The sequence below is a fragment of the Mustela nivalis genome (assembly GCF_964662115.1).
Source record: "Mustela nivalis genome assembly, chromosome: 6".
Taxonomy (NCBI): domain Eukaryota; kingdom Metazoa; phylum Chordata; class Mammalia; order Carnivora; family Mustelidae; genus Mustela; species Mustela nivalis.
The window spans coordinates 134978700-135050788 of NC_139025.1; the positions used below are offsets into that span (position 1 = coordinate 134978700).

The window sequence follows — 72089 nt, forward strand, 5'->3', positions numbered from 1 at the left end:
AAGCAAGGAAAAAAGAGAGAAGACCCAAGTCAACAAAATTATAAAAGAAAAAGGAGACATCACAACTGATACCACAAATACAAAAAGGATCATAAGAGACTACTGTGAACAACTATTCATCTACAAACTGGACAATCTAGAATAAATAGAAAAATTTTAAAAAATATATAATCTACCAAGACTGAATCAGGAAGAAACAGAAAATCAGAATGGATCCATACTAGTAAAAAGATTGAATCAGTAATCAAAAATCTGCCCAAAAAGAAAAACCCAGGACCAGATGGTTTCACAGTGGCTTTTACCAAACATTTAAAGAAGAATTAATGCCAATACTTTTCCCAAACTTAAAAAAAAAGGAAACATTTCCAAAATTATTTTATGAGTCCTGACCAAAGGTAGAAAAGTATCAGGCACTACCTGATACCAAAGCTAGGAAAGAATACTATAAGCCAATTCTCAAATTCTCAATAAAATACCAGCAAACCAAATTCAGCAGCACATTACAGAGATCATTCACCATGACCAAGTGGGATTTATTTCAGGGTCAGAAGGTGGTTTAACATATGCAATCAATGTGATGCACCTTATTAACAAAATGAAGGACAAAAATCATATGATCCTCTCAATAGATAGAGAAAAAACATTTGACAAAATTCAAAATCTATTCATGATAAAAACTCTTACCAAATTAGGTGTAGAAGGAATGTGCTCAACATTACAATGGCTATATATGACAAGGCCACAGCTAAGATTATGCTTGATGATGAAAGGGTGAAATCTTTTTCTCTAAGATCAGTAACAAAAACAAGCTCACTCTCACTGCTCTTATTCAACATAGTCCTGGAAGCCCTAGCCAGAGTGATCAGGCAAGAAAAAATAAATAAATAAAAAGCAGGAAATTGGAAAAAAAATGTAAGTAAAATTGTCTCTATTTGTAGATGACTTGATTTTATGTATACAAAATCCTAAAGACTCCATTAAAAAAACCAAAAACCAAAAAACAAAAACTAGCAATGAATTTGGTAAAGTTCCAGGATACAAAATTAACATACAACAATCAGCAGCATGTCTATACACTAACAATGAATGACCTGAAAAGAAATAAAATGATTCCATTTGCAGTAACATCAGAAACAAATATTTAAGAATAAATTTAACCAAGGAGGTGAAAGAATACTGGACACTACAAAAAGACACTGATGAAAAAAGATAAAAATAAATGGAAAGGTATCCTGTGTTCATGGGCTGGAAAACTGAATATTGTTTACCTTTCCATATTACTTAAAACCGTCTATAGATTCAATGCTATCCCTATCAAGATTTCAATGGCAAATTTTACAGAAGTACAAAAAAATCCTAAAATTTATATGGAAGCACAAAAGACTGAATAGCCAAAGGAATCCTGAGAAAGAAGTACAAAGCAGGGGCATAACACGTCCCGATTTCAAGCTATATTATAAAGCTATAGTTATCAAAACCATGTGGTAATGGCATTAAAACAGATACAGACCAGCAGAACAGAAGTGAGAACCCAGAAATACATCGATCGGTGCCTATACAGTCATACTGAGAAGGGAGCCAAGAAAACTCAATGGAGAAGAGTCTCCTCAATAAATGGTGCCGAGAAAATGGGTTTTCAGGTGTACAAAAATGAAAGACCTCTATCTTTTTCCACTCCCCAAAATTAACTCAAAATGGATTAACAACTTGAATGTAAGCTCCTTCATGGTAAACTTCTTGACACTTGTCTTGGCAATGATTTTCTGGATAGAACACCAAAAGCATAAGCAACAGAAGCAAAAATAAACAAGCGAGACTAAATCAAACTAAAAACCTTCTTCATAGCAAAAGAAACAATCAACAAAATGAAGACAACCTGCGGAATGGGAAAAAATATTTGCAAACCATATATCCAATAAAGAGTTAACAGCCCAAATACATCAGGAACTCACACAACTGAGCAGTGAAAAGAAAGAAATGTAACAATTTTTTAAAATGGAAAAGCACCTGAATAGATATTTTCCCAAAGAAGTTATACAAAGGGCCAACAGGTACATGGGAAGGTGCTCCACATCACGGATCATTAGGGAAATGCAAATCAAAACCACAGTGAGATATCCCCTCATGTCTGTTAGAATAGCTATCATCAAAAAGACAAGAGATCACAAATGCTGGTAGGGATGTAGAGGAAAAAGAACCTTTACCATTCTTCTTCAACCCCAGGAAGACTTCATTATTAACAGAGGCAGTTTAAAGAACTACCTTCCCGAGGAAGGACTGTGGCATGGCCTTGACTGGGCAGTCCTGCTCAGGGTGACCCTGGACTTCGGCTTGGTCTCTGCAGCCTTGTCACTCCAGGGTAAAACGGGAGCATCATTTTCCTGATGATGTAGATTCCCCAGGTGTCCACAGTATTGGGCACTACAGTTCAATGAAAAGACTGAACATTTTCTATCAAATCTAATTACTTCTTTAAAGATTTTATTTGACAGAGATCACAAGTAGGCAGAGAGGCAGGCAGAGAGAGAGGAGGAAGCAGGCTCCCTGCTGAGTAGAGAGCCCGATGCGGGGCTCGATCCCAGGACCCTGGGATCATGACCTGAGCCAAAGGCAGAGGCTTTAACCCACTGAGCCACCCAGGCACCCCTCTAATTACTTCTTTAAAACATTAACTCCCAAGACACTATAAATGTAGTAAAATGTGTAAAAAACAAGCTTCATGGTATCTCTTGTGTATACGAAACAAAACCACTTTAAAGCACATTGTACAGACCAATCAGTGAGACCTGCTGGTTTACCACTTCTGTTCTTCACCTGTTCGACCTTGAGCAGCACAAGCCCTGGGGGTACACCCCTGGACAGGGGCACCTCCATGTTCTCCAACATTGTCACACATCTTTTAATTCTGAATTACCACCCCCGTTGAAAAAAAAAAGAATCCTCAATTTTTCTTCACAGAAGAAATTATTTTATTCCATTTTTTTTAAATTAAGAGATACATATATTTATTCTTTGCCCGGCAAAAGCCATTTCCCCGTAGGTCTCTGCCTGGTGAAGTTAATGATATATTAGAGAAACCTGCGGCCTCCAGGGGCACAGTGAGCGCACGCTTCTGGCTGGAAAATCATTCACATGATCAAAGCAGTTCCTGTAGCAAAGATCCACAAGTTCATTTTATCCTGAAGACCATTTTGGTTTTGAAGAAAGGATTTCCTTCTGAAGATACTTTAAGTTTACCAACCAACTGAACCTAGGGCAAATCGTTCCCCACACAGCTGAGAGGAGAAAAATGAGAAGCCCATTTCAAGCACTCTTGCCACCACACTCCCTTCCTCTTACTTGAAGAAATCTTCCCAGTTCATCTCTAGGCCTGATGTGTCCAGGGACATAAACCACCTCCAAGCTCAGCATTTGTGCAGTCTTCCTCCCTGAAGGCAGGCTCCTCCGAACCATGTAAGCCCATTTCCACCCTTCCATGGGACCAAGATGGGCTCCAGCCAAACAGGCCTTCACCCTCACCTCGTGTACCCCTGCTCCACCTGCAAGGCCTGAGGCTGACCCAGGCCTCCCTTGAGCCTCTAGCATGTTGCAGCAGACACCTGCTGTGTAGACGGGAAAACCTCCGGCTGATGGGAGCTTGTGGTTTGGTCTTTTAACATTATGAGCTACACTATATAAAGTGTATTTAGACAAAGAAAAACACTGAGCCTGATTCTGGGGCAACGGCTCTAGACTTCCCAAGATTAGAGTCAGGGAGGCAGCAGGAAGCACGCCCATTCTCCCTGTATCTCCCTTCCAAGTACCTCCAGGGGCTGCTGCTCTCAGAAATGCCAGACTGGCGACTGGCATTGACTGTCTGGCCTTAGATGTGCCACGTGTTGAAACCCTGGCGATAGGCACTCCTCTTTCTCTCTGCACCTACTCAGCTCCAGGCACTGGGCAGCACGAATTCTTCCCAAAAATGCTAACTTGGGAAATCTGATTAGCCACTGCAGTGGGGATGCTCTTCAGAAGAAACTGAGCAAAAGCTCCAAATGATCTAGCCAGGAAGTGCTGGCCATACCATGCAGCAGCTTAAAGCAAGCCTGTGTACCCCTAAGTAGTTCTAGAAGTACAAGGTACACACCTGCCATTTATTCAGTATTAGAGCAATTCAGATTCAGGCCTTTTTTGATCCTAGAAGTGACGTTGCCTCAAAAAGGCCAACTGGTGGGACAAATATGAAATAGAGCTAATTATAATTCGGTCATACTCCAAAACAGGGTGATATTCACCACTGCTGGACAGCACCTTTGTCAGGGAAACAAAGAGCACCACGTGTCACGGCAGAAGACACTGCAAACAGCAAAGTGACCAAAGCTGACGTCAGAGGCTCCCACAGTGAAGGTCCAATGCTGCTCCTCAACTTCCAAACACTTCCAACTTGGGGGCCCATGCAGTGCCAGTCCACTATATACCTTCAAGAAATAGCATGTGTCACATGCAAATGTCCCTTACTGTACCTCTGGATGTAGGGGGATAGCAGGGGGGCGCATGTTTTGGCTCCCACAGCCTTGGATTAGGTCAGCCTATTCCCCAGGGTCAAATGTTCCTGGAGAATACACAGCGGCTTCTGAGACATGTCCGTAGGTCATAGAAAAGGAAAGGCAGCACCCTAGGATATGACCGATGTCAGGTGATCCACATTAAGAGGCCAAATGCTCACACTGCCTGATTCTTTATAAACAAGAGCTAGTTCCCTGCCTGGGTGGTTTGACCGAACTGGCTGTCTGCAGAGGGGACAGTTGGCACTGGAACTGCTAATCTGGGGGCTTGCCCTGGAACTGCACTCACGCTCATCGAGCCATTGGGGACAGCAGTTATGTTCAAGCTACTGGGGATCTCGCCAGTAGCTTGTATTTTAAAATAGACCAATTATAACACTGGTAAAACAATCCCAATTAGAAGCATGATAAAAACGGCATTCCACCACTGAATTCCACAGTCGGCACCCTTCGTGGGGGTCTTTGGAGAAGTCGGGAGCAGCGGCTGATTGGAGGTCTCTGCCGAGTAACTTTCATTTAAAAAGATTTCTGACTGCACCACGCGCTCAATATTCTCGTCAATGCCCTTAAAGAAATCTGTCAGTGGGCTGGAGAGGGCACCGGTGCCTACAGCTGCTCTATCTGGGTCTGGCTGCTCCTCAAAGGTCACTCTGGTCTCTGAGGATGGGCTCAGGAGGGATCTGAGTTCTCTGTGGGTCTCTGTAAGGATCCCATGATTTTTCACTGGAATCTTAATAGATTTCAAAGCATATAAGTCTTGTTCTCTGATCAAGTTGTTGACTTTCTTGATATCTGCGACCTAGGAAAGCCACGAAGACAAACAGCACAAAACATGTAAACTCCTTAGAATGAATATCCAAAAAGTAGCTCTTTCTGGAAGAGGATCCAAGCCCACCCCGCTTACAAATCTGATGAATATTGGAAAACCGCACCTAGGCACAAAATTAGTTTAGGCTGAATAAAACTGTTTTTTGACTTTAACTCAGCCTGAATGTATAGCTTAATCATCACGTTTCCATACAGATGTACAAGTTTGAAAAACATAAGATCAGTTTTGGAAGAGTCTCTTGCTAATTCAAAGTGTGACCGCAACAAAATATTTTTAGGTGAAACCCAACCTCGGCCAGCTCTTTTTTTCTACTTCTTCTAACTTTTGAGGCAACAGTGCCCCCATCTGGCTGACTTCCCTCCCACATCAGAACCCAATTCAGTAGCTGATTATATTAGGGATCCCCAAACACAAAGCCTCAGCCAGCTCCACACTCAGAACGTATTTTAACTGTTATAATACTTAAAGAGGTATGTCCTCAGGATTCTACCATGTTTTATTGCCCAGAAGTGCTGTATGGCATATAAATTTATTTTCTAAATAAAATGACCTAGGTTTAATATACTTTGGAAGGTTTCACACACTTGTGATAATTAGAAACATATAGAAAATCATGAATCAAGCTGGAAAGTATGGACTGAAATCTGTTGCAATTTTAGGACTGGAAGAGAAAGGAACAGCACTATGAGTTTTACAAAGTTCGGGACAAACTCCTTCCACAGTCGAATCTTAAGGGAGGGGTGGTGCAGACAGTTAAGTCAAAGAGAAACCCTCCCTCAAGCTAATGTTTAAACTTAACTTGAAAGCATTAGAGGTGGACCTTAAGATTTGACTCATAAGCCCACTAACTAGAGTATAAATACAGCCACAGACCTGTAGATAACACCTAATTCAAACCAATCAACTCTATTATTTCACTTATTGAGCAACTGTTTTTATTATCTAATTGAATTGAGGTAGCAGATATTTTTAACAGATCACACCTGAAAACTAAACCAGCTTGAGACCTGTTTGTCTTTACCCTTAGTGAATTAACACCAAATTTATATTTACTTTAAATTGGAAAATTGATTGCTTTTTGGAAGCATTATATGTAACATCTTCACAGATGTATTAGACATCAGTATTCCAGGAATCCCACTGCATCCACTCAGTGTGGGGTTGGATTCATTATCAGCCCATGTTCCATAAACCACACTGTATGCCTACAGAAAAATCTCAGTACAACTGAGAGACCACAGTAAGTCCCTAGAGACAAGCCTCTTTATTTCTTCTGGGAAATACAGCATCCTATACAATGTGTTTAACCATTTGAACCTTGTTCGATAAATGACAAGAAACTAAGGAGTAAAAGGTTTCTAAAATATATTGGTTAGATAGCCTTAGGGGAGGCCACAGAAAGTTATAACAGTGTCATTAGCGAAATGAAATAAATCATTTCAATCTAGGAGAAAATGCAGCAATTCTATAAATACTTTCCTACTTACTTTGCCATGTTAATCACTCTGAATGCTAAAAACATAATTAAAGAGAGAAACAGGGTTATACAGATACACAGCATACAAAGCCTAGATCATGCAGTTCTAAGAGAGGACATAAAACTTGACCAAATAAGCTATAAGCAACAAGAAAGGGTCAGAAAAAGTGAAGCAGCTAAAAAAGCAAGCCTACCAAACAAATCTTGGATAAATTCTGCTGGCATCTTTGGCCCTAGTAGGTCTTAAACAAAATGTGCTTGGGGAAAAACAAACAAACAAACAAACAAAAAAGGTGGGGGGAGGTGGAGGGGGACATCTGGGTGGCTCAGTTACCTGAGCATCTGACTTTTTTTATTTTTAAGATTTTATTTATTTGAGAGAAAGACAGAAAGCACAAGCCAGGGGGAAGGGTAGAGGGAGAGGAAGAAGCAGATCCCCACTGGGGCTCGATCCCAGGACCCTGGAACCATGGCCTGAGCCAAAGGCAGCTGCTTAACCAACTGAGCCATGCAGGCGCCACTGCAAGATTCTTAATCCATCTGGGACCTCGAGGTATCAACTGAGCTTATGACCTATGTAGGGTAGCTGGGAATGGAAGATTGAACAGTGGCAGAGAAGAAGGCCAGAGGCACAGAGAAAGGAGGGTCCTGAGCAGGAGGAGTATTTCAAGATTCCCGTCTAGGGGCTCCTGGGTGGCTTAGTTGGTAGAATGGCTCTTGGTTTCAGCTCAGGTCATGCCAGGCTTTTAGGATCAGGTCACACTTAACGGGGAATCTGCTTGAGCTTCTCTCCCTCTGCCCCTCCCCCCACTCATTCTCTCTTTCTAAAATAAATAAATAAGTCTTAAAAAAAAAACAAACAAACTCCATGCTTCCCCCTTCAGCTCCTCCTCCTGACGCACCCCCAGAAATGCAATGGTGTTACCAGGAAACAAAAGCACAGCACTGCCACCATGGAAAGCTTTGATTTCTTCCCCTTTTAAGGCTGCTTCCCTCTCCTTGGGACTTGTGCTAAGAACTTTTCGTATCATTTAAGAGAGAAGGGGTATGAGGGAGCTGAAGGGGCAGCCACATGGCAAACATGAAAGGCTGCTCCAAGACATCTTTATAAGCTCCATTTCCATCGGGGTCCTTCTCAGAGCCACCTCCCTGCAGAGCTAACTGAGGCTTGAAGAGCCAGCCTGCTTATGCCCTGCCCTTCAACACGGGGCTTTATTTTATCCTGCGATTGCTAGGGAGAGCTACAGACGGCAACCAGCGGACAGAAAGGGAATGGCTCAGCAGTTCTTCCTAAATTCCAAGGATTAAACGGCACAGATTGCCTTTGCGATTCAACAGCACATTCTAGAAGGAAAAGTGTTTTTGTACCGATGCCTTTCTTTTGGGGTATTTGTAGAACAGCTCTCAGTTTTTGAGACTTTAATTTGGAAATGATAATAGTTATTTACTGAGTGCTTTAATGTGCAAGGTAGGGACCTTTCAAGGACTTTATATATAAGATCATTAAACTCTGACAAAACCGTGTAAGATACATAGGATGAAGAAATTGAGACTCCGATAATTTGCTAAAAATCAAAGAACTAGTGAGTAACGGCGAAGCAGAATATAAGAAAGAAAGGGTATTAGAGATTCAAGGGGCTGGTGTATCTTCCACATTCCAAGTCATGCCTTGTCCATCAGACCTCACCTCTGATGCATGTGAAATAAATATTGCCATATTTTTCCAAGTTTAGGATGGTATCGATGGTAAGATGCTCCTTTGTGTAGCTCAAAGGGGAAAAACGTCTGTGGCTTAAACTGATGATTAATTCCAGGTAGACTCGTGTGAGAACAAATGTGTCCTTCCTATCCCCCCAGAATCAAATCAGAAGTTTGGGAGTTAGCCAATGAGGAGGAAGCTGGTGTCTTGTTTTCCTATTAGTCTATGATGTTTGGGTGCCCTGATTATATACCTCTGGAGAATATCCTAGATATAACCTCAAGATAGAGATTATTCAAGGGCGCCTGGGTGGTTCAGTGCCTGAGGAATCCAGTTCTTGCTTTGGGTTCAGGTCATGATCTCAGGGTCGGGGATGGAGCCCTGCATCTGAGCTTGTCCCTCGCACTCCTCCTCCCCCATGTGCGCGCAGGCGGGCTCTCTCTCTCTCTATCAAATAAATAAATAAATAAATAAATAAAATCTTTTAAAAAAGAAAACTAGGATTCTACCTAGAGAATATTTCTCAGGTAGGTCTTCCTATCTCAAATGTAGCTGGTGATTAAGCCCAGTCATATCACTCTCTTCCTCGAATCTCTCTCTTTTTTTTTTAAACAGAGAAAGCAACAAGCAGGAGGAACAAAGGAACAACAGGCAGAGAAACAGGAAGACACAGCCTTCCCACTGAGCAAGGAGTCTATGTGGGGCTCCATCCCAGGACCCTAGGATCATGACTTGAGCCTAAGATAGAAGCTTAACTGACTTAACCACCCAGGAGCCCCGCCCTCCTGGAATCTCGAAACACTTTCCCTGGTTCTAGACAACTTCTGTGGCCTCCTCCCATACCACCTACCCCAGGCTCCAGGTAACTGAGAACACCTGTGAACACATCCTGTGTCCATTCCTAGCTCCAGGCCTCTCCTCCATATGTTCTTCCCCTAAGTCTCTGCCCATAAAAAAATCCTCATTCTTCAAAAGTAAGTTTGAGTTCCTTAATGAAGTCTTTGCTCACTTAAAACTCATTGACCTCCACCAGAGCTTTTTTTTTTTTTCAAGATTTTATTTATTTAACAGAGTGAGAGAGAGAGAGAAAACACAGACAGAGGGAGAAGCAGGCTTCCTGGTGAACAGGGATTTGGATGTGCGGCTCAATCCCAGGACCCCAGGATCGTAACATGAGCTAAAAGCAGACGCTTAACCAACTAAGCCATCCAGGGGCCCCCACTCACAGCTCTTAATAGCTCTCTGTAAATCATTGGTATGCCAGCCACCTCATTAGTTATCAAAGTGACAATCTGCCTTTCTCTGTCTGATTTATATCCATATCCCTAACACTCCACACAAGGCTCAGGTTATAGTGGAAACTCAATTGATATTTACGGAATGAACAAAAAATTAAATGTCCCTTTTCTAACATATACCAGAACCGACAGGGAAATTGTTTTTAACAATTGTGAAATTGTTTTTAACTTTTGCACTTTTAAAGCTCCTGATGTCCAGACCCCCCACCCAAAGCAGTGAAATTTCAGAACTTCTCAACTGAAGCTTGGGTTCAGTACAGGCATTGGTGTTTTGCAAAGCTTCCCAGGTGATCTCAAGGTACAACCAAGGTTGAGAATCTGACAATTGCCTCGATGGCAATAGTTCTCAGTGTGGTCCTAGCTCCAGCATTAGAATATCGCTGTCATCTTATTTGAAATAAAAATTCTTAGGACCCACCCCAAACTGTAGAATCAGGAACGGCAGGGCTGTGGGGATGGGGGAAGTGGACAAAAATCTGTGTTTTAACAAGACCTTCCATGATACAAAGTCAAGTTTGAGAAGCACTGCCTTAGAAGTTTACTTTAAATAAGTCTATACAGACTCTGTAAATAAGGCCCTCCCATCTTCTTCTGATTCCTGTCTGGCCCCTATTTCGTCATAAGGTTGTGCATACCCACAAGCACAAGCCCCTTTTTTGGAAGATTTTTTTTTCCCCCAACCTAGTTTGGTCTTACAGTCAACATCAACTTATAGTAAAATAGCTTAAGAAGATACTTTATGTGGGTTTTTTTTTTTCAATCTTTAAAACAACCAAGGAAGTATTCTCCTGGCTATTTTTTGAATCATGGAAAAGAAATGGACAAAACCCAACATACATGGAATTTGTCCCCCATGTTATGTCTGATGTGAAGTGTGCCATCGTCTTACAATAAATCGAAGACATCCATCCCACAAAGGAAGAGAGAAAGGCTGCAGAAAAAAACGATGAATGCCGGGGGGCACAGCAGAGATCTGACCCCAGATCTGTCCTACCATTGGGGCATTCTCAGGATTTTCAAGACCCCCATTTTGTTATTTTTGCCCATAATCCCATAGTTTTTGTAAAGAAAATCTGCTGCTCTCAGGAATTCCTGGCTATCTCTTGAAGGGAAGTGTTCATTTTGAGAGCATTAAGTACTCAATGCTGTTTCCTACTCATTCGCAGTGGTATACTCTCAGAGCTTTCTTTTTCTTTAAGACCTGGGGAAAAGGGATGGTTTCAACACCTCTAAGAGTGGAGGGGCTGTTTTCTTCTAAAATGTCTGCTTCTCTGAAACTCATATGCTTTGCTCCAAATCTATGGTCTGAATTCTTGGGTTTGTTATTAACATGGCTCCTTTTTGAATCATGATTCTTATAAAAGTTGTACAGGCTCTAAGCTAGGCTCTGTGAGGGATCAGCAGTGAGAAAGATAGACAGACCCCACTTGATCCCGAGATTCAAAAGCCTGGTGGGAGGTGTTGTCTGAGCAAACCCTCCATCATCTGTCCACTATCCACCTGCAGGACTTCTCTCTCCTTTCTTTCTTTCTTTTTTTTTTTTAAGATTTTATTTCTTTATTTGGCGGAGAGAGACAGCTAGAGAAGATCACAAGCAGGGGGAGTGGGGGAGGGAGACATAGGCTTTTCACTGAGCAGGGAGCCCAGAGCGGGGCTAGATCACAGGATCCTGGGATCATGATGGGCTCCTGACTCGAGCCAAAGGCAGATGCTTAAGTACTGAGCCACCCACACGCCCCTACAACCATGACTTCTAAGAGGACCTGAAGGTCCTGCTATGCGAGACATACTTGATGTCCCCACAGGATACCCAAGGCAGACCTTGTTTCAAAAAATAAGGCTCTGGGACGCCTGGTTGGCTGAGGTGGTTGAACGACTGCCTTCGGCTCGGGTCATGATCCTGGAGTCCCGGGATCGAGTCCCGCATAGGGCTCCCAGCTCCATGGGGTGTCTGCTTCTCTCTCTGACCTTCTCCTCATTCATGCTCTCTCTCACTGTCTCTCTCTCAAGTAAATAAATAAAATCTTTAAAAAAATAATAATAAGGCTCGTACTAAAAATAAAAATAAAAATAAGGCTCTAACAAAAACAAAACAAAAGTCTGACAGTCAAGAGCAGCCAAATAGGAGACTCTAATCTACCCCTCCCCAGCTCTCCATTTCCCACACCTGCATTTCAAAACCAAAACCAAACAACGCATATGATGCAAAAGGCTCTGCCTCACATGAAAACAGACAGCCTTGGCACCACTGAAAACACCCTATTTCCCAAACCAGCTCATTAAAATCTCTCCAGGCTATCCAAGCTCCGCCCCAAGACCCATGACTGACATCTGTTTCTTTGGTTTTCATTCTCCAGCAATCTTGTTCTGATATTTTGTAAGCCACAGACTCAGGACAAAGTCAGAGGACACTAATGCATATGTACACTTGGTGGAAAGAGATTGAAAAGAAGGAAGTTGAAACACTGACATGATACAATACGGAAGGAAGCTCTGGGTCATGGCTCTAGTGCTCTATGCGGTAGGTCTCTGCTGTGGGTCATGCTGAGGGCTTCCCTAGACCACAGCCTGCTCTGCTTTGCCTTCAGCCAGCCCTTCGGAGGCTGGAGGCCCTGCATCACTGGGGTTCCCCTCATGTCCCACAGGAAGATTTCAGCTCTGGGTCCTCTTGTGGCCTTCCAGAACTGCCTTTCACTAATTTTCTGTTTCTTTTTAAAGCATAAATTTAGTTTGGGGCATCTGGGTGGCTCAGTTGTTAAGAGTCTGCTTTCAGCTCAGGTCATGATCCCAGAGTCCTGGGATGGAGCCCCACATCAGGTTCCCTGCTCAGCAGGAAGCCTGCTTCTCTCTCTCCCACTCCCCCTGCTTGTGTTCCCTCTCTTGCTGTGTCTCTCTCCGTCAAATAAATAAATTTTTTTAAATGTTTTTAAAAAAAAAACCCATACTTTGGTTTTTTATTGGGCAAGAACATATATGACTTGATAGTAAATCAATCCTACCCTATAATTATAAAATGATGCTCTTTACCACATTGTAAGATTTCAATTCTCAGCCAGCCTATTTCTGATGTCTTCATGGGAACTCATGTGATATAATAATAAAATGGCTGTATCCCCACCAGGTTATTCAAATCCCCACTTAAATCCTACACAAGGGGTGCCTGGGTGGCTCGGTGGGTTACAGCCTCTGGCTTTGGCTCAGATCATGATCAGAGGGTCCTGGGATCGAGCCCTGCATTGGGCTGTCTACTTGGTGGGAAGCCTGCTTCCCCCTTTCTCTCTCTGCCTACTTGTGAACTCTGTCTATCAAATAAATAAATATAAAAAATCTTTAAAAAAATCCTACACAAGTGGCCCCAACTTTTCTATCAAAATAAAGACTTTAAGACACAAGATGGTTTAAGAAAAAATGGAAACTCCATAACCTTAAACCAAACAATCTGAGGGGTGGTGGTGGGGAGTGGGGAGAACCAGGTGGTAGGTGGTAGGTGTTAGAGAGGGCACGGATTGAATGGAGCACTGGGTGTGGTGCAAAAAATAACGAATACTGTTAAGCTGGAAAGAAATAAAAAATTTTTTTTAAAAATCTGGCTTTTTCTGTACAACTAATAAGCAGTGTTTTCCTCTGATTAAATCGTCTTTCATTCAAAGAAATATTTCATACCTGACGTTCTTACACCCTATCCAACTGCTATGGGATAAACTGTGTTCCTCCAAAATTTATGTTGATGTCCAAATGCCAGGTTAACTAAGAAGGTGAATGTATTTGAAGATAGGGCCTTTTACAGAGGGATTAAGCTACACTGAGGCAATTAGGGTGAGCCTAATCCAATCTGACCGATGTCCCAATAAGAAAAGGAAATTCAGACACACAAAGAGACACCAGGGACATACACTCACAGAGAAGGGAGGTGGCCATTTGTAAGCCAAAGAGCAAAACCCTAGAAGAAGCTGAACCTCCCTGTACCTTCATCTTGGAGTCCAGCCTCCAGAACTGTGAGAAAATAAATCTCTGCTGCTTAGTCCCCCAGCCTGTGGAACTGTGTCGTGGCCGTCCTAGTACTCATACAACAACCCGTTCAAAGAGACCAACTGAATTATTAGTAAAGAAAATAACGTGTGAATTACCATCTGCTTTCCTTGGCATTTTAAATATTTTTCACATGTCATGAGTGTATGAATTTTGAAATTCCCAGCGGGAAAACATACTTGAAAAGCCAGATCAGTTGTACTGTGTCTGCTGTGTTGGGGCAGGCAGTAGGGACTGTCTTCCAAGTCCCCCGACTTACTATATTAAAAGGCCAGATGTTAGCTGTTTGCATGAGGGTGTCCCTCATTAAAGGATCTGTGTTGTTTTTCTTTCAGCAAAGGCTTTATTTGTTTAAAAGACACGAAGCTTGACTTCCAAATTCAAGGGACCATTTACTGATGAGATTCGTAATTGTCCCAGGTCCACTGCCTCCACCTCAGACTCTAAGACAGGGAGTGCTGTACACGTGACTTATGAATGAAGGAATCCCAAAAGTAAATTTCTGAGCAAATCAGAAAATCAGGACAAGAACAAGAAGGAAGCCATATTAGGTAAACTTCAGGTAAAGTTTACAGATAATTGACTCAGATTTATCCCACGATGGGGATCTCTGGATCACTGGAATGTAGTTTGCAGCTCAGCCCTGTCCTGACCAAAGGCAACAGGCATGGAGATTTCAAACTCCCAAATCCATCAGTCACTGGCTTAGAAGAGAGGAAATTCCCAGACTCTGCCAGAGCAATCCTTCGATGGTCATGGGGGAAGCTTCAGGAGCTGGTTATTGGGAGCAAAATCTCAAAGTCCTGGGACCCTAATAATAAAAGAGACCGAAGGAGATCTGGTGGGAGTACCAGCATTATCCATCACAGTAAACACTGAATTACTCTGTTTCGTCAACTCACCTGTAAGATTCTGGGTCATATTCTGGAAGGTCACCATAGACTTCTGGAGTCTGTATTAACAGCTTTAAGAACTTCAGCGTTACCCAGATTTTTATTGGGCCAGGATATTCCTCTCATTTCTACCATGCCCCTCCCCCTGCCCAATTCCAGACATTCCTTCCTCAGGGAAACCAGCTGGAATGAGCTACCTCCGCTATAGGGTCTCTGTATGCTCTCTCCCTCTGGGTCCTGCCACCTTCTTCACCCAGCTCATCCTCCTTCTGAAGGTGTCTCTCTCTCTCTCTCGTCACATCCTTCCTTCCTACTTTCTGATGTTCTACATTTTTCCAGACTCTTGGCTGCATTTCTTTCACCACTGGACTGACACCCTTACTACAATCTGGTTGACAAACAAGAACAGTGTCTTGTCTGGGGCCCCTTTTCCCCAGTGTCTCGGAAGAATGCGTGCTTTCCCCTGCCACCTCAGGCTGGGTTGAATTAAGACTTACATGCATGTCCCTGTCACAGTCTCCAGTGAGAACATTCGGGTTTTGCAGTCTGAAGAGTCCCTTGATTTCTCCGCCTTTACACTGACTAATTGAGAATTAAGCCTAATAGGGTACAGCAGAAGTAGGCAGAAGAAAAACATGAGTCCTAGGCTGATACCATTTACCTGTGCCTTGTAGGGCCAGCTCAGACCTCATCTTTACACACTGCTTGCACGTGGTGAAGCTTTGCTAAATGGAATAGATCCACAGGTCCTAATGAGTGACTCAGGGCCTCGGCTCCCCTGGCTTTCCATAACCAAGAGTTCAGTACTTATCAAGGCCCCATATCAATCCAAAAGCTCTTTCTGTCAAAGAGAATAAATTCCTGCTAAGCAGGAACTTGATGAAAACCTCAGTGGTCTGAGACTTTCCTCCTGGGGTTTGTCGTTGTCTCCTACAATATCTTGATCTACCTCCAAAACTTTAAGGGCCATTGATGGGATCTGCTTGGACCGTAACCTGGACCATCTAGGGAAAATTGTTCTGGATCCTTTTCCAATGGGGACATTGTTTTAATTTTCTAGGGCTCTTGTAAGAAATTACCACAAACTCGGCGACTTCAAACAGCAGGAATTTACTCTGTTTTGGAGGCCAAAAATTAAACATCAAAGAGTTGGCAGGGTTGGTTTCTGCTGGAATCTCTGACGAGAATCTGCCCCCTGAGTCTCTCCTAGATCCTGGTGCCTGTGGCAATTTTTGGCGTTCCTTGCCTTGCAGACGAATTACTCCAAACTCTGTCCCTGTCTTCGCATTGACTTCCCCCTGTGTCTCCTTGCATCTTTCCCTTTTCTTATAAGGGTATTTATTCACTGGACTTAGGGTACATGTTTTTATAAGGATGAGTTAAATCTGGGGTGATTTTCATCTCAAGATCCTTGACTTAATTATATCTGTAAAGACTCTTTTTTCAAATAAGATAACAGTTACAGGTCCTGGGGTTTAGGACATGGACATATATTTCAACCCACTAGAGGAGTATTTCTGAATACTCAGTTATTAGCTTCAAATATCCATCCAAAGACAGCATATGTTCTTTTTTTTTTTAAGATTTTATTTATTTATTTGACAGACAGAAATCCCAAGTAGGCAGAGAGGCAAGCAGAGAGAGAGGAGGAAGCAGACTTCCCACTGAGCAGAGAGCCCGATGCAGGGCTCGATCCCAGGACCTGGGGATCTGACCTGAGTTGAAGGCAGAGGCTTTAACCCACTGAGCCACCCAGGCACCCCAGCACATATTCTTAACAATACACAGTATGAGGTAGAGTAAACAAAGGAAAGTCCTCTTTTATTTTGGGGAAAACAAATACCCGAGCATCTCTCAGACTATGAGGTAATAGGGTTTTCACAGAACTCATGTCTCCTTCCATGAACAGACATAAGCTTGACTAAGGCCAAAGACCTTTCTTGTCTTCATTCTAGCAGCTCATGTCACCAGGATGTTTGGCCTGTGTAATATGTTACAAGTGACTAAGACAGTTGTGCCTCTGTAGACTAAGTTGTGACATGGAGCCAAACAGCTGGAGTAATTCTGTGGTGAGATGGTTGTGGCCATCCCAGTGGATCAACAGGAGAACTTTCATCGCCTTGCTCCTTCAAAGAGATCACATCCAAATAATAAATGTGATTGGAGTTACCACCTGCTAAACCTCAATAATGCACTTTCTTTTCTTTTTCTTTTTCTCAAGATTATTATTTATTTATTTATTTGACACAGAAAGAGGGATCACAAGTAGGCAGAGAGGCAGAGAGAGAGAGAGGGAGAAGCTGGCTCCCTGTGGAACAGAAAGCCTGATGTGGGGCTCGATCCCAGGACACTGAGACCATGACCTGAGCCAAAGGCAGAAGCTTAACCCACTGAGCCACCCAGGTGCCCCAATAATCCACTTTCATTCTCCAAGACCAATCCAAGATCAATTGAACTGGCCACATCTGTGAGTTAAGTAAAAATAAAAAAGATACCGCCCCTGTCATACCAAGTGCCCGCCCTAACGCCCATCTCCCAATGTGATAAGCAGCTGATAGATGATTGAACACGACATCTGAAACTAATGGTGTGCTATATGTTGGCTAACAGAATTTAAATTAAACAATTAAAAAAAAAAAACCCCACCATCCTCATATTTTCCCGGAAATTTTTTTGGTTGGGGGTAACATTAACTTTAAATATTTCTCCATAGAAATTATAATACCTCCGCATTATTAGTTTGATCGCTAGAGGGAGGTCCATACGTTTCAACTTGGCTCCTCTTACCTTAATAGCTCTTGTATCAAATCTGAAAGGCATGTTCGTACAAGATAGACGGTATATGCAACAACTACATGCTCCCCAACCAGAAAATTGATTAGAAAAAAAAAAAAAAGACTCGTGATCTGCTGGAACTATGAGAAGCATTTGTGAATCAAAACTCCATTTGTTCCTTGACCCTTGTAAGACTATTGTGACTAGTGCAAAGCAATGGTACACTGAGATCCCAATAATTAATGGTACCTATAGCCAGTGTCCAGTGACCCTTGGAAGATGTGAGTAGCTCATTCTCCTTAGAGAAAAATAACCCTGCTACATAGTTGATGGGAAGTTAAATCAAAGATTCAATATGTGTATTTCTGATCTTTGTTTTTTTGTTTTGTTTTTGTTTTTGTTTTTTTGTTTTTTTGTTTTTCCAAAACACCAAAGGTACCCATTCGAGAATCAGGCAGTGACATATGACATTATGGTCCAAATTAGGCCACTATTCTCTCCAAACCAGAAGTAATTTTTCAATTAAAAGAGCCATGGGAAGGGGATTTCCACTTTGGAGAAGATGGACTCTTCCCAATATTTTTCAATATGGACTCATCTCAATATTTCTTTCTGTTCCTCTTACCAAATACAATTAAAAATCCTGGGCAGGGGCACCTGAGTGGCTCAGTGGGTTAAAGCCTCTGCCTTTGGCTCAGGTCATGAACCCAGGGTCCTGGGATCGAGCTCCAAATCAGGCTCTCTGCTCAGCATGAAACCTGCTTCCTCCTCTCTCTGCCTGCCTCTCTGCCTGCTTGTGATCTCTGTCTGTCAAATAAATAAATAAAATCTTTAAAAAAAATCATGGGTGTCTTCTCTATTTAAAGGAGAAACAGAAAAGTCGACAAATACAATTGTAGACCTCAACACCCCTGTCAACACTGAATGATACTACTAAACAGAAAATCAGCTAGTATAGGGAATACAAGGTACCCTCAACCAATAGGATTTAACTGACATTTATAGAACTGCCCCCCCCCCAACACGAATGGCAGAATACTCATATTTGAGACACATATCAAGACAGACCACATCCTGGGCCATAAAATAAACCTCAACAAGTTTAGAACTGCAATGATACAGAGCGTGTTGTCTGACCACAACAGAATTAAACCTGAAATCACTAATGGAAAGATAACAGGAAAATCTTCAAATACTTAGAAACTAAAAACACACTTAAAAATAATAAATGAATCAAAGAGGATGTCTCAAGGGGAAAAAACAAACAAACATTAACCTGCATGAAATTATGGAAACCCATCTTTCCTTCTTTAAAGCTGTCTGGGGTATGAGAGGGAGCTGTCTCATCCTATCTTTCTGGAAGATTCCATGCCCAATAATCTTCAAATGGTAGAGACACCATGGTTCCAATACTGACCCTCAGTAGGCACTTTCTTCCACATGACCACATGCGATAATTACATCAATTATTTAAATCAGAATCCTAATTCTTAAAAGAAAAGAAATCTAATTCTCTTCAGCCACACCTCAGTCAGATAGACAATCTCAGACTGTCGTTGCTGTTCTATTCGCTTAGTTTATACTGCCTTCAAGACACTACTGGATCCCACACTGTAGACCACTGGGTAGAAGAATGCTTGGTGGCACACAGTGGAGCCCAGCTCTGCCTAAGGAGACTTGGTAACTTCCAGAACTGATGAGAACCTGGGCAACCAGGCTTTGAAACTCAGCTAGGATGAGGAGAGACCAGACGACAGGATGTATAGGCATTTCTTACACAGAACTGTCCTTCTAGGATATCTTCACCAGCAACGCTGTCACTAGAGCTCAACATCATCAGTGCAGGACTCTCGATGCTGCCATAGCACCGCGCCCCACCCCCGGCCCCAGAATAATGTTCCAACTCTCTCGATAGGACATGGCCACTACTTAAGGAATAAAAGTTCCAGAGAAGAACATCCATCTGGCTCGCATGCCACCAAGTCAGGATTCACAACTGGATTTACTTGACTTCACCCTAAAATTAAGCTATCTGGTCTCCATACAACACGCTCTGGGTAAGTTAGGGTGCCTGTGTAACTCAGTCAGTGGTCTTCGGCTCAGGTCATGATTCCAGTGTCCTGGGATGGAGCCTCACATTGGGCTTCCTGCTTGGTGGAAACCCTGCTTCTCCCTCTCCCTCTGCCTGCCAGTCCACCTACTTGGGCTCTCCCTCTGTCAAATAAATAAATAAAATCTTTAGAAAAAAATAAAAGATTTGGGTAAATTAGAAAATTGTTGTGGAGGTAGGGATGATGGGTGGGTGGAGGAGATGAAATTGATGGGCTAAAGAAATTGATGGATTAAAAATAATCTATTATTAAATTCTTTATTTGCCTCTACCTATTGATTGACAGAGGGGAAGGAACACCCAGGCCAAACTGATATATTTTATGGTGAAACTGACTATATTACCTTACTGAAAAGACCAGGAGTAGATCTGACTTTAACTGATACTTAGTCAAGAGTTCAACAGTCCAGACTTTGGCTTTTGTCTACTTCTATACCCGCGACTACGCCTCAAACTCAGTCTTCTACTCCACATGGTGACAAGAAGGCTGCTGCTGCTCTTCCCTCCTGGTCCTCTCAGCTTCAAGCCATGTAACAAGGGGAAGAAGGATCTCTTTCATATGAGTTCAGCAAACCCACACTGTTTCTCACTATGTCAGCCCAGGACACATTCCCTAAACCCTAGCTTATCACTACAATGAATATGATGTTCTGCATTGATTGGCCAGGCTGGTCTAAGGCCTAACTTTTGGAGGGGTCTAAAGCAAGATTTTACATAGAGGCCCATATAAAATACATAAAATTATTTTGAAAGTATAAATCAAATTATATTTTAAATAAAATACATTCTATGCTCTTAAAAATATACCTTCATAATAACCTGGGAGGAAGGTCTGCATTTAGAATTCTCAGACTCTGTAGATGGCCTGCTCTGGACTATAGCATCCTTGAAAAGGGAAGCCCGGGGGCACCTGGGTGGCTCAGTGGGTTAAGCCTCTGCCTTCAGCTCAGGTCATGATCCCAGGGTCCTTGGATCAAGCCCCACATCGGGCTCTTTGCTTGGCAGGGAGCCTGCTTCCCCTTCTCTCTGCCTGCCTCTCTGCCTACCTGTGATCTCTCTCTGTCAAATAAATAAATAAAATCTTTAAAAAAAAATGGAAGAGGGTAGCTCAAAGCCCGATGAGTTCTCTTTCCCTTCTTGACTCTGGCCTACAGCCTAAGGGGCCACATATGCACACATATGGTCCACACTGCCACAAACAGCTAGCTATTACCCACCCAGGGGAGGACATACCCCCAGCCTAGTCTGCCCTCAGGACGGGGAAGAGGCCACCATGGGACTTGGAAGCAGGTAGAGATGTTTAGGCCAGTCATTTTCGGATCCTGGGTACTTAGATCCAGAACATGGACCAGAATGGGAGGTGTGGGGTCCTGTGGGGTGTATCGACTGGGCCCAGGGTATGTTCCCCACTGTGCAGATGACTATGAAGCAGGATCCAAGACAGGAACCCACTTGCAGGGGTTGTTGAGCAGAGAGTCAGCTACGCCTCCTTCCCTTTGGCCAGGAGTGGCATCAGTACCAGGGGAAACACAGGGCCATCGAATGCAGATCTCGGAGGGGTCCTCCAGAAAGAAATTAGAGACAGTCCTTGGACTTTGCATGCATGGATATTTGGTGGCTAGGAAATGGTGAACGCCAACAGCATCCATGACATTAAGTATATTTTAACATCGAAGAGGTGTTTCTGGTTCCCACTTTGTTGCTCTTCTGTGTCCACCGTGGGTCAGTTTGGTTTCCTCCCAATTTAAATTTCACTGCTTTCCCCCCATTTTATCTTTTCCTGCCATTTCCTGCTGCCGCAGTGATTCCTGGCTGTGACCTGGACAGAGATTCCACTGGAATCTAATGGAACATTACCCCATGGAACATACACCCCATTGCCTCTCATGTGGACCATCGTAACTGCCTCCTTACGGGTCTGCTTCCCTAAATCCAGTTTTGTTCCCTCACCCTTACCCCTGACATGTACCTCTCACTGCTGCTGCATTCTATCAACAGACATTATCTGTCCTGTAGTCAGAGCCAGAATCTTTTAAAAATAGTTTTTAAAACCTAAATATTGCACCTGCTGCAAAGACCCCCAGCCCTCAGAAAAGCACTGCCGCTCAGTGTGGTTGGCAAAGGCTATGTGGTCTGGGCCAGGTTAGCCTCCCCTACAAACCCTCTCTCCACTTTGCCCCTTGGGACTTTCCTCCCCTGTCATGGGGGATTTCTTTCACTTCTTCCGCTCTACTCCTCACCCCATCTAGCTCTCTCCCTCCTTGTCTGGACTCTCTTATCTCCATAGTTTCACAAAGAATTGTCCCTCTTTTGACTCCATTTATATCTCTCTCTTTACTTTCACTTTAATTAAATAGACACTTGACATCCCTTAGCGTTTTTTTTTTAATTTCTTTTCAGCATAACAGTATTGTTTTTGCACCACACCCAGTGCTTCATTCAATCCCTGCCCTCTCTAATACCCACCACCTGGTTGTCCCAACCCCCCAACCCCCACCCCTTCAAAACCCTCAGATTGTTTGGTTTACGGCTATGGAGTTTCCATTTTTTCCTAAACCATCTTGTGTCTTAAAGTCTTTATTTTGAAAAGAGAAAAATTGGGGCCACTTGTGTAAGATATTTTTTTTAAGATTTTTTTATATTTATTTATTTGATAGAGAGTTCAAAAGTAGGTAGAGAGAGAAAGGGGGAAGCAGGCTTCCCACCGAGTAGACAGCCCAATGCAGGGCTCGATCCCAGGACCCTCTGATCATGATCTGAGCCAAAGCCAGAGGCTGTAACCCACCGAGCCACCCAGGCACCCCTTGTGTAGGATTTAAGTGGGGATTTGAATAACCTGGTGGGGATACAGCCATTTTATTATTATATCACATGAGTTCCCATGAAGACATCAGAAATAGGCTGGCTGAGAATTGAAATCTTACAATGTGGTAAAGAGCATCATTTTATAATTATAGGGTAGGATTGATTTACTATCAAGTCATATATGTTCTTGCCCAATAAAAACCAAAGTATGGGTTTTTTTAAAAACATTTTTTAAAAGATTTTATTTATTTGACAGAGAGAGACACAGCAAGAGAGGGAACACAAGCAGGGGGAGTGGGAGAAGCAGGCTTCCTGCTGAGCAGGGAACCTGATGTGGGGCTCCATCCCAGGACTCTGGGATCATGACCTGAGCTGAAAGCAGACTCTTAACAACTGAGCCACCCAGATGCCCCAAACTAAAGTTATGCTTTAAAAAGAAACAGAAAATTAGTGAAAGGCAGTTCTGGAAGGCCACAAGAGGACCCAGAGCTGAAATCTTCCTGTGGGACATGAGGGGAACCCCAGTGATGCAGGGCCTCCAGCCTCCGAAGGGCTGGCTGAAGGCAAAGCAGAGCAGGCTGTGGTCTAGGGAAGCCCTCAGCATGACCCACAGCAGAGACCTACCTCAGAGAGCACTAGAGCCATGACCCAGAGCTTCCTTCCGTATTGTATCATGTCAGTGTTTCAACTTCCTTCTTTTCAATCTCTTTCCACCAAGTGTACATATGCATTAGTGTCCTCTGACTTTGTCCTGAGTCTGTGGCTTACAAAATATCAGAACAAGCTTGCTGGAGAATGAAAACCAAAGGAACAGATGTCAGTCAGGGGTCTTGGGGTGGAGCTTGGATAGCCTGGAGAGATTTTAATGGACTGGTTTGTGAAATAGGGTGTTTTCAGTGGTGCCAAGGCTGCCTGTTTTCATGTGAAGCAGAGCCTTTTGCATCATATGCCTTGTTTGGTTTTGGTTTTGAAATGCAGGTGTGGGAAATGGAGAGCTGGGGAGGGGTGGATTAGGGTCTCCTATGTGGCTGCTCTTGACTGTCAGACTTGTGTATGTTTTTGTAAGAGCCTTATTTTTATTTTTTGTAAGAGCCTTATTTTGGAAACAAGGTCTGCCCTGAGTATCCTGTTGGGACATCAAGTATGTCTCACATAGCACGATCGTCAGGTCCTCTTAGAAGTCATGGTGGTGGGGGCACATGGATGGCTCAGTCCTTAAGCATCTGCCTTTGGCTCTGGTCAGGAGCCCATCATGATCCCAGGATATTGTGATCCAGCCCAGCTCTGGGCTCCCTGCTCAGCGGGAAGCCTACGTCTCCCTCCCCCACTCCCCCTGCTTGAGATCCTTCTCTTGCTGTCTCTCTCCGCCAAATAAAGAAATAAAATTTAAAAAAAAAAAGAAAGAAAGAAAGAAAGAAGAGAGAAGTCCTGCAGGTGGATAGTGGACAGATGTTGGAGGGTTTGCTAAGACAACAACTGCCACCAGGCTTTTGAATCTCGGGAGAACAGGTGGGGGCTTCACAGCTTTGCGGGGACCATAGCTGAAGCCAGATCACATCTGACTGCATATCCAGAGGCAGCCGGGCCAGTGGCGGGGCCTCACCTGGGCTCATGCCGTGTTTTGAGCTTTCCTGTCTTTTTCACACCCCGTTCAGCCATGTTGCTGAGTCTGGTTACCTGGTCTTCTTCTGAATTTTGGGAGTTTGCCCAAAGCCTTGCAGATAACATTCCTTTTTACTTGAGTTAGCAAAGTTCTTTCGCTGTGGCTTGTAGCAATAAATTCCAGCAAATCACCTTTCTTTCGGCACTCATCTTTCACCTTTCCCTCCTTGGTTTCCAAACCGAATTCTCTCACCTCCGCCTAGAAATCTTCCCCTTCCTGCCTTTCCGGGAATCTTCTCACGTTGGATGTCCTCCTTCCCATAACTTTCTGCAGCAAAGATCCTGCTAGCCAGCACCTCCCCGCCCCAGCCCTTTCCTCTGACTTAGTCCCAGGATGCTCTCTGTCTTGCCCTCCACCCCTTGGGCTTCATTTCTCTGTCTTGGCTACTTCCTCCTCCTTGTTTACACCCCTGTCTGGGCCTCTTCCTTTTCTCATAAGCGTTCTTATTCATTATACAGTGGAACACATAAGGCACCTGTTCCAAGAGGGAGGATTTTGGCCAACTGCAGCTGTGCCCCAAAGATCGGCCTGAGGCTCACGGCTCTTCTCTCGATTAAAACACTCTGCGAAAGTACCAGGTCTCACCATGATGCCTCTTCACCCCTGGACCCAATCTCCCTCCTGTGTGTTTCGACACGCACACCATCCTTTCTACAAACATTGCGTGCATCACCATTCTCCCGATCCCTCCACAGCGAAGCCTGAGAAGCACCTCTGATCCTTTGCTACGTCTGACCCCCACCAAGTCCCGTGTGCAACCTGTCTTACCTCTGGCCCTTCCTTTCCATTCCCCTATCGCTCCCTGCATTCAGTCCATCTTCCCCTGACAACAGGGTCATTTCTGAGATAATTACCTTTCTTCTAATGACTTTTGTTCTCACCTTTCGCACACACATCCAGTAAAGATTAGTCATCAAAAATATAATGAACCTTATATGAATATTTAAGAATCAGGTACTCCTTTGGCTTGGGTGGGGTAAACCTTGCCCTTTTCTACGTTATCATGTTCTCAGCATGAATTACTTTAGAGAGATGCTGATCTCTGAGCATCCAATGTGAGCTGATCGTCCCTCTGATCTAACTGATGAGGTGTAACGGAGGGAATTTTCGGAAGATAAGAAGGTCAGCATTTTGTACCGTAAAGGACTTTGTCTTAGAGTGGAGGACTAAGATATTCTCTTTATAATTACAATACAGTTAGATTTTAGAACTGAACAGAACCTTTAAAAATTATTTAATCAACTTGGTAATAAATTAATTACATTAACTTATTAACTGACATGTAGAGAGGTGAAGTCATTGGTCTGAGACTTAGCTCTAGCCTAATTCCCCACAACTCAAATCCTTAAGCTCATATTCATATCTTTTTTTTTCCCCAATTGAGGTAAAAAACGCATGATATGGAATGTACCATTTTCATTCTTTTTAAGTTTGCTGTTTTGTATTACTAACTAAATTCACATAATTGTGCAAGAGATTGCTAGGAATTTTAATCTTGCAAATCTGAAACTCTATGCTCAGGGAAGAACAACCCCGTTCCTTCCACCCCTCAGCCCTGGGAGCCATGGTTCCACTTTCTGTTTGTAGGAATTTGACTGCTTTATTTTTTATTTTATTTTTATTATTATTTGAAGATTTTATTCATTTATTTGACAGACAGAGATCACAAGTAGGCAGAGAGGAGGAAGCAGGCTCCCCGCCAAGCAGAAAGCCTAGTGCGGGGCTCGATCCCAGGACCCTGGGATCATGACCTGAGCCGAAAGGCAGAGGCTTCAACCTACTGAGCCACCCAGGTGCCCCTATTTTATATTATTTTTTCAACCACTTTAGAGATCTTATATAAGGGGACTCAGAAAATATGGTGTGTGTGTGTCTGTGTGTGTATGTGACTGGCTTATTTTGCGTTAGGCAATATCCTTAAGTTTCATGCATATTGTAACGTGTGACAGAATTTCCTTCTTTTTAAAGAATAATATTACATTTTCTTTACTCATTCACACCACATTCTCTCAGCCCATCCATCCATCCATGGGCTCCTGGGAATAGTGCCCTATGAACCTAGAAATGCAGAAACCCCGTTCAGATCCTGATTTCAGTTTTCTTCAATACAGAAGTGGGATTACTGAATCATAGAGTATTTTTTAATTTTTGGAGGAAACTTCGCACCATGTTCCACAGCAGCTGCACTGTTTCACATTCCCACCCATCTGCGCTCCAATTTGTTCACATCCCTCCACAGCCCTGCCCGCTACCAGAGACGTCTTCCTGACAGGAAGGGTAGGCTGATGCGGCAACCTTGGTAGTCGTCATCTTTGAAGAAATTGCCACAGTTTTCTATCAACCACCACCCTGATCAACTTGCATCAATACTGAAACGAGACCCTCCTCCCAGCTAAAAGATTACAGCTTGCTAAATGCACAGATGACAGTTAGCAGTGTTCAGCAAGAAAATATTTTTTAATTTGGGTGCCTGGGGGACTCTGTTGGCAAAGCAATGGCCTTCAGCTCAGGTCATGAACCTAGAGTCCTGGGATCGAGTCCCGCATGGGGCTCCCCGATCCACGAGCAGTCCTCCTCTCCCTCTGTTCTTCTCCCCTCTCATGCTCTCTCTCACTCTTACTCTCTCTCTCAAATAAATAAATAAAATCTTAACAAAACATATTTTTTAAACAAGGCTTAATTTTTATTTGTTTAGAGATAATGATATTGCCCACTCACAAGACTGCAGTGTCGTGGGATAAACACCTTTTATATGCACTGGGAAACATGAAAAAAAAAATGATTTCCAGAAAAAATATTAATTAATGAATTATGGGCTGTATGGTGACATTTGCATTATTGTGGTGGCCTGGAACTAAATCTGCCTGCCCTGGGCCCTGATGGCAGCACTTTCCCCCTCCTCCCTCCAGGAAGGCCCAAGAGTGGGAACAGCTCCCCCTGTTGTTAGCATCTGGGAGTCTCCCTCTGCTTTTTGCCTTGCTTTCTGCTTCCACAGCTCCAAGGAACAGAGCATCTATCTGATACATTGGGCAATTCTCCTTTTGTGTATATACGAGCTAGGTATATTTTGCATATTATACAAATTGTGTGAACATCATTTCTTTCTCTCTTTAAAATTGTTTTAAAAATTGGCAGCTTTCTTTACTGTTCTATTACTCTCTGTTACCGCCAAACTGACTAAAAGTGCCTTGTAAACTGCATGGGGGAGGTCTGTTTGCTTGCCATCTCTGAAAAACTTTCATTTTCGCTACATAAATTGAGAAATGTCGAAACATTTAGCAAACAATATCTTAAACAAAAGGAAAACAAATTTTAAAAAGTTAACAAAAGGAGAAAAATTGTACTTTAAGCTCTGCTAAGATAATTAATGAATTTAAGGTTAGTCTAATCAAAATTTTATGAAGTTGGAATAGGGAATTGTTGGTTAGAGTTTTCTTTTCCCCAGTTTTTCAAATCAAAATTTATTCAAATACATATTAATTTACTTGTGCAGATGTCTAATACAAGCTTATGTCTATGAAAACAGCACACAAAAATGTTCATGCCATAGAAAAATGTTCTTAAAAAAAGAAAAATGTTGATTATTTTAAATGTTTGTATCCATGCTAAATTTTGATAATTATTAAAGTAACTAGAGATCTTTAACTTAAATCTTTAACTTAATATTTTCTAGTTTTAGAGGGTCTGGTGAAAATAATACATCTGTAAAAATTACAGGAAATGACACTTTAATGGAAAAATACTATCTGAAAACTATAACGCTAAATCTACTTGAATAAAAGCAATTGTACTATCAATTAAATAACTATCTAACTAACTATCTATCTAAATAATACCTAAACCTAAAAAGAGATAAGTCCAAATAACTTAAAGACAGAAAACACATGCAGATGTTATGCTGTGGTTGTGGGAATTCAGGACCGGCCTGCGGTGAGCTCAGTCAAATCCGCAGGGGTCCCTGGTGGTGTGGCCCAGCTGCCTGGGCCCTCAAATCCTGGCTCTTCTCCTTCCTGGGGGTGCCGATGATCCAGGGGTTCTCTGACACTTCTGGGCCTCTGTGGGCAGCTGGTGGAGGAGCAGGAGTAAAAGGGCCACTTGGGAAAAGCTGGAAGTTGGACTCTGCTTTGGCCAACATTTGCCTGTTGTAATCACTTTCTTTCTTTAGCTCCTTGAGGCTTCTCTCGGTCAGCACAGCTGCCATCCAGCTTTCCTGAGCTCTCTTTGCATGGAAGAGGATCCCCTTTGATAGTGTATGGCATTTTCCTCCAATTGTCTCCTGGTGTCTTCAGCGATGTCCTTGTAGAAGTCTCGAGTCTGAGACATGGCCTTGATGTTTCTACGTGTGCAGGAAAGATTCCACTTAATGTCTGCACACTGCTCTTCTGCCTCAGACCATTTTCTCTCAACGGGGCTGATGCATTCTTGATATAATTGAGGCAGAGTTTGAAGCTTCTGTTTCAGCTGCTGAATCTCCTCTTCAAGCTGTGAATTTTCACGCTGCAAAGAGGCCTCCTTGGCTTGAAGATCTGTTATTTGTGCCATAAGCTCCTCATTCATTTGCTTTCCTTCCTGCAATTGTCTGGCTAGTTCCTGCTTTTTCGTGTCAGCACTTTGAAGGGACACGTTAGAATCAGCATCATCAGTGACACGCTTCAGATAACCCTCTGACCCGTGGATGGGGCCACCGTCATTTTCTGTTTCCCTCTTTTCCTCGATCTCACAGTTGATATGACCCAATGATCTCCAAGGTGAGTGGGCCCGGGGAAGGTCTTCAGCAGGTTTTCACCCACGGGTACTAACTGGCTGACTTTCTTGTTCAGGGCCTGTTGGAATCCTGCATTTGACTGTTCTAGCCTTTCTTTCTCCTGCTCCATTTTTTTGAGTCTCTGCTTCCATCTCAGTTTCCTGGGCGAGCCGTTCTGCACTCTGTAGATCAGGAGGGTTTCCATTCAAATCACCTAGGGTTTTCTTCCAAAGCTCTTCTCCATTCTTCTCTGAGGCTTTGAAGATGGGTCTGTCACCAGTCTCTTGAGACGATTTAGGAGGCTGGCCCTTCAGTAACTTTTTCAGAAAGTCAACAATATTCTGAAGAGACAGCCTACAGTGGTTTGTATTTATTGCTGATAAGCACGAGGATTTTAAGGTGCGAAGACTGGCCTCCGCCTCAGGCAGACCTCGGGCATCATCAGCTTGTGTCAGCGGTTCCATATTCTCACTGCCTTTTCCACAGACTTCAGCGTGGGTGAAACACCTTTTGCCTGACACCTTCACCCTTCTCAAAATGTGTTGTTTCTTCACTGGCAAAACCAGTTTCACAGTTTATACCAGGATCTCCCAGGGAAATCCACAGACCTGAAGCGTGCCTCTAGCTTTCAGAAATCACCAGCGGAGGACCACACAGGTGGTCTAGGACCAACTGGAAAGTGGATCTATGGCATGCAGGAGGCCATCCATGGCTGTGGAGAGCTCCCCAGCTCTGCCTCCAAAGGCCAGTGTTCTCTGGGTCTCAACTGAAGGCTCAGAACCTTGGGGGGCACTCTACCTCTAAGGTAAACAGTTGCCTGACAACCAGAGCACAGCAGTTGCATTGGGGGATGGGGAGGCCAGCCAGCTTCTAGAACACAGTTGCCCTCTAACTTTGCCCTGAAATAAAAAGTGATCTCACTTTTGGCTTCATGCTATGGATGCATTCACATCTTTTCTTATGCATAATTAAAGTAGAATCAAAGGAACATTTTTATGAGCAGTTGCTATATGCCAGGCATAAAGCTATGACCATCGTCTCATCTCATTTAAAACAACTTTATGTGATTATTACTATTATCATTATTGTTATTAATTTAATAACAGTAAAAGACAGTAAGATTCAGGGGATTAAATACTTTGCTGCAAAGGCCTTGATATTTAAGAGGTGTAGATTTGAGCTCCACTCTGTTGCAGGAGATGGGAAAGGCGGCCTAATCATGTAGAGATAAGAGTACAGACGCAGGTGTGCCAGGCTTACCACAGCGGTCCTGGATGACCAGGTTCCGGCCTTCCTTCAGGTGGATGGTGAGGAGGTAGGCAAAAGGACTGGGCAGGTTACTCAAGCCATCACTGGCTTCCCCAAACATCTACAAAGACAGAGAAGTAGGTTAAGTCTGCTATTTGGCGATCGAGGGAGAGAATTTCAGAGCTGAAGCAAAACTCACTACAGAGGCAAATCTTCAAGCTGCATCTCCCACCCCCCAAGCTTGATGGCCTGGCTACAATGATTTATTAGCACATCCTTCATGTTTCTCCCCAGTGGGATTTTTTACCAGAATTCCTGATCATATCTTTGCAATCTTAACTCTGTCCCAACATAATCACCCACGTGGTAAGCCAGTATCTGACATACCCTTAAGCTCAGTGATTTCTGGTAGGATTCTTTCTTCTGGAACTCAAAGGGCAGCCCAGAGGGAGGGAGTAGCACATGCGGATTCCACGTGTGTCCCACAGACATGGGTCCAGACTCAGATGCAAAGCGGCTTCCTTATTTTCTCCCCTTCCCACCAAACCTTTCCACCCTGGCACACCTCCTCTACATTTCTGTTCACAACCACTCCACCATCAACCCGGAGCCCACACATCCGTCGGGTACATACCCCTCCCATGTTCACATGTGACACACTTTGAGTGCTCTCCCTTTTACTAATTGTCCTCCATTCCCTGCCTCCACTGTGGTGTCTCCTCCACTTACCCTCAATCTTGCTTCCCCTCAACATGGCTCACTTCCATGTCCAGGAATTCATCAACTCCTACCGGCCACAAGGTCGACTCCATTTCTGAATATTTATTCAATGAATCCAAATAAAGTGTTGAACTAGAACTTTGCACTCTAGCTCAAATTTTTGTCTTTCCAAAGAGAAAGGACAGATAAAGTAATTTATCATTCACTTATTGGACATTCAATTAATCGATTTTGTCGCTGGGTCTCCCTTGACAGCCTTCTTTTGAAAGTTTCCCCCATCCAGGTTTCAAAGCACTTCCGAATGGCTTTGTCTCCTTTACCATCCCACTCAACTGCCTAGCTGCTATTTTTAGAAAAATCGGTCCCAGTCTGACAGATCAATAGACCCTGAATTAATCTTTCCCAGCCATAATGTGCAAGGCCTGCCTTTGTAGGTGGATCTGCTTCGGCGTGCTTTAAAAACAGGCAAAAAATACAGATCCACACATTTGCTAAGAAATCATGTTTACTCCAGTGTTTGTTTTTAAGGAACATCACTTACAGATTGTTATTCAAATTGTTGGGATGTCAGAGAAGCATTCAGATCGCCACTTTCACAGAGCTTCTGTAAAAAAAGAAAAAAAAATCTCGCTTTCAAAAGGCAAAATGGTATCAGCCTACAGGGATAGATAGCCTTTATCAGGTCATTCGCTTTGAGTCTGCCATCTGCATGTTCAATTTCAAGTGCGCAGGCTGCCTTCCCACAGACGTGGCCAGGGTTGGCGATAACAGTTGGATTCAGTAGAGGCCCTCTGGCTACAGCCTCTGCCAACTTAGTCCATCGGAGGATGGACAAGGCTGACTCTGTTCTACCACCAGGCTGCTCTGCCATCTTTCATTAAACCAGGCTCTAGTGGGCAGGCAGCATGAAGTGGGAGCACCTGAGCCCTACCACCAGGTCCTTCCCACCACGGGCCTCCCTGGTCCTCTGCAACCAAAGAGACATGGGCATATCACATGGCAGAGACCTGGGCTCATCGCTCAGGAGAAAACATTTCAAAATGTGATCTGGAAGACCTTCCTCCCACCTTATCTTCCAGAGTCTGTACAATCCCCAAGCAAAAAAGTAAAAAATGGAATTATGAACGAAAGCTCAGAATGGGAGGGGTGTGGGTTTCCTAACTGAAGATACCTATGAAATGATCCCACAGGGTAGTTAGTGTGGGATACAGTAAACATATCCACTGTGCAAGTTTTAGATGCAGATTCAGGGTCCAGGAGAGCTCTCAGACCCCTTGAGGTGTTCTGGGCTGGAGATAAGGACAGCTGTCTGCACAGAAAGGCAGTGTAAGGGACATGAGTTAACGGTCTTCCCGCATTTTGGATATGTTCCTGCTGGGCTGGTGTCTTAGCCAGGGCTGATTTCTTGTGTGAGAAACATGGGATTTCTCCCTCCAAACAAGGCTGGGTAACTCCAAAGTTTCAAGAAAACTGAGGCAGGCAGTCAACCTGCAAAGACAGCTTTGATGACCATGAACCTCTGAGGGTAGACACTCTGAGGACCAGGAGCACTATGGTCACTCACTGGGCCTTCCCATCCACAATGCTCATCAGGGACGGCCAATCACAAGTCAGAGATCCTGCCTGGAGGGTAGGCTACCTTCCAAGACATGAACACACACACACACACACACACACACATGGCTTGTGTATGTGTGTGTCTCTCTCAAGTAGAGCTTCAGGCAGCAAGAGAATCTGGGTTCCCAAGCAGCAGCCCCAGGAGATGGGGGGATGTGAGGGGTTACATACAAGCTGGGGTCCTCTAGTTCACCCCCTCTGCAGGCAGTGACATCATGAAATGCTACAACCAGGCAGCAATGGGCCCTGATCCCAGGATGTCCTGAAGCATCACACATCCTCCCCACTTAGAATGGAGGCCCCATGGCTCCTCATAGGAATCCCTGGTATCCCACAATCACGAGGATATATTGTTGATGTTCTCAACAAGCATAATCAAGCACTCTGTTTTTTATTTGACTTTTGAAAAGTTAACACACAAAAATTGTTGTGTACAGCATTACAATTTTTAAGCCACGTATAGATTTGTGGGACCATGACAACAATCAGGACAGAACAGTTCTGTTCCCTGATAGCACTCATTCATTCAAGCCCACTGGGGTACAGCCTGTCTTCCCCATGTAGTTTCACCTTTTCCAGAATATCCTGCACATGGATTCATACTGTATGCAAACCTGACATCTGACATATTTCACTCAACACAATGCCTTTGAAACCCATCCACGTAGTCCTCTGCATAAGTCATTTAAATTAAACCTTTTTCATTGCTGAATCGTATTCCACTGAATACATGAGTCGTAATTTATCCAACAAGTGTGGGTTTCAAACATTTCAACCAAATGATTTCCAAGGACTCAGGGAAAGATAAATAATTTTGAATACCATGAGCACTAAACAGTTTACTATGACAGGGGCACTTTGGGGGTTCAGTAGGTTAAGTGTCCAGCTGTTGATTTCAGCTCAGGTCATGATCTCAGGGTTGTGAAACTGAGCCTCACATCAGGCTCTGAACAGGGCATGGAGTCTGTTTATGATTCTTTCTCTTCTTCTCCCTCTTTTCCATCCCACCTCACCACTTATGCATTCTCTCTCTCTCTCTCTCAAAAATAAAAGAAAAAAAGAAAGAAAAAAGAAAAACGTTTAATATGACAAAACAGTCTAATTACATAGAAACATTAAAAAAATATAGCACCAACATTTTAGCATAAAAACTAGTATAAGGTTAGCCAGCTCTCACACAACTCTCACTGCCTCTTTTTGGGTGAGTGGTTTTGTGCTTTTGGTTTGGTTTGGTTTTTAAAGACACAGACTTTGCATTGGTATTTCCTTTCTACCTAAATAGAAATTGGTGGGAAGGTAGTATATTTTGCATTCTCTTTAGTTGAGAGTCCTCTATCTGCAAGAATGCAGGTTTATTAAAATTCAACAGGATATGGGAAGAAATGAGCACGGATGGGCTAATGATATAAAAAAGAAAATCTCCCCTACTCACTCACCAAGGATCTTAAGAGAAAAACACAGATGAGAGTAAACATCTTTCTTTTGTGTACACAAAGCGTGATCTTGTACAAATACCTTGTTCCATATCCATGGATATGGAATGTAAGCTCACTAGAGTGGAATGTAAGCTCCATAAGGGCCAACAAATTCAGGTGGATTGCAATTTTCCCCCAATGATAAGTATTATAAACAATTAGGGTAATGCCTGGTACGTACAGATACTCAGTATTACCTAAATAACTTCTTCCCTTATAAATGTCAGTAAATTTTTTTCACTTAAGCTAGATTTTTAAAGCATAGTATCAAATATTTTATGCATTCATTTCTGCATACATAATATGTACTGATACATAGAGTCTGATGTGGAGCAGGTGAAGGGGAACAGAATTTTTCACCCCAAAAATCGATCTTTTGGGCATAAGGATTATTTTATTTTATTTAAGAAACAGCAGACACAAGAGAAGCTTTGAAAACCAAGTAGAAGTTACCCTTTTGTAAGAGATCTTTGGATTTATAAGGGAAATTTCCCCTTGCAAGGGCATCTCTTTTTCAAGATGGGGAGGGTTCTGTCTCTAGAAACTCCTCAGTGGAGAAATCAAAGACTTAAATCTACATAACATTACCCTTATTTAGTGTGCTTTTCTCAGTAACCTCTCATAACTGGCGTTCTCACCCTCCACCAACATCTTTTTTTGTCTGTAGCTGAAGATAGTATTTAAGGTGCTAACTTGGGCCATTTTGGGGAGTTACTCAGTTTTCCTGGGTCTCTCCCATGTATACAGGACATACATTTTTAGACGAACAAGGGAAAAAACAAACCAAAATTGTCTTTTTATTACAGGAGGGTCCCAGCCAATAACCTAGGAGGGTAAAAGGAAAATTATTTTCCCGCATCTACGCAGGGATAATGTAAGGGCATAGGCCCCAGTAATAGTAGTTGAGTGTTCATGGAATTTGCATTCTGATGGACCAGCAGGCAAACAGAATATAAGTAAGCAAATAAGTAAGCAAACAGATGTAAAATAAAAATTGCAGAATAGGAATGATATTATAAGAAAATACATGGGTGCTGTGATAGAGAATAATAGAAGAAACTACTCCCAGGCTTTTAACAAATCTTTATTTTTTTCTTTTCCCTTTCTTCCTGATCCTAGAATAATAAATAAAATCTCTCCCATTTTACTGAATCTTCTAAATAAGAGAGAATATTGTAAACAAAATTGCAGACTGGTTTCTTCACTATGGCATAGAATTTGTGACTCACAAACCATTTTAACTATGAAGGATGTTAGTTCAGTCATATATTTCAGGCTTACTTAAAGAAAAGAAGACACATCTTAAAAATAATTGTATCCATGTGTACAATATATTGATTCTCTTATTAGTTATAACAATGGTGTAAATAGAAAGATGGCAAATTCAAGAAATCATTCAAATTGGTATTTTTCTTCTTATTGGTCAGATTCTCAAAGTCATACTAACCTACCACACTTCCTTCATTCCTTTACAATTTGATGTTTATTATTTGTAGTAGGTAACTTTTTGATACTGGCTCTTTCCCCAAAGCATAATACCCTTGTTATCTACCCAATTTGGTATATGTTTCAATATTCTATTCCTTTTCAGTGCTGAGTAATGTTTTTTTAACCCTTCACCCATTGAAGGACAATAAGGATGTTTCCATTTTGCGATCATTACAAATACAGTTACTATAAACATTCAAGTACAGGTTTTCATCTGGATGTAATTTTTCATCTCTCTGGGATAAATGTCCAAGGTTATGATTACTAGGTTCTATGAGAAGAGTATATTCAGTTTTTAAAGAAATTACTAAGATATTTTCCAGAGAGACTATCCCACTTTACATTACCACTAGCAAGATACAAAAGATCCAGTTTCTTACATCCCAGCATTTGGATTGTCTTAATTTTAGCTGTCCTAATAGCCACATAGTGATATCTCGTTGTGGTTTTCATTTGCATTTCTTAAAGACTAATGATCCTGAATATATTTTCATGTGCTTGTTATCCATTGGTCTTTGATAACCTGTACTTTCCTGATGTTTCCCATTTTCCAGTTTTGTTGTTTATGGTTTTGCCATTTTTTTATGTATTGTATTTGTCAGAGAGAGAGCACAAGCAGGGGGAGCAGCAGCAGGCAGAGCAGGAAGAGGGAGAAGCAGGTTCCCTGCTCAGCAAGGAGCCTGATGTGGGTCTTGATCCCAGGACCCTGAGATCATGACCTGAGCCAAAGGCAGATGCCCAGGTGCCCCCTTTTTCTGTATTGTAGACATAATTTCTTTGCCAGATATTTCTTCTAAGTTTGTGTTTTGTCTTTTTATCTTAAGGTATTTTAGAGGACAAAAATTGGTCTTTGATGAAGTTCAATTTATTGTTCTATACTTTTGTGGGTTTATTTCTGGGTTCTCTATTCTATTCCTTTGATTGGTTGGTCTTCCACTCAACAAGTTCTATAGTCTTTTAAGGTTTACATTTCTTAATTTTTATTTTGATAAATTGCATATATTTTAAGTATATAACAGTCATTTCATATACTTTGCAAAATGATTGCCACAAGCAAATTATCAGATATCTGTCACCTCACGTACGTTCTCACAAAACACACATACATACACACACATACCTTTAAGATCTACTTAGCAAATTTCAATATAGTATGTATACAACACAGTATTAACTAGAGTTACCATGATATAAAATAGACTTTCAGAACTTCCTGTTTTGATTACTGTTTCCTTTGGTAGACATAGTAATTTCTACCACTTTTCCAAAATTGTTTAGCTATTATAACACCTGTTGCCTTTCCAAAGAAATTTTAGAATAAGCTTGCCAGTATCTACAAAAATCCACTAGAAATTTAATAAAAGTTGCATGAAACTTGTAGATCAACTAACTTGGGGAGAACTGACATATTTACTATGTTCATTCTTCCAATCTACAACCACTGTATGTGTCTCCATTTATTTAGTTCTTTAAAAATTTTTTTTCCATAAACATTTTATAGTTTTTGGCATATAATTCCTGTACCTGGTTTATCATATTTATATCAAATATTTCACCATTTAATTATAAATGGTATTTTAAATTCCATTTTCATATGCTTATTGCTAATATATAGAAATGCAGTTTATTTTTTTTTAATTGATCTTGTATCCTAGCATTTGTTGAACTCACATAGTTCTATGAGTTTTGGAGGACTAAGTTTCTCACAATTTTCTACATAGACATGTCATCTGCTCATAGAGATAGCATTGTTTCTAACTTTCCAATTTGTGGGTCTAATTTCCTTTTCTTGCTTTATTGTGCTGGCTAGAATATCCAATACTATGTTGAATCAGAGTAGTAAGGGTAGAAATTTTGCCTCGTTCCAGATTTTAGGGGTGTATCATTCAGTTTTTCACCATTAGGTATGTTAGCTGCAGGTGTTTTAAAGATGATTTCATCAAATTTAGTTTTTTTTTCTATTCCTAGGTTTGTGGAGAGATTCAATCATCAATGAGTGAGGAATTTTATCAAAAGTTTTTCTTATATTGATACAATCATATGACTCTAGCCTATTTTTTTTAGATTTTATTTATTTGACAGAGATCACAAGTAGGCAGAGAGGCAGGCAGAGAGAGAGAGAGGGAAGCAGGCTCCCCGCCGAGCAGAGAGCCCGACGTGGGACTCGATCCCAGGACCCTGAGACCATGACCTTAGCCGAAGGCAGTGGCCTAACCCACTGAGCCACCCAGGCGCTCGACTCTAGGCTATTGATGTGATGGATCACAAGGACTGATTTTTTTTTAAACTATTGAACTAGCTTTGCATTAGTTGTGGCATATAATTTTTTAATTGCTGGCTTTGATTTGCTATTATCTTATTGAGTATTTTTGAGCTATGTTCATTAGAGATCATCACCTGTAATGTTTTGGTTGTTTTTTGTTTGTTTTCACTGTTTTGTCCAGTTTTGGGTATTTTTACTGAATGATCAATTCAGGATTTAATGATCTAATCCACTAACTCATGAAATAAAAAGCTAAGCCCTGGCACTCTGCCCCACAACTGCCCCATCCCAGAGAATCCTGAGGAGGCTGGACAAGTCAGAAGCATAGCTTCTGGCTGGGTTTGCAAACAATGTTGCCAAATTCAGATAAATTGGAGTTGTTCTAGAGTTTTACACCTATGAACTCAATTTCTTTAACAATTATAGCTCCAATCAGATTATTTTATATTGGTTGGTTTTTTTTTCTTTGTGTTTCATCTTTTTTAGTTGTTTCAGTAGAAGGCTTCATTTGATACCACTTATTCCTCCATTGCTCTAAACAGAGATCTTTTGAAAATAATGCAAGTCACATTTTAAAAAATTGTCTAGAAAGAAGGCAGCAAGTCTCTGCATAATTGAGACCTCAAGAAATAAACCAGATAAAACACTGGGGCGTGGGTGCCTCTCTGGACAACACAGAAATTGTTAACAAAAAAAGTTTGGAAACTGATAAAATGAATTTTGCTAAGCAGTGCAAAAATCCAGGTGAAAAATAAACTCAATTATGATACTGAATAATTATAATAAAATATATCCACAAATATCTTAAAGACTAATTGCTGTTTTCTGGGCAGTTCCTGTAAATATGCATTAGGTCTGAAGCTAACTAATACCTATGTATATCTTACAACATTTATTTTGGAAGGCCCTCACAGGCAAAAGATGGGTGCCCTGAACCAGTGCAAGAATAGGTCCTAATTCATTTATGAAAATCTTATAGACTCCAAAGTGAAATTGTTTGATTACAACTATTCTTACCTTTATAAAATACAATTCTTAGAAAGTATAGAAGTGGCTTTAATTTTAAAAACAAGTCACAGCAGTCTGCTGTGACTGCTGATTTGTTAAAATCCTGCTAATGGTAGATTGCTTAGACAGGACTCAGATTTACATAAACATTTAAAATAATCAAAGATCAGAGCTCAAATATCAAACTCAGGCAAATGTCCATTTCCCTCTTCTTTGCTTCAACTGAAAATCAAAAGGGCTAATTTTACTAGTATCAAAAACATTTCCCCTTCTTAATAACCCCATGAGACTGAGGCCAAATCAAATGTGATATTTGCTTTTATATCAAAAACAAAGTAAACTTTTATAAATCAAATTTTATGCAGTCTATAATGTAAAGAACCAATGAGAGAGATTTATCTCAAAATCCATAAATTGAACACAAACTCACAGAATAAATTAAATCAAATATGAAAGAAAATCAACATCTAGGTTTAGGGAACAATAAATATGTAAAAAGATTGAAAAATAATATAGCAATGTAATCAAAACCTCCAGAAAAAAGAGTGGCAAGGGATTGGTCCTACAGATAGAAAAATGAAATACAATGAGAAGAATGGTGTTAAAAGAATTTCCACATCACTATCCAAAATGAGCACGACATTACCTTTTGGCCCTGCAGCAGGGATAGAGTTTCTGAGCACTGATCTTATTTCCATCTCTATAGTGCAATGGCTTTCCCTGGTCCTCAGAAAATAAAGCTTGCTGGGAGATTAATTTTGCAACTACTTAGTTCAAAACGATTTTTTGTAAAAAACACTAACATCAGAGAAACTCAAGCTTATCTAAAAGGGAAGTGACAGCCACTTGTAACTGAAGATCTGAATCATCATGCTATTGTTCAAAAAGACTAAGCCAATGTGGCTAAACCATTATCATCTATAAAGAAATTGTTGCCATACCCTGAGGGTTTGTGCCTCTATGGTAGTAAACATTTAGTGGATATGTGTTTATGGTGACAATACAGAGGATACTAATGGGATAGAAGATGAAAGGAAAGTGTGGATTTGTCTGTTTTAAGATTTTATTTGACAAGAGCACAAGTAAGGGGAGTAGCAGAGCGAGAGGGAGAAGCAGGTCCCCCGCCCTTCCCTGAGCAGGAAGCCCTGTGCACGGCTCTATGCCAAGACCCGGGGATCATGACCTGTGCTGAAGGCAGATACTCAATCAACTGAGCCACCTAGGTGCCCCAAAAGTGTGTTTTTAGTAATTATATGGTGTCATTTTATTTAAGAAAGGGGTGAGAAGGAAGAAACAAAAGGGAAGAGAGAACAAGGGGAAAGATTGAGTTCTCTTGGACACTGCCTCCCTGGACTCCTATTGCCTATGGCGGCTGGTATCTATCATACTAGTATGGCATTCCAAGACAGCATTAGCTCAGTAGTAATGACAACACCATTTGTTAAGCCCCCACCACAGGCAAGATGTATCATTCTAAAAACATGATCATATCTAATTCTCAAACCAATTCTGCAAGATAGGGTCTTTACAGATAATGAAACTGAAGCCCTGAGGCAGTTAAGTATACCGCCAAAGGTCACACAGCTAGTAAGTAGACGAGTTCAATTCACAAGTCCCTACTTTTGGGGCAACTGGGTGGCTCAGTTGGTTTTACATGGGACTCTTGATTTTGGCTCAGATCATGATCCCAGAGTTGGAGGTGGAGCCCCATAATATCCATGCTGGGTATGGAGACTGGTTTGGACTCTTCCTCTCCCTCCACCCCTGGACACTGCATATATGTGTGTGGTCTTAAGAAAAAAAAAAGTTTCTATTTTCACCACTATGGTAGACTAGCTTAACTTTTTTAAATAATTCTTCATAAGAACAAGTCTTTTTCTTCTTCTTCTTCTTCTTTTTTTTTTAACTGATGTAGCTTGTAAGCTTTTTCACATCTATGTTCGGACATTAGTTTTATTTTCTCATTTATTAAAAACATTTTACTTAAGTGCAATCTCCCAAGATTCCTTAAAGCTCTATTACTATCTAGGTTTCTAGTCTGTAAAAACCTCAGCCTTATTCGAGCTCTCATCAGCATGATAGGTGCTCAATAAAATATTCAAAAATGACTTGTTTAATTAATGGATAACACCCCCCCCCATTTAAGGAAAAGAATGTTATAATATCAGTAGCCACTGAAGTGTCCATTTTGCTTGAGGAACTCAAAATATTTAGAATAAGACGATGAATTTGGTTGTTTTTATGCTTCGTTAAGGAGTGAACTGGCAAAATATTTTATGAGATGCCTATTCCAATTCTTTTTAAATTATAGCACTTCTGAGTTTGTATATATCACTTTCCTTTTCATAGTCTAACTTACTCGGTCAAAACCCATTTAACATTTCTATTCCTACCTAACATTTTGCAAAAGGCAAGGATTCTCAGTCATTAATATATCTCAAATTATACTCTGTCATTGTTATTTTTGAATCACAAGACTTTTACACAATGAGCTATCATTCCAAAATGATCTTAAGTAACAATTTTAAAAAATTTCAATCCATTCTGTTGTGCCAGTGTATTATATTTCAACATGTTTTATCAAATATTTTAAAAACCACACAATATTTTTCTGTAAACACTTACACATGTGTCAGTGCTTGCATCATTTTATCTAATACTCTTGATAATCCAGTAAAGAGAATTCCCACAAACTAAGCTGATTTGTTATTCCCATGATCTATGTTTGACTATAGGTAGGAAAAATAAGACAAATTTGCAGAAGCATTTAAATAGGCTATTCAACATTCCAGACTACTTATTTAGGCTGAATAAGTATTTGGCAAATTAAAAACCACACAATTGTCATTGTGCTATAAACAATCCAAGGATAAAGATGTGGGAATAGTTAGATCAGAAAGATTCTAGGTGGCAACAGGGATGCAGAGAGGGAGGGAGTGAACATAATATTCTCCAGAACAATGATTTAGGGCCAAGTACTTGGATAAATCTTGTCACTGATAAACAACGGTATCTATAACCATTTCTGTGGAGTAACATCTTCTTAGAACATTCACCATAGTAGAGAAACAATCTCAGTAGAGGCATCCAGACAAGTAGAGGTCCTAAAAATTTATGGAAGTAAACAAAGAAGATCAACCAGGTAATACTAATGCCCAGAAAGACTTATAACTTTATCTTGGAATTTTTTGGGCTTAAAGAAAATATGAATAAGCATATATTTATTACATATACTTATTGACAGTTGTATGTATAGGCACAGATACAAATATAAACATATTTTACCATTTTGAGATAGTATCTACTTCCTTAAATTCAAGCAGCTTTGGTTATAGCTACTGGAAGATTGTTTACAAAATATTTTTCATTAAATATTTAAGTCCAGATTGTTTAGGCAGATTTGAGACACTACTACCATTCCTGAAAGAGTAGAATGCAGTAAAAAACAAACAAACTCATCTTTCCATAAGAGGTCACAAATACCATAAGCTTGTGAATAGAACATAGAGGACAAAAAGTAAAAATCTCAGGTTCTGAAGTGGAAAAAGGAAGTAAGTAGTAGAGCCTTTAGAGCCACAATGTTTTAGGTCTGAAGAAACCACTGAAGGAGACTGGAAAACCGCAAAAAAACAACACAAATACATCTGTGGGTAGAAGACCACTGCCTGGCCAAGACTCATGTGGTAAGCAAAAATACAGTTACCCAGGGTGCCTGGGTAGCTCTGCTGGTTAAACTTCTGCCTTTGGCTCAGATCACAATCCCAGGGTCCTGGGATGGAGCATCACATCAGGCTCCCCGCTCAGCAGGGAGTCTGCCTCTCCCCCCCCCCTCTCTCTCTCTGCAGGTTTGTGCTCTAGCCAATAAAATATTTTAAAAAAATAAAATAATACATCAGTTAAATCAGACACAGAGATTTTATTTCTGTTTCAAAAAGAAGAACATAAGCCACAACAAAAAGAAATAAAGTTGACCCTAGATCACAAAGTCCAAAGATTCTCAAGGAGATGGTCCTCAGTAATCAACAACTACAATACCTTCAAAAACAGAAAATATTTTCCATTATATCTTGCCTATATATCAAGTTCTGGAACTTTCCTAATGCCTATAATAAAGGGGCACCAATGTAAACGCTTTTCTATGTTAGAGGCCATTTTGAATTAGTGAGGAAAAATTGGTCAGAAGTCTGAGCAAGAAACCATCCCCACCTTGTGGGCCTTTCCTTATGTGGCAGCAGTTGTCATAACTCAAGAAATCATATTCAGCCATGAACATCAGCGGTCCAAAATCAGAAAAAGCCTCTTTACCTTAGTTAATTCACCTTTTCCATTAATATTGAAACTGTGCTACTTTGAGAAAACTTTACAGTTAGAAGCATCTCTTTGTGGTCACAGCACTATGAGTGTAAATAGGCTGATCACTTTATTTTTCAAGTTTGTTGCAGGTCTGAAATCACAATAAATAATCCATTAGAAGTTACCTATTAGTTATGTAGTTATTGGAAAACATCCAAATAACATGAAAGTTTTAGGTGTTATTTTATTTGAAACTTTTCTGCTTAGGGAGAACTTCAATAATATCTTGACATGTACTGTCACTTCTGTATAAGATGAATGTGCTGGTCTAGGTTTCTCCATGATATATCTCGATAACGTGGACAGACTGCTATATTTGGGGGCCTGAAGTATTTTAAGGAAAGTTTCTGGAGTTGGGCTATTCAAACCCAACAGTAAATGTTAACACTCAGTTGTCTTAAAATCTTAATTACCCTCACATTCCCATAGACTGCCGATACTTTCACACAAATGAAGTGTTAATTGGTATGAAGAAATTAGAAAATAGCAAGCCAACAATCTAGTATCTCTTTCATGACTTTCAACCAGGTCTGGAGCCAATTCCTTGTTTTATTTATATTGAACCCTTTCATTTCTTGAGACCTGAGCTCTGGGGAGCCCATTCCCTAAGACATTTTCTTAGAAATATGCCTATATTCTGAAAGGAAATCTTCTGAGAAAAGAGTTAAGAAAATGAAAGAAAAAGCAAGAATCAAAGAAAAGACAAAGAATAAAAACAGAATCAGATAAACAAAACAGGTGAAGTCTAGAAAATAAGAAAGCTCAAGCTAAAAGAAAATCTCTGCCAATTTGAAATAAAACTCCCCAGGCTTATTCCAAGATTCAAACATAAGTACTACATCTGCGGCAAGGAGCAGAACATTATTAAAATTTTAATATTCTAACACAATTTCTCTCTTTTTCTAGAATACCTAATTCCCATTTCCCTTATTACCTGCATTTGAGAAATATATTAATTTTTTCTAAGTCAATTTACATTTTTATAAAATGGTATAAAATACCTTTCCTTAAATATTTATTGGAAAAAAAAAGTTTCAGAGAAGTAGAGTTTTTGAGACAGTAATTTGTTTTTGTATTAAATCAAAAATTTCCTTTTCAAATGAACAGATAATCCATGTTAGATATGTCTATTGGCTATTAGAAGGGTGAAAAATGGTAAGAGACTGCTCATAGAAAGAGTATTTGGTATTGCCAATAATTCCCAGATCTTTATGTTTTATTTTGAGTTTTTTGTTAAATTAGTATAGTAATAGTACATTTCCAATGTCAAGTTTAAATGAGGTTATAGTGCAGGCAATAAATTCACAATAAACGCCAGATATCAACATATTACTATTATTTTTATTGTCAGTATTATGGATAGGATTTAAAAGATGTTTTTCTAGAGAAAGGGGAGTAACAAGTATAGAATCATCCTTCTATTTTTTGTTAATTTATCATCAACTCTCCACTTCAGAGATTAGGGTGAAAAAGAAAATAACCTGAAATGGGAAATAGAAAAATAAACTTGTCTATCAACTACTTTTATTAATTCACTAGTTCCAAAATTAATTACATTACATAGGTAGAGTAAAGCTGTTGAAATTCAGTAAGGCCATTTAATCGGAAAAAAAAAAAAATCACATCAGGGACACCTGGGTGGCTCAGTCAGTTAAGCATCTGCCTTTGGCTCTCCTCATGATCCCAGGGTCCTGTGATCAAGCCTGGAATTGGGTTTATGGGAGCCTACTTCTCCCTCTGCCTGCTGTTTCCCCTGTTTACTCCCCCTGCTCTTGTGCTCTCTCTCTCTCTCACTCTCTCTCTCTGACAAGTATTTAAGTAGAATCTTTTTTTAAAAAAAAATCAAATATACAATGGAGTATTACTCAGCCATCAGAAAGGATGAATACCCACAATTTGCACTGACATGGATGGAACTGGAGGGAATTATGCTAAGTGAAATAACTCAAGCAGATAAAGACAGTTATCACATGGTTTCACTCATAGGTGGATTATAAGGAATAGCACAGAGGACCACAGGGGAAGGAGGGAATACTGAATGGGAAACTGAATGAAGAAATCAGCAAGGGAGACAAAACATGAGAGACTCTGGATTCCAGGAAACAAACTGAGGGTTATTGGTATTAAGGAGGACATGTGTTGTGATGAGCACTGGATGTTAAACACAGCTAATGAATCGTTGAACACTACATCAAAAAACTAATGATGTACTATATGCTGGCTAACTGAACATAATAAAAATAAAATAAAAATAAAATCAATTGATGTGGTTGTAACATTTAAATTCTTTTAAAAAACTGGGTCTCATGAAACTGACATACAATGATTGGTTGTTCTCCAAATTCAAAGAATTTAATAATATCAAGATTAAAGGAAAAACAAAATCTTCATTTTTTTATTAAGTCTAAGATATTCTCTATTAGAGATTTTCACCTGGTCAAGTATGAACAACTTACTATATGGGTCTCCAAATGAATTGCTGGTTTGGTCTCATTTGCCCGTGAAACAGAGGGTAGTTAATTTGGAAATCTCTTTCCTTAGGTTTCTGTCACAACTATTTTCCTTAAAACTCTCCAGAACTTTAAATGGCAGTCTATTGAAATACAAAATAAGAAAATAAAATTGAGAGAAAGAATAACAAAGATAAAATACATTTTAGAATAAAGACAGAAAAATAAAATGTGTGGAAGAGTCAGAATGACAAAGCACAAGGTGTGGGGGAGGGGTAGGAATTTGTTCTATACTCAATACATATTGCAAGGGCTGATGGTAAAATTCCAGACTCATCTGTGGGCATAGCACAGATGGCAAAGGATATGGAAGATTTCTCATTAGTGGATTTCTAACATGCTTTAAGCTCTATGCTCAAGTTAAGGTAATTTCAGATTCAAGAGAGCTTTCCAACAAGGTCTCATACCCAAAGCAAATTATCTGCTAAAAACTTTCCATTTTTGCAGAACTCTCTTTTAACAGTTTCTATAATTTCCTGAAAAATAAATAAACAGAGAACTCAGGTGGATGCAAACAGCTGCATGAATTCAACTTTTCTTTTTATTTTTTAAATTTTTTATTTTTTATAAACATATATTTTTATCCCCAGGGGTACAGGTCTGTGAATCACCAGGTTTACACACTTCACAGCACTCACCAAACAACATACCCTCCCCAATGTCCATAATCCCACCCCCTTCTCCCAAACCCCCTCCCCCCAGCAACCCTCAGTTTGTTTGGTGAGATTAAGAGTCATTTATGGTTTGTCTCCCTCTCAATCCCATCTTGTTTCATTTATTCTTCTACCCACTTAAGCCCCCATGTTGCATCACCACTTCCTCATATCACGGAGATCATATGATAGTTGTCTTTCTCTGCTTGACTTATTTCGCTAAGCATGATACGCACTAGTTCCATCCATGTTGTCACAAATGGCAAGATTTCATTTCTTTTGATGGCTGCATAGTATTCCATTGTGTATATATACCACATCTTCTTGATCCATTCATCTGTTGATGGACATCTAGGTTCCTTCCATAGTTTGGCTATTGTGGACATTGCTGCTATAAACATTTGGGTGCACGAGCCCCTTTGGATCACTACATTTGTATCTTTACGGTAAATACCCAATAGTGCAATTGCTGGGTCATAGAGCAGTTCTATTTTCAACATTTTGAGGAACCTCCATGCTGTTTTCCAGAGTGGCTGCACCAGCTTGCATTCCCACCAACAGTGTAGGAGGGTTCCCCTTTCTCCGCATCCTCGCCAGCATCTGTCATTTCCTGACTTGTTGATTTTAGCCGTTCTGACTGGTGTGAGGTGATATCTCATTGTGGTTTTGATTTGTATTTCCCTGATGCCGAGGGATATGGAGCACTTTTTCATGTGTCTGTTGGCCATCTGGATGTCTTCTTTGCAGAAATGTCTGTTCATGACTTCTGCCCATTTCTTGATTGGATTATTTGTTCTTTGGGTGTTGAGTTTGCTAAGTTCTTTATAGATTCTAGACACTAGTCCTTATCTGATATGTCGTTTGCAAATATCTTCTCCCATTCTGTCAGTTGTCTTTTGATTTTGTTAACTGTTTCCTTTGCTGTGCAAAAGCTTTTGATCTTGAGGAAATCCCAATAGTTCATTTTTGCCCTTGCTTCCCTTGCCTTTTGCGTTGTTCCTAGGAAGATGTTGCTGCGGCTGAGGTCGAAGAGGTTGCTGCCTGTGTTCTCCTCAAGGATTTTGATGGATTCCTTTCACACATTGAGGTCTTTCATCCATTTTGAGTCTATTTTTGTGTGTGATGTAAGGAAACGGTCCAATTTCATTTTTCTGCATGTGGCTGTCCAATTTTCCCAGCACCATTTATTGAAGAGGCTGTCTTTTTTCCATTGGACATTCTTTCCTGCTTTGTCAAAGATTAGTTGACTGTAGAGTTGAGGGTCTATTTCTAGGCTCTCAATTCTGTTCCATTGATCTATGTGTCTGTTTTTGTGCCAGTACCATGCTGTCTTGATGATGACAGCTTTGTAATAGAGCTTACAGTCCGGAATTGTGATGCCACCAACGTTGGCTTTCTTTTTCAATATCCTTTTGGCTATTCGAGGTCTTTTCTGGTTCCATATTTTTTAGAATTCTTTGTTCCATTTCTTTGAAAAAGATGGATGGTACTTTAATAGGAATTGCATTAAATGTGTAGATTGCTTTAGGTAGCTTAGACATTTTCACAATATTTATTCTTCCAATCCAGGAGCATGGAACATTTTTCCATTTCTTTGTGTCTTCCTCAATTTCTTTCATGAGTACTTTATAGTTTTCTGAGTATAGATTCTGTGTCTCTTTGGTTAGGTTTATTCCTAGGTATCTTATGGTTTTGGGTGCAATTGTAAATGGGATTGACTCCTTAATTTCTTTTTCTTCTGTCTTGCTGTTGGTGTAGAGAAATGCAACTGATTTCTGTGCATTGATTTTATATCCTGACACTTTACTGAATTCCTGTACAAGTTCTAGCAGTTTTGGAGTGGAGTCTTTTGGGTTTTCCACATATAGTATCATATCATCTGCGAAGAGTGATAATTTGAATTCTTCTTTGCCAATTTGGATGCCTTTAATTTCCTTTTGTTGTCTGATTGCTGAGGCTAGGACCTCTAGTACCATGTTGTATAGCAGTGGTGATAATGGACATCCCTGCCGTGTTCCTGACCTTAGCGGAAAAGCTTTCAGTTTTTCTCCATTGAGAATGATATTTGCGCTGGGTTTTTCATAGATGGCTTTGATGATATTGAGGTATGTGCCCTCTATCCCTACACTTTGAAGAGTTTTGATCAGGAAGGGATGCTGTACTTTGTCAAATGCTTTTTCAGCATCTATTGAGAGTATCATATGGTTCTTGTTCTTTCTTTTATTGATGTGTTGTATCACATTGACTGATTGCGGATGTTGAACCAACCTTGCAGCCCTGGAATAAATCCCACTTGGTCGTGGTGAATAAACCTTTTAATGTACTGTTGAATCCTATTGGTTAGTATTTTGTTGAGTATTTTCGCATCTGTATTCATCAAGGATATTAGTCTATAGCTCTCTTTTTTGATGGGATCCTTGTCTGGTTTGGGGATCAAGGTGATGCTGGCCTCATAAAATGAGTTTGGAAGTTTTCCTTCCATTTCTATTCTTTGGAATAGTTTCAGGAGAATAGGAAATAGTTCTTCTTTAAATGTTTGGTAGAATTCCCCCGGGAAGCCGTCTTGCCCTGGGCTTTTGTTTGTTTGGAGATTTTTAATGACTGTTTCAATCTCCTTACTGGTTATGAGTCTGTTCAGGCTTTCTATTTCTTCCTGGTTCAGTTGTGGTAGTTTATATGTTTCTAGGAATGCATCCATTTCTTCCAGATTGTCAAATTTATTGGTGTAGAGTTGCTCATAGTATGTTCTTATAATAGTTTGTATTTCTTTGGTGTTAGTTGTGATCTCTCCTCTTTCATTCATGATTTTATTTATTTGGGTCCTTTCTCTTTTCTTTTTGATAAGTTGGGGAGGGGTTTATCAATTTTATTAATTCTTTCAAAGAACCAGCTCCTAGTTTCATTGATTTGTTCTATTGTTTTTTTGGTTTCTATTTCATTGATTTCTGCTCTGATCTTTATGATTTCTCTTCTCCTGCTGGGCTTAGGGTTTCTTTCTTCTTCTTTCTCCAGCTCTTTTAGATGTAGGGTTAGGTTGTGTACCCGAGACCTTTCTTGTTTCTTGAGAAAAACTTGTACCGTTATATATTTTCCTCTCAGGACTGCCTTTGTTGTGTCCCACAGATTTTGAACCATTGTATTTTCATTATCATTTGTTTCCATGATTTTTTTCAATTCTTCTTTAATTTCCCGGTTGACCCATTCATTCTTTAGAAGGATGCTATTTAGTCTCCATGTATTTGGGTTCTTTTCAAACTTCCTGTTGTGGTTGAGGTCTAGCTTTAGAGCATTGTGGTCTAAATATATGCAGGGAATGATCCCAATCTTTTGATACTGGTTGAGTCCTGATTTAGGACCGAGGATGTGATCTATTCTGGAGAATGTTCCATGTGCACTAGAGAAGAATGTGTATTCTGTTGATTTGGGATGAAATATTCTGAATATATCTGTGATGTCCATCTAGTCCAGTGTCTCGTTTAAGGCCTTTATTTCCTTGCTGATCTTTTGTTTGGATGATCTATCCATTTCAGTGAGGGGAGTGTTAAAGTCCCCTACTATTATTGTTTATGTGTTTCTTTGATTTTGTTATTAATTGGTTTATATAATTGGCTGCTCCCACGTTGGGGGCATAGATATTTAAAATTGTTAAATCTTCTTGTTGGACAGACCCTTTGAGTATGATATAGTGTCCTTCCTCATCTATCATAGTCTTTGGCTTAAAATCTAATTGATCTGATATAAGGATTGCCACTCCTGCTTTCTTCTGATGTCCATTATCATGGTATATTCTTTTCCACCTCCTCACTTTAAATCTGGAGGTGTCTTCGGGCTTAAAATGAGTTTCTTGGAGGCAACATATAGATGGGTTTTGTTTTTTTTTATCCATTCTGATACCCTGTGTCTTTTGACAGGGGCATTTAGCCCATTCACATTCAGGGTAACTATTGAGAGATATGAATTTAGTGCCATTGTATTGCCTGTAAGGTGACTGTTACTGTATATGGTCTCTGTTCCTTTCTGATCTACCACTTGTAGGCTCTCTTTGCTTAGAGGACCCCTTTCAATATTTCCTGTAGAGCTGGTTTGGTGTTTGCAAATTCTTTCAGCTTTTGTTTGTCCTGGAAGCTTTTAATCTCTCTTTCTATTTTCAATGATAGCCTAGCTGAATATAGTATTCTTGGCTGCCTGTTTTTCTCGTTTAGTGCTCTGAAAATATCATGCCAGCTCTTTCTGGCCTGCCAGGTCTCTGTGGATAAGTCAGCTGCCAATCTAATATTTTTACCATTGTATGTTACAGACTTCTTTTCCCGGGCTGCTTTCAGGATTTTCTCTTTGTCACTGAGACTTGTAAATTTTACTATTAGGTGACGGGGTGTGGGCCTATTCTTATTGATTTTGAGGGGCATTCTCTGAACCTCCTGAATTTTGATGCTCGTTCCCTTTGCCATATTGGGGAAATTCTCCCCAATTTTTCTCCAGTATACCTTCTGCTCCCCTCTCTCTTTCTTCTTCTGGAATCCCAATTATTCTAATGTTGTTTTGTCTTATGGTGTCACTTATCTCTCGAATTCTCTCCTCGTGGTCCAGTAGCTGTTTGTCCCTCTTTTGCTCAGCTTCTTTATTCTCTGTCATTTGGTCTTCTATATCAGTAATTATTTCTTCTGCCTCATTTATCCTAGCAGTGAGAGCCTCCATTTGATTGCACCTCATTAATAGCTTTTTTGATTTCAACTTGGTTAGATTTTAGTTCTTTTATTTCTCCAGAAAGGGCTTTTATATCTTTCGAGATGGTTTCTCTAATATCCTCCATGCCTTTTTCGAGCCCGGCTAGATCCTTGAGAATTGTCATTCGATCTCTAGATCTGACATATTACCGATGTCTGTATTGATTAGGTCCCTAGCCTTTGGTACTGCCTCTTGTTCTTTTTCTGAGTTGAATTTTTCCATCTTGTCATTTTGTCCAGATAAGAGTATATAAAGGAGCAAGTAAAATATTAAAAGGGTGGCAACAACCCCAGGAAAATATGCTTTATCCAAATGAGAAGAGATCCAAAATCGTGAGTTGGGAGAAAGGGGATAAAAAGAGGTTCAAAAAGGAAGAAAGGAAAAAAAAAAAGAAAAAAGAAAAAAAAAAGAATTAAAAAAAGAAAACAAATAAGAAAAATATAAAAAAGAATATATATATATATATATATATATATATATATATATATATATTAGATAAACTAGTTAAAAAACGTTAAAAAAGAAAAAGTTAAAAGTTAAAAAAAAATTTAACCAGAAGGTGAGAAAAAAAACAAAAAATGAAAAAAAAAATTAAATTAACTGCAAGACAAAAAAAAAAAAAAAAAAAAATCACAGGAAAAAAGCCAGGAGTTCCGTGCTTTGCTTTCTCCTCCTCTGGAATTCTGCTGCTCTCCTTGGTATTGAAACCGCACTCCTTGGTAGGTGAACTTGGTCTCAGCAGGATTTCTTGTTGATCTTCTGGGGGAGGGGCCTGTTGTAGTGATTCTCAAGTGTCTTTGCCCCAGGCAGAATTGCACCGCCCTTATCAGGGCCCGGGGAGAGTAATCCGCTCGGGTTTGCTTTCAGGAGCTTTTGTTCCCTGAGCGCTTTCCGTAGAGTTCCGGAGGATGGGAATACAAATGGCCGCCTCCTGGTCTCCGGCCCAGAGGAGCCGAGAGCCCAGGGTCCCACTCCTCAGTTCGCCCTCAGAGAACAACGCCCAGTTACTCCCGTCTGACTGACCTCCGGCCACGCTCCGAGCTCCCCAAGCTTGGGACCGGTTCAAGGTAACACCAAGCTGTGATGTTACTGTCGGCTCTGTCTCTGTAGCTGGCTTTCCCGTTCCAACACCCACAAGCTCTGCGACACTCAGACACTCCCGATCCTTCTGTGACCCTGCGTGACCTGAGGCCACACTGACCCCGCGTGGGCTTCGCCCTGGCTTAGCCTCAGGAGCAATGTCCCTCAGCGGAACAGACTTTTAAAAGTCCTGATTTTGTGCGCCATTGCTCCGCCACTTGCCGGAAGCCAGCCCCTCCCCCCGGGGTCTATCTTCCCCTCACGTTGGATTCACTTCTCCGCTGGTCCTACCTTTCAGAAAGTGGTTGTTTTTCTGTTTCCAGAATTGCTGTTCTTCTTCTCTTCAATCTGCTGATGGATTTTCAGGTGTTTGCAATCTTTAGATAAGCTATCTAGCTGATCTCTGGCTAGCTGAAGTAGTCTCAGCCTGCTATTTCTCCGCCATCTTGACTCCTCCAAATTCAACTCTTCTTGACTGATCTCCAATTCCCTCATTTTGTCCCCAAGGTAATTCTAAGTATTAGAATGAAAATAAAAAAGTAAACAAGAGATAAAGAAATACATGCTATCCTAAGGTCTCTTAGACATAATTCTTCCAATTAAAAGTAACAGGAGAATTTTAATAAGTCAGCAAATTTTAACCATTTCTTAATTATACAGTTCCACACATAATAATCATCTGAAAGAGGCCAGTATAACCAGTACGTCATACAGAAAAGACAGAATTTTAGGTGAGGAAAAAGATGTACTTACTAAGGACAATTGGGCAAATCACTAACATCTGGAAAAGGGTGCTAGAGGATGTTTGATTCTCAATATTATGACTAAGTTTCTTGCTACTGCTAGAGAAGTTTCCATGCAAGGTTGCTGTTACAGACTAAACTGTCTCCCACTGGTATTCTTACATTGAAGTCCTTACCCCCAGAACTCAGAATGTGACTCTTGGAGATAGGGTCTCTGAAGAATAAAACAAGTAAATAAGGTCATTAGGGAAAGTTCTAATTCAGTATGACTGGCATCCTTATAAGAAGATAAGAGAAGATTAGGACACAATCATCCAGAGGGGAGACCATGTGAAGATACAGGGAGATGATGACCATCTACAAACAAGGAGAGAGACTTCAGAAGAAACCCACCTGCCAGTACCTTGATCTTGAACTTCCAGCCTACAAAATCATGAGAAACACATTTCTGTTTTTCAGCTACTTGTAAGACTGAGATATTATGCTAAATGGCAGGACTTCCAAACTAATAGTTTGGAAAATGTTACTATGGTCAACTCGATTTTTTTTTTTCAATAATCAGTACATAGGTTCTCCAGCTAATTTTCCTCCCTTTCTAGTTCATTAACATATTTCCCATAAACTGAATAGGAATTAAAAGAAAAATCAATTTGGTAAACATTTGTTGCTGGGAGTTTACTTAAGAAAAAACATCTCTTTCCTCTTCTTGAATTCAAATTAGAGTTAGGCCCTCTCTCTTCATGCTCTGCCTATGGCACTTAGAGTATATTATAGCTCATTCCTAGATTATGAACTCTCTGCAAGTAGATTTTTTGCACATCTATAACTGCCCTTATATTGCCTGGGACAGGATATTCCTAGTACCTTAGGTAATGCTTGACACACATCAGGCACTTACTAAATGTAACAGGTATTCAATGTTTGCCAAATCAGGGAACCCTACCACATTATTAACGTTCCTCTTTTTTTTTTTTTAACTAATTGAGAAACAAAACTGAAGTGACTTTTCCAAAATCACATCAGTTTTGTTTTTGAAGGGACCCAACAAATCGCACTCCTCATTTCCTTAGTTCTGAACCATTAATGAAGACAAAGGAGTCTAAAAATAGAAGCCAAAATGTTATTTTTATTATTAAGATTGAGTTAAAGAACATAGTCTAGGTTTGTAAGAACCAAGGGTTTCCTAATATAGAACTCTAAAAGTAGATGTTCCTATCATTCTCAGACAACGGAATTGGAGTGCACATCATGTAAAATATGATGGAAGAGACCTGGAAGAGAAACCAAAATGACTTATTCCTTGGCAACTGGATTGTACACAGAGGAAGAAATAACTGGCATTTTGACACTCAAGAACAAGATAAGCCACTGCATTCTCCTAGACAGTAGTATGCCTGGGAGTTAAGAAAAGTCAGAAGAGTTGCCCTAGTGGAGCTCCCTATACAGGGAAGGAAATGCAAGGAGCAAGTGTTGCCCAGCCGGCACCTTACCAACCAGCACGGAATGTATGGCGCTCAGACTCCTCTTCTAACACCAAGACTTCTCTTACTATATTTGCCTTCGTAAAATGATTCCGCAGATTTGAGAAAAAGAGTCAACCTGAGTTCAGAGGTCTCTCTAGATTTGAATGGTGACTGTTTGGATTTTATGTTAGTGTAGCAGTGAAGTTTTTAAAGACTTATTATATACAAAGCTCCACATTTGGCACGTGATATAAACCACACAGAGAACACAAAGACCATCTAGTAAGATATCACACACACACACAGACACACACACACACACACACACACACACACACACACACAATCCAACTTGGAGCATTTCTGACCTGGTGCAAATACAAAAAAAGACTGGAAATGAGGGTTGGGAACAGAGAGAGATTAATAGTGGGGGAAAGGAAATTTTTTCCTAAAAGATTTTCAGCTGCATTAGTGCAGCTACTTGCTATTTTCAGAAATAAGAAACAAGAAAATTTGTTCTCTGGGTTGTCAAATGATCCTTCCAATTAGCCCTGAGTACAATTGTAAGGAACTATTGCCTACCACCACTGGTGTGCTGGTCAGTGTTTTAACAACGGGCTCTTGGAGCCCTGATTTGTAACGTTTGTAACGTTTCTAGCATTCACTGATTTCAGTGGTATAAATATTCTAACCATAGTCCATTTCAAGCTCCTGCAGGACATCAACAGTGCACAAAATTCCTGAAAATTTAACACTCGGTTCTCACCAGTCAGCGCATGCTTGGTCCAGAAAGATGCCTAGAGAAGTAAAGCTCCACTGGAAAGGGTACAGATGGCCAGTGGAGGGATTCAGCTCTGTAATGTAGCAGGTGAAACAAGACTCTTGGGAGCCCATAGAGTTATCCAGGGAAACACACTAGGGCTTGGCTTGGGAAAGACACTGCATTCTGGCACACTCAAGAACAGTTGAAGAATGGGTTTAGGCTCAAGCTGAGGGGTAATCTTACAGCTTTTCCCATAATTTTCTAATTATGGAAATAGGACATTGGAAATAGGAAATGATTTAAACAAATAAACAAATAGAAAGAGCTATACCAAGAAGAGACATTCTCCCTCGATAATAGCAGTACCGATCTCAGCTACGATTCTAACGCTGCTAACGAGAACTTCTAGTTTTTACTTGTCAACAACCACTGATTACTGGATGCTAAGACTGTCAGAAATAAGGAACAGCCAAGGTAATTAGTAGAAATAATACACTGAACATTTCAACTGACCTCGTGCTGAGAATGATAAAACTCATAATTTACAGCCAGTGTGTAAAAGGATGAAATGCAAGCATTTTCCATACATAAAAGGCTTATATATGCACAGAGGCACAGGATGAAACTTTAATTTTAATAGTGGGGGCTTTTGGGGGTTCTAACCAATTGTGGATCTCTTTGTGGGTACACAGTGACTTTTCTTAGGTAGTTAATTAGAGACAGTGTCTGACTGAGCACAATGGAAACGTGAAAAAGTAAATGAAGATTGAAAAAACCTCTGATGACAGAAGAGATTACAAATGCTATTAAAGATTGAGCAGTAGGAGGGGGTAATGGAATGCAAACTTTTTACAGTTCTTGGATATTTGCATACTAGATTCCTATTGTTTATACCTGGAAATATGGGGAAGAATACAGAAGGCAGAGGAGGAGAAGGCTGTTGCCGCCTTGTGATTTGATATTATCTTTCCTCAACAGTAATGAATTGCTCTTTCATTCTCTCTCTCATGTTTAAAACATTGTCAATAAAGTCCTCTTAATTTGGAAAATCTATGGATTATTCCACCCTTGCAAATGCCCACCTTGCATCTTTTGCAGGTGGACCTTTTAAATCTGAACTCCTCTGAGAGGTCCTGTACCACTACAAGGATTTATTTATTGTAGAGGCTTTTCAAACGGTGGTTAGACTTGCAAGGTTTTCAGGTCAACAGGTCACACCCATAAAGCCTGGGCTTTGGAGCTAGACTGATGAGTTCAGATTATAGCACTGCTTTGGCTGCCTGTAGGAGCTGGAGCAAGTGATCTAATCTCTGAATTTTCATCCCCTACCCCCACTTTGTAACTTGATAGTAATATGTTGCAATGTAATCCTTGTGACTTAATAGTAGATAGTTTTTGTTTAATCATGTGTCTAGCCCAGTGCCAAGACCAAAACAATTGCTCAACAATCATTGAGTATCCACCCTTCTTCTTAACTTTTCAAAATCTATTTTCCTAATATCTAGTACTACTTCCCCTAAAACTAGGTTTAATTCTGTAACTACATGTTCTTTAACTGTTAGCAATGCTTTAATGATCTATGGCTCCGTATCAATTAGAAGCAAATCTAAGGCAGATGTGAAAATGTATCTGAATCTGCTCCCAAACACAAGAAGTGTTTGGTGGGGGACGTTGGGGGGGGGGGGGATTTTGCAAAGGCAAATCCTCTCCCACCACTGATCTAGAACATCAGCTGTACTGGTTGTTTTCATCTCTCTGAGTAAAAAACAAATCACCAAATAAGCAAGGAAATAATTTATCAGATATTTTGTTTGAGGCAGAATGGGGCTTCAACACATGTCTGAATGTTGGCATCTTTCCACTGATAATACAGTTGAGATTTTACATTAGAACAGAATCACATTACACCTAAAATGTATAGGATTTTTTTCAACCTTATGGCTTTCTCTATTTTTATTATTATTCAAATATGTCTAGGAGGGCTCTATCTTCAGATTTATTCTAGGAAATTTTGTATTTTCTTTTTTTACATCTCCTTTTCCTGTTTATTTCATTTACTTCTTAGGCAAAGTTTTATTTAAATGCTTATAGGTTATCTGTCCCAACTTCAAGAATCAGTGGAACCCCCTTATGAGAATATTTACCTGTCAAACTTAAAGCAAACTTTGAAGGGCACCTGGGTGGCTCAGTCATTAACCATCTGCCTTCAGCTCGGGTCATGATCTCAGTGTCCTGGGATTGAGCCCCCGCATCAGGCTCCCTCCTCTGAGGGAAGCCTGCTTCTCTCTCTCCCACTCTACCTCCTTCTGTTCCCTCTCTAGCTGTGTCTCTCTCTGTCAAATAAATAATTAAAATCTTAAAATTAAAAAAATAAAGCACATCTTGTATCTTCTATTGTATATTGACATAACACCTATTTGAACCTCTTGGTGCAGCTCTTTTTTCATTCTTTTTTTTTTATTCTTCTGTGAAACACTACTCAGTCCTTTATTAATTCATGATATAACCAATGTCGACCACACAGCAAGTTTCACAAATTTACCTACTTCTCTTTCTTCATTAATGCCATTTCCTCAAATTCCAGTTTATAAAATTATTTCATTTAGAACTAAATCTATTTCTAATTCTATTGTTTGGTACCCTACGTGAGTGGGCAGATCTACCACATTCTCACGTCTTAAACCCTCTTGTTTATTTTCCAAAGTCACAGCATAAAAATCAACAAAAAGAGAAATTATGGTACAGCCTGCCTCCTCCTAACCTTTAGCTTTGTAACAGGACTTTTGACTTGCCAAAGGAATCAATGAGAAAAGTTCTCACAGTATCATTTAGTCAGTCAAACTGGCCAGTAGCCCGTGAGTTTTATAAATTTCACTGGGCTCTCCAGCAAATCTCCAATATCGACTCAAGAAATACCCCACTCACCTTTCAACAAGTCGTTTCAAAACTGGATGCAGCGACCTTGTGTGCCTCCGCAGGAAAGAGATCTGCTGAGGTCTGTCCCTGTTCGTTACATTTGCAGGCGCCTGTGAAAGTTCCTTATTAGTCTGATTCTTAAGAACAGACTGGCTCAGAGTCTTCCTCCTTCCCCTCAGCCTTATTCTTCCATCCAAAAGCCAGTGAAGACACTGGTCTTCATTCTCTACCACCCTTGCAGAGGATGTGGGTTTCTTTTAGGCCTAGCTTTAGTTGGATGACTTACTCTGGCTTATCTGAAGGTAGCTAGCGCTTACTCACAAGTAACTTATAGCAAAGAAGATGACTCTCCTTCCTTCGACCCGCTTACCCAGCAGCCAGACTTACCTTTATAACGTGTTTAATTGTCGCCCACCTGAGGCAGAAATCCCACGAGCCTCTAGCTCATTAGAAGACTGGCCTCAGTTGTGTACAATCAGTTGTGCATATCACTTCAATTTTTGCATGAAAGATGGAACAGAAATATATTTAAGTCCCCCGTCCTCACACATATCAAGAAAATCACATCGCGTACACTTTTAAAGCGTATAATGGTAGCCAAACACTGGATCGGTTCACTGAGGAAAACAGGGAATTTACCTTTAAAGACTGGTCTCTTAAAAATAGATAAGATGTTGAGCTATGCAGTTTATCACTGGCACACAGCCTGGAACCTAAAACAGATAATGTTGCAGACAAGTAACACTTCATTAAAAATTGAAAATATATTACTCGCATCAGTAGTATGCTCCTTTCGGCTTCCTACACTGGGTGTGTAATCTCCATGACAGTGATCCCAAAGAAGGAGGCTCGGGTGCATTTTGCCGACCAGGAAATTACATGAGCTTCTGATGATATTTTTCCTTCAAATGGTTTATAAGAGAACAATAGCCAGGAATTTGAAGCAATGGTTTGGAAAGGGCATTTAAGGCTCTGAGGACAGGCAGACTAGCAATCTCAGACACCTGACTTGCACAAGTTTCTAGTCTGAATTGGGTTTTAAGTGAAGATTTCTGTTAGTGGACATCCATTGCCAGAGATGTGCTTTTCCTGTGTGCTTTTCCGGGCTCGTGTTTTGGGGGTTATATCTGGCATGAGTCACTCGTAAATGAGCCAGAAAGAGTGCTGCAGAGAGAGAGAGACTTGTACTATGAGCTCAACAGCAAAATAAAAACAATAGCAGTGTCTCAGGGCTGTTTTCTTAGAGATTTATTGGGCCTTATTAAATTTGGAAGCAGTCAAGAAGAATATAAGAGCTGTTGTGAATCTCAAACAAAAGCAAAACAGCCTCTTCTCTGTTTTCCTCCTATGCAGCATCCCTGTAAGCCGGTAAACTGTGTGGGCAAGATCTGTCTTACTTATGCTTACCAAGTGGAAAACAGTGTTTACATATACAATGTGATACAAGTAAGAATTATCCAAGAGATTTGTTTTGATTTACTTCTCAATTCAGGGCATTTAGGAATAGCTTATATAAAGTAAAACTAAATTAAAAATGAATAAAAAATAAGAAAAATAAAATAAATTAAATAAATAGAAAAAAATAAAAAACAAAAAGCTTTACAGAACGTGACTTCCACAAAGCCAAAAGACTTTGGAGTTGTTTTCTTTGCTATCTCTGTTCTTCTCCACACACTTAAATCTTCACTAAGCAATTCTAAGAACTGATTTAAAAGTATAATTGTGGGGCGCCTAGGTGACTCAGCGGGTTAAGCCATTGCCTTCAGCTCAGGTCATGATCCCAGAGTCCAGCATCAGGCTCTCTGCTCAGCGGGGAGCCTGCTTCTCCCCCTCTCCCTCTCTCTCTGCCTGCCTCTCTGCCTACTTGTGATCTCTGTCTGTCAAATAAATAAATAAAATCTTTAAAAGTGTAATTGTGATATACAGAAACAGATATTGGTATTAATTTGAACTTAGGCCTCAGGAAAACTGGAAACGCTAAAGCAAGCTCCCAGTTAACCTATTTGAGAGCAAAGGTCCAGGTGCAATCTGATTTTGAAACAGTAAAACAAAACAACAAACAAAAACATCACAATGCAAACTTTTGTTTTGGGTATCTTCCTATATAAGGAGTTCCCAGCATGTGACCTCATGGTAGGGTGGGGGAGGAGAATCACCTGGGATTTTAGGGGAAATTGTTCTTAATCATATCAGCATAACATTAGCTAATAAGGAATAGTGTTTTTTCAGTAACAAATTTGAGTTTAGCCTAAATATGAGAAAAATGAGTTTACTTGCTACACCAAGCATTTACAAATGAAGGGTTGAGATGACTTAACAGATAATTAACATTTACAAGAAGAACTTCACCACAAGAATTAGTATTCTGGGCCAGCACATGAGGCTCACTACTCACTTTGATGGAAAAGTAATCAGGGAGGTGCCTTCAGTTTGAGGTCTTAACAAATAAAGAGTATTTAGGAGAAGATGGATTGAAATCTTATGTCTGAGTTTCTTTTGATGCAATCCTGTGGCTATCAGCTTTATGAGCCAACATCCACTCAGAAGACAAAAGTCAGACTTGTTATTTGAACTGCGAGATTTACCATAAAGAATATTTAGCTCAGGGCGCCTGGGTGGCTCAGTGGGTTAAAGCCTCTGCCTTCAGCTCAGGTCATGATTCCAGGGTCCTAGGATCGAGTCCCACATCGGGCTCTCTGCTTGGCACTGAGCTTGCTTCCTCCTCTCTCTCTCTCTCTCTCTCTCTCTCTGCCTGCTTCTCTGCCTACTTGTGATCTCTGTCAAAGAAATCAATAAAATCTTAAAAAAAAGAATGTTTAGTTCAGGTATTGGAAAACTGCAAAGTCAAAGAGGGAATATGAAGGCATCAAGGAGATAATAACAGCAGGAGCAGCTACTACCCCTAGGCTAGGGAGGGAAGAAATGGGGTTAACATTTGTGTTAAAAGTTAGAAACTTGGAGATTGAGGGAGAAAGACAACTATCATATGATCTCCCTAATATGAGGAAGTGTGATGCAACATGAGGGGTTAAGGGGGTAGGAGAAGAATAAATGAAACAAGATGGGTTCGGGAGAGAGACAAACCATAAGTGACTCTTAATCTCACAAAACAAAGTGAGGGTTGCTCGGGGGAGGGGTGTCAGGAGAGGGGGTTGGGGTTATGGACATTGGGGAGGGTATGTGCTATGGTGAGTGCTGTGAAGTGTGTAAACCTGATGATTCACAGACCTATGCCCCTGGGGATAAAAATGTATTATATGTTTATAAAAAAATTTTTAAAAATTTTAAATTAAAATGAAAGAAAGAAAGAAACTTGGAGATTGAGAGGCACCAGAGAGGGTGGGCTTGCTGAGTCCTTGGGGATGCTGGGTCTCTGGCCAGCTGGTATCAGGTCAAAGAAGAGACTCTGCAGCCAGAACCCAGACTTTGGGAAGGAGGAACCTGTCAGCTGGTGATGGTATCTCTGACAAGGTTCAATGAGGCTGATTTGGGGAAGTGTCAGAAAAATAGCAGACTGAAACACCTGTTGCTATTAGGAAAAAAATACATTGCTTCTAGAGTGAGGAAGCATTGTTAGGATAACAATGACAGGTGCAAAACATAAAATCAGGAATAGAAAATATATGGGGGGGGGGGGGATATATGGGAAGGAGCCTGTCCCTTCTGTTCCACCCAGGCTCCTGGTCTCTCTCTAGTGCCTTCTGCAGGCCAAGTGCAGGAGTCAAATGCAGTTTACAAGAACGCAGTTTACAGAATACCAACCCCAGGTTCCCAAAGCTCCCAGTGGCCATGTGGGCCTAACGCTGCCAGAGCATAGCTTAGTAACTGACCTAGTCACTGTAACTTGATAGAGATTCGCTGAACTGATTCCCCAAATCAGGTACTTTTTTGAAAACAGACATGTCTTAGATCTCTAACTTGTTCGTCTGCCAGAGGTTCACAACTTGTATTTTTCTACTGATATGATAGAGTAATTCAACACTGAACTTGAAACTGCAGGGGGAAAATGTAAGAACATTGCTGATTTGTTCCAGGAAGTGAGTGCATTCACACTCAAATTGTTCATGTGGATTGGGCCAATGTCCACTGGAGACTCCATTCACTTCTACTGCTAAACTTCCCTGTAGTCAATGGAACCACGGTTACTGAAGAAATGCAGAGTTATTTACTGGAAATGCAGTCAAAATTCGGGGAAGATTCACAGTCTTTGAGCATGAATCATGTTTTAAGTTTCCATGATTGCTTCTAGAGTGTGAACCTCTGTGTGTGACTGAATAGTCAAGTATCTGCCATTTCATTTCAAGATGATTTTATTCTGCCTGGTAGAATTATGTCTATCAAAAAGACAGAGTATCCTGCAACTTTGAATATAGACGTTGTAAGTACAGAAAATTCCAGAACGATTCTGTAATTGTTGGCTATATAACTATTTTTGGCTCTATAAAAGTGTGTTCTCTTTTAAAAATGATGAAACTAAATCTTATAGCCATCTGGTCATTATCCGACTAAAAAATAAGGCATGCCCTCAAAATCTTGAGAAAAGTTTATTTTATTAAGTATCGAACAGAATTTTGTTCTGGTTTTGCAACTTCAATAACTAGCCTTAGAATTCCTTTTATATATAAAAAGTGAACTGTTTTTGATGAATTGTTTTTATGTTTCTGTAAAAAAATGTATTTGCTGTACATAAATAGCCAGAGTGATGGACAAGTTCACAGACAATGCCAAGCCTTTGAGGCTACACGTGTTTCAGAACTCAGAAGTTTTCCAATTAAAAAAAAAGTAGTATGGCACAGATACTCAAGTACCATTTGAAAATTCACATTAACTAATGTCAGTAGACTACGAATAGTCTCATGTCTATGCATACCAAATCAGGGTTTATTACCATGTAGTACCAGATAAATTTTAAGGAATCTTTTGATTTTTAGAACATGTCAGGTTTTGGAGTTATAAATAAAGAGTTGTATTTATGATTACTGTCAAACAAGATATCTACATGTCTGGAAATTGGTCTATCCAATCATGTAACCTCTAAATATGACCTGAGAAAGCTTCATAAATGTGATTTTTTAACAAACAGAAAAGACTTTAGCATGTTTACATGCAAAAGAAGAGAAATTGAGATTCAAAATTCAAGGGGTAGAAGTAATAGATGTCATAAGAAAATGAAAAATAAAAATAGAGAGATCCTTTTGCTTCTTTCACTTAAACCATCATCTGCTGAGTGACTTCTGTATGCCAGAATTGTGCCAGATATGGAAAATACAAAGACAAATAAGCCCCAGTTCCTGCCATCCAGAGGCCTCCAATAAAGTATGAAATTCAATAAAGTATGAAAAATTATCCTAGAAGGAAAATCCATAGATGTACAGTGGAACAAAGAGGATGAAATAATTGATTCTTTTCAGAAGAAAGAGTCAAAGTATTTCATTGATAGATGATACTTGAAAAATAAATAATTATTTCTCAGGTTGGATGTGGGAGAACCGAAAGGAAGAAAATTACTTTTAGATAAGAGGAGTTAGTGAACTGTTAGTGCAGTTAGTGCACATGTTTGTGAGACTGTGTGTCATGAGAAATGTAATCAACAGCATAGATAGATTCCTCGATATCAATGCAAAACACTTTTGAGAGCCTACTGTATGGTCTACTTACACTGTACAATATGGTAGTCAGTGGGCATTTGTGGCTATGGCACACTTGAAATGTGACTTTTGGATAAGTAACTGAATTTTTAATTTTATTTAAATTTCTTTTTTAAAATGTGTTTATTACTTTACTTATAATAACCATAATAAACCCATTATATATTCACAAACTACATATCTGTTATAAAAATAGCAGTATTTTCCAAACTACTTTGGGATATCCCATCCTGAGATCATTTTTACTATGCTAGTAGACCCATTTCCTGGTTGAAAAAAAAAAAAGTGGAGGGCATCTGATGGTGGGCCTGAAGTCATTTCAGTTCAACAAGGATGATAGTTAGAAAGAAAACTGGACACATAGCTTAGAAAATTTAGTACACCTGGAACGCATGAAGACAATTAAAACTGACAAAGACAAACTGCATACTGTAACTATCTCTCACCATATCTAATCCCAAGCTGAAGGAGGAGCTCCAGCACATTTTTGTCAAAGAGATGAACCAGCCTTTGTGAGTTTCAGTAGCACGTGGAGCCTTGCACCAACCTGGAGAGACATGATCAGCCAATTTTTTTTTTTAATTTATGAAATATCTATTAATAGGTACAGAATTGATAGGCCATAAGGTAAAAACGTTTTAGACTTTGCAGGTCATGTGGTTTGTAGTCACCTAGCTCTGTCATTGTAGCATGAAAATAGCAGAAGACAATATATAAACAAGTGTGTCTGGGTTCTAATACAACTTTATTTACCAAAACAGTTGGCATACTGAATCTGGCCTGTGGGACACAATATGCCAACCATGCTTTGGAGTATAATCATAACTATTTTACATTCATATTCCAAATCCCACACAGATTCGTCTAGTGGTCAACACTAAACTTAAAACATACAGAGAAAAGATGTCTAGGATATGGAGCTCCACATTAGGTATGTTGACAGTACAAAATCACCAACCCATGTTCTCAGACTGCAATTATCCTGAGTTACTCCTATAATTGGGGGGGGACCAAAAACTCATCAACACTATAAAAATATACCTGTGGTATATAGATAGACACTATTCATGTCTTTACGGCCCAGGGGAGTTTGGTAAATGCAAAGGAGAGAGCATGTGCCTGGCAGCATCACGGAGCTTTTCATAAGGAATGTCATAAGAGTGATGAACTCTTCAAAGGACTCTGCCTTTCACAGGATAATTCCCATTGGGATAAACAATTCAAATGGGAATCCTTAATTCAAAGGTTTTTGGAGAATGATATTTTACCTCATTCTGCCCCATATAATGTGTATAGTTCAGTGTTTTTAAAAAATAATTTTTTAGTAGCACAACACTTTCTTCAGATAAAATCTTAATCAGAGGTGGGAATTAATAAAACATAAAGGGGGGCTTCTATGGGGAACTGTAAGGAAATAAAGAGATTAAAGTTGAACACCACCAGTTGAAACCATGCTAGAGATGGGGGAGTATTTGCATTACAAAGGTGGCTATTCACTACAGGTCTTACCGATTTTCTTTCTTATATAAGTAGAATTTTAATACATTAAGGTACATCTATGTGTTATTATGAGCACTCCTCTCAGCCTATCCTGTATACTGGCTGTATACTTGTATATGTGAAGCTCAAACTCATGACCCTGAGATCAAGAGCCACACACTCTTCCAAATGAGTCTGCCAGGTGCCCCCATAGTTATTCTTAACCCTAATATTATCCTTTGGTCTGATAACTCAGGCTACCTTAATATCCTGGGACATCAAGATAAAGATATTCCCACAGCCAGATTTTCATTAATACTCTCCAAAATGGGGGGCAATTTTAATGATATGTCTAAAAACTATTATTTCCTATAATCTCTAGGCATGAGGGGTACATCAACAACACTGCTGAAGGAAGAACCATCCTTAAAAAAAAAATTCAGATATTGCTACAGAACACAGATCACCTTCTGAAAAAGCACCTAAAGATCTGAAAATTCTCTCTCTGTATCCTCTAAACACCCAGTAGATCTGCAAGACAATTTGTTTGATTGACAAGAGAGAACTATTTCAAATGCCAGTGGGTAGCCTTCCAGCAAACAAGACTACAACAAGAATGTTTTCCCCCTACTGCTAATGGCTAATCCTGGCACTGAGCCTTTGGCTGCTGCTTCCCAACATGGGTATCCTTTTAGTAAATGTGCCTGCCACAGCTTGCCTCAAACGGATATGGTGTCAAAATGCAGAGAAAAGAAATGAGTTTAAGAAAGAGAAAACTGGGGGCGCCTGGGTGGCTCAGTGGGTTAAAGCCTCTGCCTTCGGCTCAGGTCATGATCCCAGGGTCCAGGGATCGAGCCCCATATCGGGCTCTCTGCTCAGCAGAGAGCCTGCTTCCTCTTCTCTCTCTCTCTGCCTGCCTCTCTGCCTACTTGTGATCTCTGTCTGTCAAATAAATGAATAAAATCTTTAAAAAAAAGAAAGAAAGAGAAAACTGGTCTCTATTAGCCTCATATCCATTAGGGTGCAGGGTAGATTCAGCTGGAAGGGCAAACAGGCATTTGCCCAGACAGAAAGTCCGTTTGTTCACTATGATAACATACAAGCTTCTGAAGACGAGATACCCTAATGCTCTAAGCACCATTCATGTTTAAGTATAGAGTGCAATTCTCTTTTATTAGTACTTTTTTCTTTGTGGGCTTTTGATATTAAGAATGGAAATACTCAGAAATCAAGGGCAACAAAAGAGCCTAACCAACACGGAGCTTATATGGCAGTCCATACCCTAAGATGAGAGCACAGTTGACAACAGAGATCCACATGAGTAAGCAGAGCTTGGAGAAAAATGCCCTGCATCGTGATTCCACAGCATTTGGACAAAGATTGCCTTTGGTCTCATGATCATAGCTGCTATTTGAAAACCCTGGTGCAGTTCTTGACTGTGCCTCCTAAGCTTAGAGTCATCTCAAAGCCTTTCCTCAAAGATAAATATAAAGCGTTATTAACCACCATCCAGAATGATAGTGTAAGGCAACCAAGAACATGATAAGGACTACCTAAGTCCCCGGTCTCAAAAGGCCAGTGTTCTAAAAGAGGCTTTGCAATATTTTTTGCATAAATTAGTGACACAATGAGTATAAGATTAAAATTGGGTCAAATCTAACCAATACTAATCAGGTAAAACTAATACATGGTCATAAAAATTGGAAACATAAATATGCTTCTTTATGATTTCAAATGTCTGCAAGAAATGGTTAAATGATCTCGGGAAGGAATATTAACTTTTAAAAATAATATATGTCAGATGTTTTCAAAGGTTAGAAAATTGGTACTTGTCATACCAGAACAGGTAGGAAAATCAGAAATATGCACACCACCCAAAAGCACTATATTATGTGACTCTGGCATTCTTCCACCTAATGTATAATTAAATTACATTAGGCATTTATTGAAGCCCACTATGTACCCAGCATTGAAATAGATGCTAGAAATAGAAATACAAGTGACATTTATTTTTTGCTTTCAAAGTGGAGCTCATAATTTAATGGAGGAGATAGAACTCATTGAAGATTGAATACAAAGATGAAATTCCTGTTTGGTTGGGCTCACTTGACCCTACTATGGAAAACCCATCTTCCTTATTAGGCCACTTTGGTACTAAAGTGTTAAAAACATCATGTGATGAGTTATAAACAAAACAGTATGAACCAAATACTCTGGAAATGTTCCAAATGACATGGAAAGGTTTCACCAAGGTCAGAACAACTGAGCAGGGCCTCAGTCAGTGAAGAGCACTTACTCGGCTAAGAAGGAAAGAAGGAAAGGGGAGATTGGGTCAGCATGATCTATGGAGATTTGAGAGTATGTCACATCTGAAGAAAGATAGGCCTTTGTGAACAACAGCTGGGGATATATAATAGGGATGGGGAAGTGGGAAGTAAATAAAGAATTGCAATTAGAGCATAAAGTAGCTAAATAATCTTTGACCTAATAGGTTTCAGTGATGTAATAAATCTATCTTCTGAACTTTATGTTTTTAAATTTGACAATGACAGAGCTCTTGGTTTTATTTAGAGTCCTTGTTTTCCTAAATACCTCCATGTTTATATCCATTTCACAATAAAACAAACCATAAAGGATAAATTCATAGCTACTCATCCTGACCAATGCATCAATAATTCTTTAACATAGAGTTCAGTAATTATATGTTTAAAAAAATAGTAAGAATTTGAAGATAAAAGTTCATGGACCTTTGCGGTGTATTTCTATCTGGAAGGTTAAAACAAGGCAAGTGTTAGGTGGAAGGGACTTAGAGTAAGAGAACAATAGTGAGGGGTGCCTGGGTGGTTTAGGTGGTTGCGCTGCTGAATTGATTTCAGATCACGTCAAGATCTCCGGGTCCTGGGATGTAGCCCCATGCCTGGCTCCATGCTCTGCTCTCTCTCTTTTTGTCCCTCTCCCTGCTCACTCACACACTCTCTCTCTCTCTAATAATAAATAAATAAATAAATCTTTTAAAAAATGCTGAAAATGGAGAAAAAGAGATGACTCAGAACGGTGCTTTAAAGTAAGAATCAAAATTAGTATAAAGCGAAGTAGATGCCCTACACTACAAATTCTGGGAGAACAGAACTCCCTCCTGCGACTGGGCAAGCTAAGACAAAGTGAGACAGTCGTTTGCATGAGCAGTCCTCACCTCTTTCGCCACCCTTCTGTGTTTGACTCTGTTGGGACATGACAACCTCTCTCTGGCTGGCTTCTTGTTAGATTCTGCCACTCTGAGGTACTGGTGGATATTGGAAGATGAAAAAGAGGGGAAATAAATCTTTTTTTTCTTTCAAGCCTTCCTTTCAAGAGCACCTTTTGGCACTTCTGGCACCCACAGAGTAGAGTCTCTTCCTCGGTCCTGGTTCCAGTGTTCACATGCTCTCGGCAGTCCTAAAACCTGGCTGCCCAGAACACCCTTAGCATCACTGGTCCTGGCTTCTCAACAATTGCTCCATGGTTCAAGCACTGACTAGGTTCAAGCACTTCCTTGGGTGCCAGGCCTGTTTCCTACACCAAGTCATAAGGTAGAGAAGTGTCCCTGACCTCTAAGAACACACCCCCTCTTCTCCTTTGTTTCCCAGACTTAAGGACATAAGCTTCATTCTGCATTCATCTCTGGATTACATCAGCTCCTGTTTTTTGTTCTCTTAACTCATCAACACATTTGTAACCAGTCACCTAAATCACCTCTGTTTGAAAAACAAAGAACTTTACTGACTAGACCCTAAATTATTCAATCCTTGTTAGCAACAGTCAGCCCACAAAACAGATTCACCAAGATTAAATTCTTAAAGTGAGTTCCTGAGCTATGCGACTTTAAATGCAGAGATGTCATAAATCCCACAGGAAAACAGGATACTTATAATCTATGGCATGCTTTGGATTCATGATTTCTTAAATTAACGACTGAGATTATTTGAGATCAATTGCCTATAGAAGGCAATAATTTGGGAGAACAGTTCGGTGTTACATTGAGTTCTTATGGTAGAAATGATTTTATGTACTATGGGGTGAAGTGTCTGCTTTTGGAGAGTTTACAGAAATAAAATCATAATCACAGGGCTTTAAACTCCTAGAACAAGACATCATCAAAAAGTATCCCTGAAAAAAATCACTTATTTTTTTCAGTGCCAGGCAGATATTGGATTATTTATTATTATTATTATTAAAACCACTAATCTCTTGCTGAAGATAGGGTAACAAATTTACCCAGGCAGTTGCCTTGTAAGAGGGTAACTGTTCTCCTTAAGATAAGGAGAACACCCATCATTATCTCTATATCCCTAACTGGAATCTTTTTGTATATACCCCAATGGGAGCAAATACAAAACCTAACCCAGGAAAAAAGAAACACCAAAATAGTTACAACATTTCTCTAATTCTTATCAGCAGATACCTGGAGAATATGGAGGAAATAAATTCCAAGGGTGGTAAGCCAAGGAGAATAGAATATAATAATGCATGGAACCAGATTTTTTACTCTGGATACACTAATCTGAGATACTGAAATTAATGGGTTAACTTGAACAACTAGAAATGTTCTGATAGTTGGCTTTGTTAGTTTACTAAACCAGGACTCAGTGGGTAACCTGTATTCAATATTTAGATGAAAAAATTTCCCTAGCATAGAGAAAAGAATCCATAAACCTAGACAGATGGAAATGTTAGCATGGATTTACTCATATATGATCCATCACATTTCCTCCCTATTTCTCAAGGGGTCCCAAAAGACATTCATTTTCTTAAGCATTAAAAAAATGCTTTATTTTGGAGAGAACCAAATCATGTAAAAGCTCTGTGTGTCTGTCCTCTGAAGACTAAAGATGATAATGTTGAGAGATACCCCACTGACCCAAGTTTCCTGATTTCAATGGGAAACAAGAACTAAAGAGACAGAGGCCAAATAACAGAGAAAAGATGAGTTTACTTTAATGAAACGGGCAGAAGGAAACAATGACAATCAGACAGAAATCCCTATATGGATAGAAATATTTGGTGGTAGTTAAAGAACTATGGTGTTCTTAGGAATGAAATAAGTAGATTTATTAACTAATCTATATATCTAAAAACAACTCTAGGAATCCAAAATGCCACTGTGGTACCATTTGTCAAAGTAGGAATTTATGAAGCTAGATAATATACAGAATTTGGACCTAGATTTGCCTTATAATATGTTCAGATACTCATGGTTATTTCTTCAGCTCTAGAATATATAACTGAAATAGATCAGTAGAATTTTCACATTGACTCCCTGACCCCTGGAGCGAGACACCCCAGAATATTAAAACAAAAGCAATGCTTTATTTTCATGGAAATTGACAAAATTATTGTTATCATTGAAACCTTAAAAACTTTTTTTTCTTTTTTTCCTCCGTCCTGCTGTGTGTGGCTGACTGTTTCTGGCCATGACTTCTCACAAGACTTTCAGAGTCAAGTGATTCCTGGCCAAGAAACAAAAGCAGAATCATCCCATTCCCCAGTGGATTTGTTGAAAACTGGTAGTAAAATCAGGTACAACTCCAAGAGGAGGCACTGGAGAAGAACAAAGCAGGGCCTATAAGGCATCACATGTCATGAAATGACATACCTAACTGGCATCACGTATTTAATTAAACTGTGTGAAGATCATGTGTTCTATCCTATCACTCTGTAAATATCCTTCCTACCTGGCCAACAGACATGTTTTATCAGGGAAATGATTTTTCTGCTACTATGCCTTTGCACCAATATTTTGGTTTGGTATTAAATTTGAGAACTTTTAGTCCTAAAAAAACAAACAAAAGGAACAAATAAAAAACCTTGAAAAATATTACAGTGAAGGACGCCTGGGTGGCTCAGTTGATTAAGCAGCTGCCTTCAGCTCGGGTCACGATCCCAGCATCCTGGGGTCGAGTCTCACATCGGACTCCTTGCTCGGCGGGGAGCCCGCTTCTCCCTCTGCCTCCACCTGTCAGTGCTCGTGCACGCTCTCTCTCTCTCTCTGACAAATAAATAAATAAATAAATAAATAAATAAATAAAATCTTTAAAAAAAGAAATATTACAGTGATGATATCTACCAACTCGCAGTATTCACATATGTACAAGGGACAGGTGGATGTTGAAGAATAACTATAGATTATGATAGATTTGATTATGTGCTGGTTCTAAGTGTATCTGATGATCTATATGTAGGATCTTCAGATATGGTCTAGATGTGAAGCAAATCAATTCAGAAATTAACTGTGCTATTTCCTCTGTACCAATTATAAAGAATTGGAATATAAAGAACCAGAGCAATTTTCTTTTACCAGGAAGGGTCAGCAATATACCTTCATTTTGGGATTATATCAACTCTCTTGCTCTTTGTAAGCTAGTCTTCAAAGACGTTGATCATCTTGACATCCCACAGATATATTAGTGAACTAAATGATATATAAATAACTTTTATTTTTTAATTTCTTTAAAGATTTTATTTATTTATTTGAGAGAGAGCATGTGTGCATGCAGGAGCGAGGCTGGGGGAAGCAAAGGGGCAGGGAGAATGACAGACAGACTCTGTGCTGAGCTCAGAGCCTGATGTGGGGCTAGATCCCAGGATCCTGAGATCATGACCTGAATCTGGAGCTTAAACAACTGAGCCACCCAGGTGAACCTCTGACTAACTTTTAAAATGCAATTGCACATATATTGTATTCTTTGGAGCTATTGAAATAGCATTCATAATCTATTCTTCAAAGGTATGGTAGAAAGAAAAGCTACACAAGGTAATAAACTGACAACATTCACTATTTCCTCCATGAAAATTAATCTAATTTTTTATATCTCTTTACTGGTTACTTTTTGTAAATTATACTTTCTTATAAAATTATTATTTCATTCATTTGTATCTTTTTCTTTTTTAACCACTAGCATGGGCTAAGAGGTAAGTTTAGCCATCTATTACATGTTTATTTCTCTATCTTATAGTTTTTGTTTTATGAAGTTGAGACATTTGGTTCATAGATATTCGACACTATTATATTTTTATTGTGAATGACTCTTTTTA

General features: G+C 40.1%; 1 protein-coding gene across 1 annotated transcript; it reads right to left on the reverse strand.

The window, feature by feature from the left end:
- Positions 1–4731: 4731 nt before the first annotated feature.
- On the reverse strand, positions 4732–30733 carry LOC309866666 (lysM and putative peptidoglycan-binding domain-containing protein 4-like; the record flags this gene model as incomplete). Its single annotated transcript, XM_082734453.1, is given in 6 exon segments — positions 4732–4914; positions 4918–5343; positions 15849–16094; positions 19322–19449; positions 30127–30235; positions 30662–30733. Coding segments are annotated over 6 exon segments (1164 nt in total).
- Between the last annotated feature and the right edge of the window lie 41356 nt (positions 30734–72089).